Here is a 69,623-nt window from a genome sequence, read left to right as displayed (position 1 = left end):
TGTGACAGCTGATAAAGTGCAGAGCCCACAATCCCAGGCTAGTGGTGTTAGCGTTTTACATGCTGATGAAGTTGCTGTGGCTGCTGATTCTCTGCAGATCCCACGATCCAAGGCTAGTGGTGTTAGCGTTTTACATGCTCGTGAAGCTGCTGTGGCTGCTGATTCATTGCAGAACCCACGATCCCAGGCTAGTGGTGTTAGTGCTTTAGATGCTGGCAAAGCGGCTGTGGCTGCTGATTCAGTGCAGAGCCCACAATCCCAGGCTAGTGGTATTAGTGTTTTACATGCTGGCGATGCTGCTGTGGCTGCTGATTCAGTGCAGAGCCCACGATCCAAGGCTAGTGGTGGTAGTGCTGTACATGCTGATGAAGCTGCTGTGGCTGCTGATTCAGTGCAGAGGCCACGATCCCAGGCTAAGCTAGTGGTGTTAGCATTTTACATGCTGGCGAAGCTGCTGTGACTGCTAATTCAGTGCAGAGGCCACAATCCCAGACTAGTGGTGTTAGCGTTTTACATGCTGGCGAAGCTGCTGTGGTTGCTGATTCAGTGCAGAGCCCACTATCCTAGGCTAGTGGTGTTAGCTTTTTACATGCTAGTGAAGCTGCTTTGGCTGCTGATTCAGTACAGAGCCCCCGATCCCAGGCTAGTGATGATAGCTTTTTAGATGCTGGTGAAGCTGCTGTGGCTGCTGATTCAGTGCAGAGCCCACGATCCCAGGCTAGTGGTGTTAGTGTTTTGCATGCTGGCGAAGCTGCTGTGGCTGCTGATTCAGTGCAGAAGCCACGATCCCAGGCTAGTGGTGTTAGCGTTTTACATGGCGGTGAAGCTGCTGTGGCTGCTGATTCTGTACAGATCCCACGATCCAATGCTAGTTGTGTTAGCGTTTTACATGCTGGTGAAGCATCTGTGGCTGCTGCTTCATTGCAGAACCCACAATCCCAGGCTAGTGGTGTTAGTGTTTTAGATGCTGGCGAAGCTGCTGTGGCTGCTGATTCAGTGCAGAGCCCACAATCCCAGGCTAGTGGTATTAGCGTCTTACATGCTGTCGACGCTGCTGTGGCTGCTGATTCAGTGCAGAGCCCACGATCCAAGGCTAGTGGTGTTAGTGTTGTACATGCTGATGAAGCTGCTGTGGCTGCTGATTCAGTGCAGAGGCCATGATCCCAAGTTAAGCTAGTGGTGTTAGCATTTTACATGCTGGTGAAGCTGCTGTGACTGCTGATTCAGTGCAGAGGCCTTGATCCCAGGCTAGTGGTGTTAGCGTTTTACATGCTGGTGAAGCTGCTGTAGCTGCTGATTCTGTGCAGATCCCATGATCCAAGGCTAGTGGTGTTAGTGTTTTACATGCTGGCAAAGCTGCTGTGGCTGCTGATTCATTGCAGAACCCACAAACCCAGGCTAGTGGTGTTAGTGTTTTAGATGCTAGTGAAGCTGCTGTGGCTGCTGATTCAGTAAAGAGGCCACAATCCCAGGCTAGTGGTGTTAGCGTTTTACATGCTGGCGAAGCTGCTGTGGCTGCAGATTCAGTGCAGAGCCCACGATCCCAGGCTAGTGGTGTTAGCATTTTACATGCTGATGAAGTTGCTGGGACTGCTGATTCTGTACAACCCCATAATCCCAGGCTAGTGGTGTAAGCGTTTTACATGTTTATGAAGCTGCTGTGGCTGCTGATTCATTGCAGAGGCCACGATCCCAGGCTAGTGGTGATAGCGTTTTACATGCTGGTGAAGCTGCTGCTGATTCAGTGCAGAGCCACAATCCCAGGCTAGTGGTGTTAGCATTTTACATGCTGAGGAAGCTGTTGCGGCTGCTGATTCAGTGCAGAGCCATGATCCCAGGCAAGTGGTGTTAGCATTTTACATGCTAGCGAAGCTGCTGTGGCTGCTGATTCAGTACAGAGCCCATGATCCCAGGCTTGTGGTTTTAGCGTTTTACATGCTGGCAAAGCTGCTGTGGCTGCTGATTCAGTGCAGAGCCCACATTCCCAAGCTAGTGGTATTAGTGTTTTAGATGCTGGCGAAGCTGCTGTGGCTGCTGATTCAGTGCAGAGCCCACAATCCCAGGCTAGTGGTGTTAGTGTTTTACATGCTGGCAAAGCTGCTGTGGCTGCTGATTCAGTGCAGAGCCCACATTCCCAAGCTAGTGTTATTAGTGTTTTAGATGCTGGCGAAGCTGCTTTGGCTGCTGATTCAGTACAGAGCCCACGATCCCAGGCTAGTGATGTTAGCTTTTTAGATGCTGGTGAAGCTGCTGTGGCTGCTGATTCAGTGCAGAGCCCACGATCCCAGGCAAGTGGTCTTAGCGTTTTGCATGCTGGCGAAGCTGCTGTGGCTGCTGATTCAGTGCAGAAGCCATGATCCCAGGCTAGTGGTGTTAGCGTTATACATGGTGGTGAAGCTGCTGTGGCTGCTGATTCAGTGCAGAGCCCACAATCCCAGGCTAGTGGTGTTAGCGTTTTACATGCTGATGAAGCTGCTGTGGCTGCTGATTCTGTGCAGATCCCACGATCCAAGGCTAGTGGTGTTAGCGTTTTACATGCTGGCGAAGAATCTGTGGCTGCTGCTTCATTGCAGAACCCACAATCCCAGGCTAGTGGTGTTAGTGTTTTAGATGCTGGTGAAGCTGCTGTGGCTGCTGATTCAGTGCAGAGCCCACAATCCCAGGCTAGTGGTATTAGCGTCTTACATGCTGTCGACGCTGCTGTGGCTGCTGATTCAGTGCAGAGCCCACAATCCAAGGCTAGTGGTGTTAGTGTTGTACATGCTGATGAAGCTGCTGTGGCTGCTGATTCAGTGCAGAGGCCACGATCCCAAGCTAAGCTAGTGGTGTTAGCATTTTACATGCTGGCGAAGCTTCTGTGACTGCTGATTCAGTGCAGAGGCCATGATCCCAGGCTAGTGGTGTTAGCGTTTTACATACTGGTGAAGCTGCTGTAGCTGCTGATTCTGTGCAGATCCCATGATCCAAGGCTAGTGGTGTTAGTGTTTTACATGCTGGCAAAGCTGCTGTGGCTGCTGATTCATTGCAGAACCCACAATCCCAGGCTAGTGGTGTTAGTGTTTTAGATGTTGGCGAAGCTGCTGTGGCTGCTGATTCAGTGCAGAGCCCACAATCCCAAGCTAGTGGTGTTAGCGTTTTACATGCTGGTGAAGCTACTGTGGCTGCTGATTCAGTGCAGAGCCCACGATCCCAGGCTAGTGGTGTTAGCATTTTACATGCTGATGAAGTTGCTGGGACTGCTGATTCAGTACAATCCCATAATCCAAGGCTAGTGGTGTTAGTGTTTTACATGCTGGCGAAGCTGCTGTGGCTGCTGATTCAGTGCAGAGCCCACAATCCCAGGCTAGTGGTGTTAGCGTTTTACATGCTGGTGAAGCTGCTGTGGCTGCTGATTCAGTGCAGAGCCCACGATCCCAGGCTAGTGGTGTTAGCATTTTACATGCTGATGAAGTTGCTGGGACTGCTGATTCTGTTCAATCCAGTAATCCCAGGCTAGTGGTGTAAGCGTTTTACATGTTTATGAAGCTGCTGTGGCTGCTGATTCATTGCAGAGGCCACGATCCCAGGCTAGTGGTGATAGCGTTTTACATGCTGGTGAAGCTGCTGCGGCTGCTGATTCAGTGCAGAGCCACAATCCCAGGCTAGTGGTGTTAGCATTTTAAATGCTGGGGAAGCTGCTGCGGCTGCTGATTCAGTGCAGAGCCACAATCCCAGGCTAGTGGTGTTAGTGTTTTACATGCTGGCGAAGCTGCTGTGGCTGCTGATTCAGTACAGAGCCCACGATCCCAGGCTAGTGGTGTAAGCATTTTACATGCTTATGAAGCTGCTGTGGCTGCTGATTCATTGCAGAGGCCACAATCCCAGGCTAGTGGTGATAGCGTTTTACATGCTGGTGAAGCTGCTGTGGCTGCTGATTCAGTGCAGAGCCCATGATCCCAGGCTAGTGGTGTTAGCATTTTACATGCTGGCGAAGTTGCTGTGGCTGCTGATTCAGTGCAGAGCCCATGATCCCAGGCTTGTGGATTTAGCGTTTTACATGTTGGCAAAGCTGCTGTGGCTGCTGATTCAGTGCAGAGCCCACATTCCCAAGCTAGTGGTATTAGTGTTTTAGATGCTGGCGAAGCTGCTGTGGCTGCTGATTCAGTGCAGAGCCCACTATCCCAAGTTGGTTGTGTTAGTGTTTTACATGCTGGCGAAGTTGCTGTGGCTGCTGATTCAGTGCAAAGGCCACAATCCCAGGCTAAGATAGTGGTGTTACCATTTTACATGCTGGTGTAGCTGCTGTGACTTCTGATTCAGTACAGAGCCCACAATCCCAGGCTAGTGGTGTAAGCATTTTACATGCTTATGAAGCTGCTGTGGTTGCTGATTCCGTGCAGAGCCCACGATCCAAGGCTAGTGGTGTTAGTGTTTTACATGCTGATGAAGCTGCTGTGGCTGCTGATTCAGTGCAGAGGCCACGATCCCAGGCTAAGCTAGTGGTGTTAGCATTTTACATGCTGGCAAAGCTGCTGTGACAGCTGATAAAGTGCAGAGCCCACAATCCCAGGCTAGTGGTGTTAGCGTTTTACATGCTGATGAAGTTGCTGTGGCTGCTGATTCTCTGCAGATCCCACGATCCAAGGCTAGTGGTGTTAGCGTTTTACATGCTCGTGAAGCTGCTGTGGCTGCTGATTCATTGCAGAACCCACGATCCCAGGCTAGTGGTGTTAGTGCTTTAGATGCTGGCAAAGCGGCTGTGGCTGCTGATTCAGTGCAGAGCCCACAATCCCAGGCTAGTGGTATTAGTGTTTTACATGCTGGCGATGCTGCTGTGGCTGCTGATTCAGTGCAGAGCCCACGATCCAAGGCTAGTGGTGGTAGTGCTGTACATGCTGATGAAGCTGCTGTGGCTGCTGATTCAGTGCAGAGGCCACGATCCCAGGCTAAGCTAGTGGTGTTAGCATTTTACATGCTGGCGAAGCTGCTGTGACTGCTAATTCAGTGCAGAGGCCACAATCCCAGACTAGTGGTGTTAGCGTTTTACATGCTGGCGAAGCTGCTGTGGTTGCTGATTCAGTGCAGAGCCCACTATCCTAGGCTAGTGGTGTTAGCTTTTTACATGCTAGTGAAGCTGCTTTGGCTGCTGATTCAGTACAGAGCCCCCGATCCCAGGCTAGTGATGATAGCTTTTTAGATGCTGGTGAAGCTGCTGTGGCTGCTGATTCAGTGCAGAGCCCACGATCCCAGGCTAGTGGTGTTAGTGTTTTGCATGCTGGCGAAGCTGCTGTGGCTGCTGATTCAGTGCAGAAGCCACGATCCCAGGCTAGTGGTGTTAGCGTTTTACATGGCGGTGAAGCTGCTGTGGCTGCTGATTCTGTACAGATCCCACGATCCAATGCTAGTTGTGTTAGCGTTTTACATGCTGGTGAAGCATCTGTGGCTGCTGCTTCATTGCAGAACCCACAATCCCAGGCTAGTGGTGTTAGTGTTTTAGATGCTGGCGAAGCTGCTGTGGCTGCTGATTCAGTGCAGAGCCCACAATCCCAGGCTAGTGGTATTAGCGTCTTACATGCTGTCGACGCTGCTGTGGCTGCTGATTCAGTGCAGAGCCCACGATCCAAGGCTAGTGGTGTTAGTGTTGTACATGCTGATGAAGCTGCTGTGGCTGCTGATTCAGTGCAGAGGCCATGATCCCAAGTTAAGCTAGTGGTGTTAGCATTTTACATGCTGGTGAAGCTGCTGTGACTGCTGATTCAGTGCAGAGGCCTTGATCCCAGGCTAGTGGTGTTAGCGTTTTACATGCTGGTGAAGCTGCTGTAGCTGCTGATTCTGTGCAGATCCCATGATCCAAGGCTAGTGGTGTTAGTGTTTTACATGCTGGCAAAGCTGCTGTGGCTGCTGATTCATTGCAGAACCCACAAACCCAGGCTAGTGGTGTTAGTGTTTTAGATGCTAGTGAAGCTGCTGTGGCTGCTGATTCAGTAAAGAGGCCACAATCCCAGGCTAGTGGTGTTAGCGTTTTACATGCTGGCGAAGCTGCTGTGGCTGCAGATTCAGTGCAGAGCCCACGATCCCAGGCTAGTGGTGTTAGCATTTTACATGCTGATGAAGTTGCTGGGACTGCTGATTCTGTACAACCCCATAATCCCAGGCTAGTGGTGTAAGCGTTTTACATGTTTATGAAGCTGCTGTGGCTGCTGATTCATTGCAGAGGCCACGATCCCAGGCTAGTGGTGATAGCGTTTTACATGCTGGTGAAGCTGCTGCTGCTGCTGATTCAGTGCAGAGCCACAATCCCAGGCTAGTGGTGTTAGCATTTTACATGCTGAGGAAGCTGTTGCGGCTGCTGATTCAGTGCAGAGCCATGATCCCAGGCTAGTGGTGTTAGCGTTATACATGGTGGTGAAGCTGCTGCTGCTGCTGATTCAGTGCAGAGCCACAATCCCAGGCTAGTGGTGTTAGCATTTTACATGCTAGCGAAGCTGCTGTGGCTGCTGATTCAGTACAGAGCCCATGATCCCAGGCTTGTGGTTTTAGCGTTTTACATGCTGGCAAAGCTGCTGTGGCTGCTGATTCAGTGCAGAGCCCACATTCCCAAGCTAGTGGTATTAGTGTTTTAGATGCTGGCGAAGCTGCTGTGGCTGCTGATTCAGTGCAGAGCCCACAATCCCAGGCTAGTGGTGTTAGTGTTTTACATGCTGGCAAAGCTGCTGTGGCTGCTGATTCAGTGCAGAGGCCACGATCCCACGCTAAGATAGTGGTGTTAGCATTTTACATGCTGGCGTAGCTGCTGTGACTTCTGATTCAGTACAGAGCCCACGATCCCAGGCTAGTGGTGTAAGCGTTTTACATGCTTATGAAGCTGCTGTGGCTGCTGATTCATTGCAGAGGCCACGATCCCAGGCTAGTGGTGATAGCGTTTTACATGCTGGTGAAGCTGATGTGGCTGCTGATTCAGTGCAGAGCCACAATCCCAGGCTCGTGGTGTTAGCATTTTACATGCTGGGGAAGCTGCTGTGGCTGCTGATTCAGTGCAGAGCCCATGATCCCAGGCTTGTGGTTTTAGCGTTTTACATGCTGGCAAAGCTGCTGTGGCTGCTGATTCAGTGCAGAGCCCACATTCCCAAGCTAGTGGTATTAGTGTTTTAGATGCTGGTGAAGCTGCTGTGGCTGCTGATTCAGTGCAGAGCCCACAATCCCAAGCTGGTGGTGTTAGTGTTTTACATGCTGGCGAAGCTGCTGTGGCTGCTGATTCAGTGCAAAGGCCACAATCCCAGGCTAAAATAGTGGTGTTAGCATTTTACATGCTGGCGTAGCTGCTGTGACTTCTGATTCAGTACAGAGCCCACGATCCCAGGCTAGTGGTGTAAGTGTTTTACATGCTTATGAAGCTGCTGTGGTTGCTGATTCCGTGCAGAGCCCACGATCCAAGGCTAGTGGTGTTAGTGTTTTACATGCTGATGAAGCTGCTGTGGCTGCTGATACAGTGCAGAGGCCACAATCCCAGGCTAAGCTAGTGGTGTTAGCATTTTACATGCTGGCAAAGCTGCTGTGACAGCTGATAAAGTGCAGAGCCCACAATCCCAGGCTAGTGGTGTTATCGTTTTACATGCTGATGAAGCTGCTGTGGCTGCTGATTCATTGCAGAACCCACGATCCCAGGCTAGTGGTGTTAGTGCTTTAGATGCTGGCAAAGCGGCTGTGGCTGCTGATTCAGTGCAGAGCCCACAACCCCAGGCTAGTGGTATTAGTGTTTTACATGCTGGCGATGCTGCTTTGGCTGCTGATTCAGTGCAGAGCCCACGATCCAAGGCTAGTGGTGGTAGTGCTGTACATGCTGATGAAGCTGCTGTGGCTGCTGTTTCAGTGCAGAGGCCACGATCCCAGGCTAAGCTAGTGGTGTTAACATTTTACATGCTGGCGAAGCCGCTGTGACTGCTGATTCAGTGCAGTGGTCATGATCCCAGGCTAGTAGTGTTAGCGTTTTACATGCTGGTGAAGCTGCTTTGGCTGCTGATTCAGTTCAGAGGCCACGATCCCAAGCTAAGCTAGTGGTGTTAGCATTTTACATGCTGGCGAAGCTGCTGTGGCTGCCGATTGAATGCAGAGCCCACGATTTTCAAGCTAGTGGTATTAGCGTTTTACATGCTGGCGAAGCTGCTGTGGCTGCTGATTCAGTACAGAGCCCACGATCCCAGGCTAGTGGTGTTAGCGTTTTACATGCTGGCGAACCTGCTGTGGCTGCTGATTCAGTGCAGAGCCCACGATCCCAGGCTAGTGGTGTTAGCGTTTTACATGCTGGCGAAGCTCCTGTGGCTGCTGATTCAGTACAGAGCCCATGATCCCAAGCTAGTGGTATTAGCGTTTTTACATGCTGGCAAAGCTGCTGTGGCTGCTGATTCAGTACAGAGCCCACGATTCCAGGCTAGTGGTGTTAGCGTTTTACATGCTGGCGAAGCTGCTGTGGCTGCTGATTCAGTGCAAAGCCCACAATCCCAGGCTAGTGGTGATAGCGTTTTACATACTGGTGAAGCTGCTGTGGCTGCTGATTCAGTGCAGAGCCCACGATCCTAGGCTAGTGGTGTTAGTGTTTTACATGCTGATGAAGTTGCTGTGGCTGCTGATTCTGTGCAGATCCCACGATCCAAGGCTAGTGGTGTTAGTGTTTTACATGCAAGCGAAGCTGCTGTGGCTGCTGATTCAGTGCAGAGCCCACGATCCAAGGCTAGTGGTGTTAGTGTTTTACATGCTGGCAAAGCTGTTGTGGCTGGTGATTCAGTGCCGAGACCACGATCCCAGGCTAGTGGTGTTAGCGTTTTACATGCTGGTGAAGCTGCTGTGGCTGCTGATTCAGTGCAGAGGCCACGAGCTTAGGCTAGTGGATGTCATTTTACATGTTGGCTAAGCTGCTGTGGCTGATGATTCAGTGCAGAGCCCACAATCCGAGGCTAGTGGGGTTAGCGTTTTACATGCTGGCGAAGCTGCTGTGGATGCTGATTCAGTACAGAGGACACAATCCCAGCCTAGTGGTATTAGCGTTTTACATGCTGGTGAAGCTGCTGAGGCTGCTGATTCATTGCAGAGCCCATGATTCCAGGCTAGTGGTGTTAGCCTTTTACATGCTGGTGAAGCTGCTGTGGCTGCTGATTCAGTACAGAGGCCACAATCCCAGGCTAGTGGTGTTAGCATTTTACATACTGGTGAAACTGCTGTAGCTGCTGATTCAGTGCATTGGCCACGATCCCAGGCTGGTGGTGTTAGCGTTTTACATGCTGGCGAAGCTGCTGAGTCTGCTGATTCATTGCAGAGCCCATGATTCCAGGCTAGTGGTTTTAGCCTTTTACATGCTGTCGAAGCTGCTGTGGCTGCTGATTCAGTGCAGAGGCCACAATCCCAGGCTAGTGGTGTTACCGTTTTACATGCTGGTGAAGCTGCTGTGGCTGCTGATTCAGTGCAGAGGCCACCAGTTTAGGCTAGTGGATGTCATTTTACATGCTGGCTAAGCTGCTGTGGCTGCTGATTCAGTGCAGATCACACGATTCGAGGCTAGTGGGGTTAGCATTTTACATGCTGGCGAAGCTGCTGTGGCTGCTGATACTGTACAGAGAGCACAATCCCAGCCTAGTGGTAGTAGCATTTTACATGCTGGCGAAGCTTATGTGACTGCTAATTCATTGCAGAGCCCATGTTCCCAGGCTAGTGGTGTTAGCGTTTTACTTGCTGGGGAAGCTGCTGTGGCTGCTGATTCAGTGCATTGGCCACAATCCCAGGCTGGTGGTGATAGCGTTTTACATGCTGGCGAAGCTGCTGTGGCTGCTGATTCAGAACAGGGGCACAATCCCAGGCAAGTAGTGTTAGCGTATTGCATGCTGGAGAAGCTGCTTAGGCTGCTTATTCAGTACAGAGGCCACAATCCCAGACTAGTGGTGTTAGCGTTTTACATGCTGGCAAAGCTGCTTTGGCTGCTGATTCAGTGCAGAGCCCACTATCCTAGACTAGTGGTGTTAGCGTTTTACATGCTGGCAAAGCTGCTGTGGCTGCTGATTCAGTACAGAGCCCACGATCCCAGGCTAGTGGTGTTAGCGTTTTACATCCTGGCAAAGCTGCTGTGGCTGCTGATTCAGTGCAGAGCCCACGATCCCAGGCTAGTGGTGTTAGCATTTTACATGCTGGCAAAGCTGCTGTGGCTGCTGATTCAGTACAGAGCCCATGATCCCAAGCTAGTGGTATTAGAGTTTTACATGCTGGCAAAGCTGCTGTGGCTGCTGATTCAGTACAGAGCCCACGATTCCAGGCTAGTGGTGTTAGCGTTTTACATGCTGGCGAAGCTGCTGTGGCTGCTGATTCAGTCCAGAGCCCACAATCCCAGGCTAGTGGTGATAGCGTTTTACATGCTGGTGAAGCTGCTGTGGCTGCTGATTCAGTGCAGAGCCCACGATCCTAGGCTAGTGGTGTTAGCGTTTTACATGCTGATGAAGTTGCTGTGGCTGCTGATTCTGTGCATATCCCACGATCCAAGGCTAGTGGTGTTAGTGTTTTACATGCTGGCAAAGCTGTTGTGGCTGGTGATTCAGTGCCGAGACCACGATCCCAGGCTAGTGGTGTTAGCATTTTACATGCTGGTGAAACTGCTGTAGCTGCTGATTCAGTGCATTGGCCACGATCCCAGGCTGGTGGTGTTAGCGTTTTACATGCTGGCGAAGCTGCTGAGGCTTCTGATTCATTGCAGAGCCCATGATTCCAGGCTAGTGGTGTTAGCCTTTTACATGCTGTCGAAGCTGCTGTGGCTGCTGATTCAGTGCAGAGGCCACAATCCCAGGCTAGTGGTGTTACCGTTTTACATGCTGGTGAAGCTGCTGTGGCTGCTGATTCAGTGCAGAGGCCACCAGCTTAGGCTAGTGGATGTCATTTTACATGCTGGCTAAGCTGCTGTGGCTGCTGATTCAGTGCAGATCACACGATTCGAGGCTAGTGGGGTTATCATTTTACATGCTGGCGAAGCTGCTGTGGCTGCTGATACTGTACAGAGAGCACAATCCCAGCCTAGTGGTAGTAGCGTTTTACATGCTGGCGAAGCTTATGTGACTGCTAATTCATTGCAGAGCCCATGTTCCCAGGCTAGTGGTGTTAGCGTTTTACTTGCTGGGGAAGATGCTGTGGCTGCTGATTCAGTGCATTGGCCACAATCCCAGGCTGGTGGTGATAGCGTTTTACATGCTGGTGAAGCTGCTGTGGCTGCTGATTCAGAACAGGGGGCACAATCCCAGGCAAGTAGTGTTAGCGTATTGCATGCTGGAGAAGCTGCTGTGGCTGCTGATTCAGTACAGAGGCCACAATCCCAGACTAGTGGTGTTAGCGTTTTACATGCTGGCAAAGCTGCTTTGGCTGCTGATTCAGTGCAGAGCCCACTATCCTAGACTAGTGGTGTTAGCGTTTTACATGCTAGTGAAGCTGCTGTGGCTGATGATTCAATGCAGAGCCCACGATCCCAAGCTAGTGGTATTAGCGTTTTACATGCTGGCGAAGCTGCTGTGGCTGCTGATTCAGTACAGAGCCCACGATCCCAGGCTAGTGGTGTTAGCATTTTACATCCTGGCAAAGCTGCTGTGGCTGCTGATTCAGTGCAGAGCCCACGATCCCAGGCTAGTGGTGTTAGCATTTTACATGCTGGCAAAGCTGCTGTGGCTGCTGATTCAGTACAGAGCCCATGATCCCAAGCTAGTGGTATTAGCGTTTTACATGCTGGCAAAGCTGCTGTGGCTGCTGATTCAGTACAGAGCCCATGATTCCAGGCTAGTGGTGTTAGCGTTTTACATGCTGGCGAAGCTGCTGTGGCTGCTGATTCAGTGCAGAGCCCACAATCCCAGGCTAGTGGTGATAGCGTTTTACATGCTGGTGAAACTGCTGTGGCTGCTGATTCAGTGCAGAGCCCACGATCCTAGGCTAGAGGTGTTAGCGTTTTACATGCTGATGAAGTTGCTGTGGCTGCTGATTCTGTGCAGATCCCACGATCCAAGGCTAGTGGTGTTAGTGTTTTACATGCTGGTGAAGCTGTTGTGGCTGGTGATTCAGTGCCGAGACCACGATCCCAGGCTAGTGGTGTTAGCGTTTTACATGCTGGTGAAGCTGCTGTGGCTGCTGATTCAGTGCAGAGGCCACGAGCTTAGGCTAGTGGATGTCATTTTACATGCTGGCTAAGCTGCTGTGGCTGCTGATTCAGTGCAGAGCCCATGATCCGAGGCTAGTGGGGTTAGCGTTTTACATGCTGGCGAAGGTGCTGTGGCTGCTGAATCAGTACAGAGGACACAATCCCAGCCTAGTGGTATTAGTGTTTTACATGCTGGCGAAGCTGCGGAGGCTGCTGATTCATTGCAGAGCCCATGATCCCAGGCTAGTGGTGTTAGCCTTTTACATGCTGGCAAAGCTGCTGTGGCTGCTGATTCAGTGCAGGGGCCACAATCCCAGGCTAGTGGTGTTAGCATTTTACATGCTGGTGAAACTGCTGTAGCTGATGATTCAGTGCATTGGCCACGATCCCAAGCTGGTGGTGTTAGCGTTTTACATGCTGGCGAAGCTGCTGTGGCTGCTAATTCAGAACAGAGGGCACAATCCCAGGCTAGTAGTTTTAGCGTTTTACATGCTGGCGAAGCTGCTGTGGCTGCTGATTCAGTGCAGAGGCCACAATCCCAGACTAGTGGTGTTAGCGTTTTACATGCTGGCGAAGCTGCTGTGGCTGCTGATTCAGTGCAGAGCCCACTATGCTAGGCTAGTGGTGTTAGCGTTTTACATGCTAGTGAAGCTGCTGTGGCTGCTGATTCAGTACAGGGCCCACAATCCCAGGCTAGTGGTGTTAGCTTTTTATATGCTGGTGTAGCTGCTGTGGCTGCTGATTCAGTGTAGAGCCCACGATCCCAGGCTAGTGGTGTTAGCGTTTTGCATGCTGGCGAAGCTGCTGTGGCTGCTCATTCAGTGCCGAGGCCACAATCCCAGGCTAGTGGTGTTAACATTTTACATGGTAGTGAAGCTGCTGTGGCTGCTGATTCGGTGCAGAGCCCACAATCCCAGGCTAGTGGTGTGAGCATTTTACATGCTGATGAAGCTGCTGTGGCTGCTGATTCTGTGCAGATCCCACGATCCAAGGCTAGTGGTGTTAGCGTTTTACATGCTGGCCAACTGTCTGTGGCTGCTGATTCATTGCAGAACCCACAATCCCAGGCTAGTGATGTTAGTGTTTTATATGCTGGCGAAGCTGCTGTGGCTGCTGATTCAGTGCAGAGCCCACAATCCCAGGCTAGTGGTTTTAGCGTTTTACATGCTGTCGACGCTGCTGTGGCTGCTGATTCGGTGCAGAGGCCACAATCCCAAGCTAAGCTAGTGGTGTTAGCATTTTACATGCTGGCGAAGCTGCTGTGACTGCTGATTCATTGCAGAACCCACGATCCCAGGCTAGTGGTGTTAGTGTTTTAGATGCTGGTGAAGCTGCTGTGGCTGCTAATTCAGTAAAGAGGCCACAATCCGAGGCTAGTGGTGCTAGCGTTTTACATGCTGGCGAAGCTGCTCTGGCTGCAGCTTCAGTGCAGAGATCACAATCCCAGGCTAGTTGTCTTAGCGTTTTACATGCTGGCGAAGCTGCTGTGGCTGCTGATTCAGTTTAAAGCCCACAATCCCAGGCTAGTGGTGTTAGCATTTTACATGCTGATGAAGTTGCTGGGACTGCTGATTCTGTACAATCCCATGATCCAAGGCTTGTGCTTTTAGTGTTTTACATGCTGGCGAAGCTGCTGTGGCTGCTGATTCAGTGCAGAAACCACGATCCCAGGCTAGTGGTGTTAGCGTTTTACATGCTGGTGAAGCTGCTGTGGCTGCTGATTCAGTGCAGAGGCCACGAGCTTAGGCTAGTGGATGTCATTTTACATGCTGGCTAAGCTGCTGTGACTGCTGATTCAGTGCAGATCATACGATCCGAGGCTAGTGGGGTTAGCATTTTACATGCTGGCGAAGCTGCTGTGGCTGCTGATTCAGTACAGAGGGCACAATCCCAGCCTAGTGGTAGTAGCGTTTTACATGCTGGCGAAGCTGATGTGGTTGCTGAATCATTGCAGAGCCCATGATCCCGGGCTAGTGGTGTTAGCGTTTTACTTGCTGGGGAAGCTGCTGTGGCTGCTGATTCAGTGCAGAGGCCAACATCCCGGGCTAGTGGTGTTAGCATTTTACATGTTGGTGAAACTGCTGTAGCTGCTGATTCAGTGCATAGGCCACGATCCCAGGCTGGTGGTGTTAGCGTTTTACATGCTGGCGAAGCTGCTGTGGCTGCTGATTCAGAACAGAGGGCACAATCCCAGGCAAGTAGTGTTAGCGTATTACATGCTGGAGAAGCTGCTATGGCTGCTGATTCAGTGCAGAGGCCACAATCCCAGACTAGTGGTGTTAGCGTTTTACATGCTGGCGAAGCTGCTGTGGCTGCTGATTCAGTGCAGAGCCCACTATCCTAGGCTAGTGGTGTTAGCGTTCTACATGCTAGTGAAGCTGCTGTGGCTCCTGATTCAGTACAGAGCCCACAATCCCAGGCTAGTGGTGTTAGCTTTTTAGATGCTGGTGAAGCTGCTGTGGCTGCTGATTCAGTGCAGAGCCCACAATCCCAGGCTAGTGGTGTTAGCATTTTGCATGCTGGCGAAGCTGCTGTGGCTGCTGATTCAGTGCAGAGGCCATGATCCCAGGCTAGTGGTGTTGGCATTTTACATGCTGGCGAAGCTGCTCTGGCTGCAGCTTCAGTGCAGAAGCCACGATCCCAGGCTAGTGGTGTTAGCGTTTTACATGGTGGTGAAGCTGTTGTGGCTGCTGATTCAGTGCAGAGCCCACAATCCCAGGCTAGTGGTGTTAGCGTTTTACATGCTGATGAAGCTGCTGTGGCTGCTGATTCTGTTCAGATCCCACGATCCAAGGCTAGTGGTGTTAGCGTTTTACATGCTGGCGAAGCATCTGTGGCTGCTGCTTCATTGCAGAACCCACAATCCCAGGCTAGTGGTGTTAGTGTTTTAGATGCTGGCGAAGCTGCTGTGGCTGCTGATTCAGTGCAGAGGCCATGATCCCAGGCTAGTGGTGTTAGCATTTTACATGCTGGTGAAGCTGCTGTGGCTGCTGATTCTGTGCAGATCCCATGATCCAAGGCTAGTGGTATTAGTGTTTTACATGCTGGTGAAGCTGCTGTGGCTGCTGATTCATTGCAGAACCCACGAGCCCAGGCTAGTGGTGTTAGTGTTTTAGATGCTGGTGAAGCTGCTGTGGCTGCTAATTCAGTAAAGAGGCCACAATCCCAGGCTAGTGGTGTTAGCGTTTTACATGCTGGCGAAGCTGCACTGGCTGCAGCTCCAGTGCAGAGGCCACAATCCCAGGCTAGTTGTCTTAGCGTTTTACATGCTGGCGAAGCTGCTGTGGCTGCTGATTCAGTGCAGAGACCACGATCCCAGGCTAGTGGTGTTAGCGTTTTATATGCTGGTTAAGCTGCTGTGGCTGCAGATTCAGTGCAGAGGCCACGAGCTTAGGCTAGTGGATGTCATTTTACATGCTGGCTAAGCTGCTGTGGCTGCTGATTCAGTGCAGATCATACGATCCCTGGCTAGTGGGGTTAGCATTTTACATGCTGGCGAAGCTGCTGTGGCTGCTGATTCAGTACAGAGGGCACAATCCCAGCCTAGTGGTAGTAGCGTTTTACATGCTGGCGAAGCTGATGTGGCTGCTGAATCATTGCAGAGCCCATGATCCCAGGCTAGTGGTGTTAGCTTTTTACTTGCTGGGGAAGCTGCTGTGGCTGCTGATTCAGTGCAGAGGCCACAATCCCGGGCTAGTGGTGTTAGCATTTTACATGTTGGTGAAACTGCTGTAGCTGCTGATTCAGTGCATAGGCCACGATCCCAGGCTGGTGGTGTTAGCGTTTTACATGCTGGCGAAGCTGCTGTGGCTGCTGATTCAGAACAGAGGGCACAATCCCAGGCAAGTAGTGTTAGCGTATTACATGCTGGAGAAGCTGCTATGGCTGCTGATTCAGTGCAGATGCCACAATCCCAGACTAGTGGTGTTAGCGTTTTACATGCTGGCGAAGCTGCTGTGGCTGCTGATTCCGTGCAGAGCCCACTATCCTAGGCTAGTGGTGTAAGCGTTTTACATGCTAGTGAAGCTGCTGTGGCTCCTGATTCAGTACAGAGCCCACGATCCCAGGCTAGTGGTGTTAGCTTTTTAGATGCTGGTGAAGCTGCTGTGGCTGCTGATTCAGTGCAGAGCCCACAATCCCAGGCTAGTGGTGTTAGCATTTTGCATGCTGGCGAAGCTGCTGTGGCTGCTGATTCAGTGCAGAGGCCATGATCCCAGGCTAGTGGTGTTGGCATTTTACATGCTGGTGAAGCTGCTGTGGCTGCTGATTCTGTGCAGATCCCATGATCCAAGGCTAGTGGTGTTAGTGTTTTACAAGCTGGCGAAGCTGCTGTGGCTGCTGATTCTGTGCAGATCCCATGATCCAAGGCTAGTGGTGTTAGTGTTTTACATGCTGGCGAAGCTGCTGTGGCTGCTGATTCATTGCAGAACCCACGATCCCAGGCTAGTGGTGTTAGTGTTTTAGATGCTGGTGAAGCTGCTGTGGCTGCTAATTCAGTAAAGAGGCTACAATCCCAGTCTAGTGGTGTTAGCGTTTTACATGCTGGCGAAGCTGCTCTGGCTGCAGCTTCAGTGCAGAAGCCACGATCCCAGGCTAGTGGTGTTAGCGTTTTACATGCTGGTGAAGCTGTTGTGGCTGCTGATTCAGTGCAGAGCCAACAATCCCAGGCTAGTGGTGTTAGCGTTTTACATGCTGATGAAGCTGCTGTGGCTGCTGATTCTGTTCAGATCCCACGATCCAAGGCTAGTGGTGTTAGCGTTTTACATGCTGGCGAAGCGTCTGTGGCTGCTGCTTCATTGCAGAACCCACAATCCCAGGCTAGTGGTGTTAGTGTTTTAGATGCTGGCGAAGCTGCTGTGGCTGCTGATTCAGTGCAGAGGCCATGATCCCAGGCTAGTGGTGTTAGCATTTTACATGCTGGTGAAGCTGCTGTGGCTGCTGATTCTGTGCAGATCCCATGATCCAAGGCTAGTGGTGTTAGTGTTTTACATGCTGGCAAAGCTGCTGTGGCTGCTGATTCATTGCAGAACCCACGATCCCAGGCTAGTGGTGTTAGTGTTTTAGATGCTGGTGAAGCTGCTGTGGCTGCTAATTCAGTAAAGAGGCCACAATCCCAGGCTAGTGGTGTTAGCGTTTTACCTGCTGGCGAAGCTGCTCTGGCTGCAGCTCCAGTGCAGAGGCCACAATCCCAGGCTAGTTGTCTTAGCGTCTTACTTGCTGGCGAAGCTGCTGTGGCTGCTGATTCAGTGCAGAGCCCACAATCCCAGGCTAGTGGTGATAGCGTTTTACATGCTGGTAAAGCTGTTGTGGCTGCTGATTCAGTGCAGAGCCCACGATCCTAGGCTAGTGGTGTTAGCGTTTTACATGCTGATGAAGTTGCTGTGGCTGCTGATTCTGTGCAGATCCCACGATCCAAGGCTAGTGGTGTTAGTGTTTTACATGCTGGCGAAGCTGTTGTGGCTGGTGATTCAGTGCCGAGACCACGATCCCAGGCTAGTGGTGTTAGAGTTTTACATGCTGGTGAAGCTGCTGTGGATGCTGATTCAGTGCAGAGGCCACGATCTTAGGCTAGTGGATGTCATTTTACATGCTGGCTAAGCTGCTGTGGCTGCTGATTAAGTGCAGAGCCCACGATCCGAGGCTAGTGGGGTTAGCGTTTTACATGCTGGCGAAGCTGCTGTGGCTGCTGAATGAGTACAGAGGACACAATCCCAGCCTAGTGGTATTAGTGTTTTACATGCTGGCGAACCTGCTGAGGCTGCTGATTCATTGCAGAGCCCATGATCCCAGGCTAGTGGTGTTAGCCTTTTACATGCTGGTGAAACTGCTATGGCTGCTGATTCAGTGCAGAGCCCATGATCCGAGGCTAGTGGGGTTAGCGTTTTACATGCTGGCGAAGGTGCTGTGGCTGCTGAATCAGTACAGAGGACACAATCCCAGCCTAGTGGTATTAGTGTTTTACATGCTGGCGAAGCTGCTGTGGCTGCTGCTTCATTGCAGAGCCCATGATCCCAGGCTAGTGGTGTTAGCCTTTTACATGCTGGCAAAGCTGCTGTGGCTGCTGATTCAGTGCAGAGGCCACAATCCCAGGCTAGTGGTGTTAGCATTTTACATGCTGGTGAAACTGCTGTAGCTGATGATTCAGTGCATTGGCCACGATCCCAGGCTGGTGGTGTTAGCGTTTTACATGCTGGCGAAGCTGCTGTGGCTGCTAATTCAGAACAGAGGGCACAATCCCAGGCTAGTAGTGTTAGCGTTTTACATGGTGGCGAAGCTGCTGTGGCTGCTGATTCAGTGCAGAGGCCACAATCCCAGACTAGTGGTGTTAGCGTTTTACATGCTGGCGAAGCTGCTGTGGCTGCTGATTCAGTGCAGAGCCCACTATCCTAGGCTAGTGGTGTTAGCGTTTTACATGCTAGTGAAGCTGCTGTGGCTGCTGATTCAGTACAGAGCCCACAATCCCAGGCTAGTGGTGTTAGCTTTTTATATGCTGGTGTAGCTGCTGTGGCTGCTGATTCAGTGTAGAGCCCACGATCCCAGGCTAGTGGTGTTAGCGTTTTGCATGCTGGCGAAGCTGCTGTGGCTGCTCATTCAGTGCAGAGGCCACAATCCCAGGCTAGTGGTGTTAACGTTTTACATGGTAGTGAAGCTGCTGTGGCTGCTGATTCGGTGCAGAGCCCACAATCCCAGGCTAGTGGTATGAGCATTTTACATGCTGATGAAGCTGCTGTGGCTGCTGATTCTGTGCAGATCCCACGATCCAAGGCTAGTGGTGTTAGCGTTTTACATGCTGGCGAACTGTCTGTGGCTGCTGATTCATTGCAGAACCCACAATCCCAGGCTAGTGTTGTTAATGTTTTATATGCTGGCGAAGCTGCTGTGGCTGCTGATTCAGTGCAGAGCCCACAATCCCAGGCTAGTGGTTTTAGCGTTTTACATGCTGTCGACGCTGCTGTGGCTGCAGCTCCAGTGCAGAGGCCACAATCCCAGGCTAGTTGTCTTAGCATTTTACTTGCTGGCGAAGCTGCTGTGGCTGCTGATTCAGTGCAGAGCCCACAATCCCAGGCTAGTGGTGATAGCGTTTTACATGCTGGTGAAGCTGCTGTGGCTGCTGATTCAGTGCAGAGCCCACAATCCTAGGCTAGTGGTGTTAGCGTTTTACATGCTGATGAAGTTGCTGTGGCTGCTGATTCTGTGCAGATCCCACGATCCAAGGCTAGTGGTGTTAGTGTTTTACATGCTGGCGAAGCTGTTGTGGCTGGTGATTCAGTGCCGAGACCACGATCCCAGGCTAGTGGTGTTAGAGTTTTACATGCTGGTGAAGCTGCTGTGGATGCTGATTCAGTGCAGAGGCCACGATCTTAGGCTAGTGGATGACATTTTACATGCTGGCTAAGCTGCTGTGGCTGCTGATTAAGTGCAGAGCCCACGATCCGAGGCTAGTGGGGTTAGCGTTTTACATGCTGGCGAAGCTGCTGTGGCTGCTGAATGAGTACAGAGGACACAATCCCAGCCTAGTGGTATTAGTGTTTTACATGCTGGCGAACCTGCTGAGGCTGCTGATTCATTGCAGAGCCCATGATCCCAGGCTAGTGGTGTTAGCCTTTTACATGCTGGCGAAGCTGCTGTGGCTGCTGATTCAGTGCAGAGGCCACAATCCCAGGCTAGTGGTGTTAGCATTTTACATGCTGGTGGAACTGCTGTAGCTGCTGATTCAGTGCATTGGCCACGATCACAGGCTGGTGGTGTTAGCATTTTACATGCTGGCGAAGCTGCTGTGGCTGCTAATTCAGAACAGAGGGCACAATCCCAGGCTAGTAGTGTTAGCGTTTTACATGCTGGCGAAGCTGCTGTGGCTGCTGATTCTGTGCAGATCCCATGATCCAAGGCTAGTGGTGTTAGTGTTTTACATGCTGGCGAAGCTGCTGTGGCTGCTGATTCATTGCAGAACCCACGATCCCAGGCTAGTGGTGTTAGTGTTTTAGATGCTGGTGAAGCTGCTGTGGCTGCTAATTCAGTAAAGAGGCCACAATCCCAGGCTAGTGGTGTTAGCGTTTTACATGCTGGCGAAGCTGCTCTGGCTGCAGCTCCAGTTCAGAGGCCACAATCCCAGGCTAGTTGTCTTAGCGTTTTACATGCTGGCGAAGCTGCTGTGGCTGCTGATTCAGTGCAGAGACCACGATCCCAGGCTAGTGGTGTTAGCGTTTTACAAGCTGGTGAAGCTGCTGTGGCTGCTGATTCAGTGCAGAGGCCACGAGCTTAGGCTAGTGGATGTCATTTTACATGCTGGCTAAGCTGCTGTGGCTGCTGATTCAGTGCAGATCATACAATCTGAGGCTAGTGGGGTTAGCATTTTACATGCTGGCGAAGCTGCTGTGGCTGCTGATTCAGTACAGCGGGCACAATCCCAGCCTAGTGGTAGTAGTGTTTTACATGCTGGCGGAGCTGATGTGGCTGCTGAATCATTGCAGAGCCCATGATCCAAGGCTAGTGGTGTTAGCGTTTTACTTGCTGGGGAAGCTGCTGTGGCTGCTGATTCAGTGCAGAGGCCACAATCCCGGGCTAGTGGTGTTAGCATTTTACATGTTGGTGAAACTGCTGTAGCTGCTGATTCAGTGCATAGGCCACGATCCCAGGCTGGTGGTGTTAGCGTTTTACATGCTGGCGAAGCTGCTGTGGCTGCTGATTCAGAACAGAAGGCACAATCCCAGGTAAGTAGTGTTAGCGTATTACATGCTGGAGAAGCTGCTATGGCTGCTGATTCAGTGCAGAGGCCACAATCCCAGACTAGTGGTGTTAGCGTTTTACATGCTGGCGAAGCTGCTGTGGCTGCTGATTCAGTGCAGATCCCACTATCCTAGGCTAGTGGTGTTAGCATTTTACATGCTAGTGAAGCTGCTGTGGCTCCTGATTCAGTACAGAGCCCACGATCCCAGGCTAGTGGTGTTAGCTTTTTAGATGCTGGTGAAGCTGCTGTGGCTGCTGATTCAGTGCAGAGCCCACGATCCCAGGCTATTGGTGTTAGCATTTTGCATGCTGGCGAAGCTGCTGTGGCTGCTGATTCAGTGCAGAGGCCATGATCCCAGGCTAGTGGTGTTGGCATTTTACATGCTGGTGAAGCTGCTGTGGCTGCTGATTCTGTGCAGATCCCATGATCCAAGGCTAGTGGTGTTAGTGTTTTACAAGCTGGCGAAGCTGCTGTGGCTGCTGATTCATTGCAGAACCCACGATCCCAGGCTAGTGGTGTTAGTGTTTTAGATGCTGGTGAAGCTGCTGTGGCTGCTGATACAGTACAGAGCCCATGATCCCAAGCTAGTGGTATTAGCGTTTTACATGCTGGCAAAGCTGCTGTGGCTGCTGATTCAATACAGAGACCACGATTCCAGGCTAGTGGTGTTAGCGTTTTACATGCTTTCGAAGCTGCTGTGGCTGCTGATTCAGTGCAGAGCCCACAATCCCAGGCTAGTGGTGTTAGCATTTTACATGCTGGCAAAGCTGCTGTGGCTGCTGATACAGTACAGAGCCCATGATCCCAAGCTAGTGGTATTAGCGTTTTACATGCTGGCAAAGCTGCTGTGGCTGCTAATTCAGTAAAGAGGCTACAATCCCAGGCTAGTGGTGTTAGCGTTTTACATCCTGGCAAAGCTGCTGTGGCTGCTGATTCAGTGCAGAGCCCACAATCCCAGGCTAGTGGTGTTAGCATTTTACATGCTGGCAAAGCTGCTGTGGCTGCTGATACAGTACAGAGCCCATGATCCCAAGCTAGTGGTATTAGCGTTTTACATGCTGGCAAAGCTGCTGTGGCTGCTGATTCAATACAGAGACCACGATTCCAGGCTAGTGGTGTTAGCGTTTTACATGCTTTCGAAGCTGCTGTGGCTGCTGATTCAGTGCAGAGCCCACAATCCCAGGCTAGTGGTGATAGCGTTTTACATGCTGGTGAAGCTGCTGTGGCTGCTGATTCATTGCAGAGCCCACGATCCTAGGCTAGTGGTATTAGCGTTTTACATGCTGGCGAAGCGTCTGTGGCTGCTGCTTCATTGCAGAACCCACAATCCCAGGCTAGTGGTGTTAGTGTTTTAGATGCTGGCGAAGCTGCTGTGGCTGCTGATTCAGTGCAGAGGCCATGATCCCAGGCTAGTGGTGTTAGTATTTTACATGCTGGTGAAGATGCTGTGGCTGCTGATTCTGTGCAGATCCCATGGTCCAAGGCTAGTGGTGTTAGTGTTTTACATGCTGGCGAAGCTGCTGTGGCTGCTGATTCAGTCTAGAGCCCACAATCCCAGGCTAGTGGTGTTAGCATTTTACATGCTGATGAAGTTGCTGGGACTGCTGATTCTGTACAATCCCATGATCCAAGGCTTGTGCTTTTAGTGTTTTACATGCTGGCAAAGCGGCTGTGGCTGCTGATTCAGTGCAGAGACCACAATCCCAGGCTAGTGGTGTTAGCGTTTTACATGCTGGTGAAGCTGCTGTGGCTGCTGATTCAGTGCAGAGCCCATGATCCCAGGCTAGTGGTGTTAGCGTTTTACTTACTGGGGAAGCTGCTGTGGCTGCTGATTCAGTGCAGAGGCCACAATCCCGGGCTAGTGGTGTTAGCATTTTACATGTTGGTGAAACTGCTGTAGCTGCTGATTCAGTGCATAGGCCACGATCCCAGGCTGGTGGTGTTAGCGTTTTACATGCTGGTGAAGCTGCTGTGGCTACTGATTCAGAACAGAGGGCACAATCCCAGGCAAGTAGTGTTAGCGTATTACATGCTGGAGAAGCTGCTATGGCTGCTGATTCAGTGCAGAGGCCACAATCCCAGACTAGTGGTGTTAACGTTTTACATGCTGGCGAAGCTGCTGTGGCTGCTGATTCAGTGCAGAGCCCACTATCCTAGGCTAGTGGTGTTAGCGTTTTACATGCTAGTGAAGCTGCTGTGGCTCCTGATTTAGTACAGAGCCCACGTTCCCAGGCTAGTGGTGTTATCTTTTTAGATGCTGGTGAAGCTGCTGTGGCTGCTGATTCAGTGCAGAGCCCACGATCCCAGGCTAGTTGTGTTAGCATTTTGCATGCTGGCGAAGCTGCTGTGGCTGCTGAATCAGTGCAGATCATACGATCCGAGGCTAGTGGGGTTAGCATTTTACATGCTGGGGAAGCTGCTGTGGCTGCTGATTCAGTACAGAGGGCACAATCCCAGCCTAGTGGTAGTAGCATTTTACATGCTGGCGAAGCTGATGTGGCTGCTGAATCATTGCAGAGCCCATGATCCCAGGCTAGTGGTGTTAGCGTTTTACTTGCTGGGCAAGCTGCTGTGGCTGCTGATTCAGTGCAGAGGCCACAATCCAGGGCTAGTGGTGTTAGCAATTTACATGTTGGTGAAACTGCTGTAGCTGCTGATTCAGTGCATAGGCCACGATCCCAGGCTGGTGGTGTTAGCGTTTTACATGCTGGCGAAGCTGCTGTGGCTGCTGATTCAGAACAGAGGGCACAATCCCAGGCAAGTAGTGTTAGCGTATTACATGCTGGAGAAGCTGCTATGGCTGCTGATTCAGTGCAGAGGCCACAATCCCAGACTAGTGGTGTTAGCGTTTTACATGCTGGCGAAGCTGCTGTGGCTGCTGATTCAGTGCAGAACCCACTATCCTAGGCTAGTGGTGTTAGCGTTTTACATGCTAGTGAAGCTGCTGTGGCTTCTGATTCAGTACAGAGCCCACGATCCCAGGCTAGTGGTGTTAGCTTTTTAGATGCTGGTGAAGCTGCTGTGGCTGCTGATTCAGTGCAGAGCCCACGATCCCAGGCTAGTGGTGTTAGCATTTTGCATGCTGGCGAAGCTGCTGTGGCTGCTGATTCAGTGCAGAGGCCATGATCCCAGGCTAGTGGTGTTGGCATTTTACATGCTGGTGAAGCTGCTGTGGCTGCTGATTCTGTGCAGATCCCATGATCCAAGGCTAGTGGTGTTAGTGTTTTACAAGCTGGCGAAGCTGCTGTGGCTGCTGATTCATTGCAGAACCCACGATCCCAGGCTAGTGGTGTTAGTGTTTTAGATGCTGGTGAAGCTGCTGTGGCTGCTAATTCAGTAAAGAGGCTACAATCCCAGGCTAGTGGTGTTAGCGTTTTACATCCTGGCAAAGCTGCTGTGGCTGCTGATTCAGTGCAGAGCCCACAATCCCAGGCTAGTGGTGTTAGCATTTTACATGCTGGCAAAGCTGCTGTGGCTGCTGATACAGTACAGAGCCCATGATCCCAAGCTAGTGGTATTAGCGTTTTACATGCTGGCAAAGCTGCTGTGGCTGCTGATTCAGTACAGAGACCACGATTCCAGGCGAGTGGTGTTAGCGTTTTACATGCTTTCGAAGCTGCTGTGGCTGCTGATTCAGTGCAGAGCCCACAATCCCAGGTTAGTGGTGATAGCGTTTTACATGCTGGTGAAGCTGCTGTGGCTGCTGATTCATTGCAGAGCCCACGATCCTAGGCTAGTGGTATTAGCGTTTTACATGCTGGTGAAGCGTCTGTGGCTGCTGCTTCATTGCAGAACCCACAATCCCAGGCTAGTGGTATTAGCGTTTTACATGCTGGCGAAGCGTCTGTGGCTGCTGATTCTGTGCAGATCCCATGGTCCAAGGCTAGTGGTGTTAGTGTTTTACATGCTGGCGAAGCTGCTGTGGCTGCTGATTCAGTCTAGAGCCCACAATCCCAGGCTAGTGGTGTTAGCATTTTACATGCTGATGAAGTTGCTGGGACTGCTGATTCTGTACAATCCCATGATCCAAGGCTTGTGCTTTTAGTGTTTTACATGCTGGCAAAGCGGCTGTGGCTGCTGATTCAGTGCAGAGACCACAATCCCAGGCTAGTGGTGTTAGCGTTTTACATGCTGGTGAAGCTGCTGTGGCTGCTGATTCAGTGCAGAGCCCATGATCCCAGGCTAGTGGTGTTAGCGTTTTACTTACTGGGGAAGCTGCTGTGGCTGCTGATTCAGTGCAGAGGCCACAATCCCGGGCTAGTGGTGTTAGCATTTTACATGTTGGTGAAACTGCTGTAGCTGCTGATTCAGTGCATAGGCCACGATCCCAGGCTGGTGGTGTTAGCGTTTTACATGCTGGTGAAGCTGCTGTGGCTACTGATTCAGAACAGAGGGCACAATCCCAGGCAAGTAGTGTTAGCGTATTACATGCTGGAGAAGCTGCTATGGCTGCTGATTCAGTGCAGAGGCCACAATCCCAGACTAGTGGTGTTAACGTTTTACATGCTGGCGAAGCTGCTGTGGCTGCTGATTCAGTGCAGAGCCCACTATCCTAGGCTAGTGGTGTTAGCGTTTTACATGCTAGTGAAGCTGCTGTGGCTCCTGATTTAGTACAGAGCCCACGTTCCCAGGCTAGTGGTGTTATCTTTTTAGATGCTGGTGAAGCTGCTGTGGCTGCTGATTCAGTGCAGAGCCCACGATCCCAGGCTAGTTGTGTTAGCATTTTGCATGCTGGCGAAGCTGCTGTGGCTGCTGAATCAGTGCAGATCATACGATCCGAGGCTAGTGGGGTTAGCATTTTACATGCTGGGGAAGCTGCTGTGGCTGCTGATTCAGTACAGAGGGCACAATCCCAGCCTAGTGGTAGTAGCATTTTACATGCTGGCGAAGCTGATGTGGCTGCTGAATCATTGCAGAGCCCATGATCCCAGGCTAGTGGTGTTAGCGTTTTACTTGCTGGGCAAGCTGCTGTGGCTGCTGATTCAGTGCAGAGGCCACAATCCAGGGCTAGTGGTGTTAGCAATTTACATGTTGGTGAAACTGCTGTAGCTGCTGATTCAGTGCATAGGCCACGATCCCAGGCTGGTGGTGTTAGCGTTTTACATGCTGGCGAAGCTGCTGTGGCTGCTGATTCAGAACAGAGGGCACAATCCCAGGCAAGTAGTGTTAGCGTATTACATGCTGGAGAAGCTGCTATGGCTGCTGATTCAGTGCAGAGGCCACAATCCCAGACTAGTGGTGTTAGCGTTTTACATGCTGGCGAAGCTGCTGTGGCTGCTGATTCAGTGCAGAACCCACTATCCTAGGCTAGTGGTGTTAGCGTTTTACATGCTAGTGAAGCTGCTGTGGCTTCTGATTCAGTACAGAGCCCACGATCCCAGGCTAGTGGTGTTAGCTTTTTAGATGCTGGTGAAGCTGCTGTGGCTGCTGATTCAGTGCAGAGCCCACGATCCCAGGCTAGTGGTGTTAGCATTTTGCATGCTGGCGAAGCTGCTGTGGCTGCTGATTCAGTGCAGAGGCCATGATCCCAGGCTAGTGGTGTTGGCATTTTACATGCTGGTGAAGCTGCTGTGGCTGCTGATTCTGTGCAGATCCCATGATCCAAGGCTAGTGGTGTTAGTGTTTTACAAGCTGGCGAAGCTGCTGTGGCTGCTGATTCATTGCAGAACCCACGATCCCAGGCTAGTGGTGTTAGTGTTTTAGATGCTGGTGAAGCTGCTGTGGCTGCTAATTCAGTAAAGAGGCTACAATCCCAGGCTAGTGGTGTTAGCGTTTTACATCCTGGCAAAGCTGCTGTGGCTGCTGATTCAGTGCAGAGCCCACAATCCCAGGCTAGTGGTGTTAGCATTTTACATGCTGGCAAAGCTGCTGTGGCTGCTGATACAGTACAGAGCCCATGATCCCAAGCTAGTGGTATTAGCGTTTTACATGCTGGCAAAGCTGCTGTGGCTGCTGATTCAGTACAGAGACCACGATTCCAGGCGAGTGGTGTTAGCGTTTTACATGCTTTCGAAGCTGCTGTGGCTGCTGATTCAGTGCAGAGCCCACAATCCCAGGTTAGTGGTGATAGCGTTTTACATGCTGGTGAAGCTGCTGTGGCTGCTGATTCATTGCAGAGCCCACGATCCTAGGCTAGTGGTATTAGCGTTTTACATGCTGGTGAAGCGTCTGTGGCTGCTGCTTCATTGCAGAACCCACAATCCCAGGCTAGTGGTATTAGCGTTTTACATGCTGGCGAAGCGTCTGTGGCTGCTGATTCTGTGCAGATCCCATGGTCCAAGGCTAGTGGTGTTAGTGTTTTACATGCTGGCGAAGCTGCTGTGGCTGCTGATTCATTGCAGAACCCACGATCCCAGGCTAATGGTGTTAGTGTTTTAGATGCTGGTGAAGCTGCTGTGGCTGCTAATTCAGTAAAGAGGCCACAATCCCATACTAGTGGTGTTAACGTTTTACATTCTGGCGAAGCTGCTCTTGCTGCAGCTTTAGTGCAGAGGCCACAATCCCAAGCTAGTTGTCTTAGCGTTTTACATGCTGGCGAAGCTGTTGTGGCTGCTGATTCAGTGCAGAGCCCACAATCCCAGGCTAGTGGTGTTAGCATTTTACCTGCTGATGAAGTTGCTGGGACTGCTGATTCTGTACAATCCCATGATCCAAGGCTAGTGGTGTTAGCATTTTAAATGCTGGCGAAGTGTCTGTGGCTGCTGATTCATTGCAGAACCCACGATCCCAGGCTAGTGGTGTTAGTGTTTTAGATGCTGGCGAAGCTGCTGTGGCTGCTGATTCAGTGCAGAGCCCACAATCCCAGGCTAGTGGTATTAGCGTTTTACATGCTGGCGAAGCTGCTGTGGCAGCTGATTCAATGCAGAGCCCACAATCCCAAGCTAGTGGTATTAGCATTTTACATGCTGGTGAAGCTGCTGTGGCTGCTGATTCAGTACAGAGCCCACGATCCCAGGCTAGTGGTGTTAGCGTTTTACATCCTGGCAAAGCTGCTGTGGCTGCTGTTCAGTGCAGAGCCCACAATCCCAGGCTAGTGGTGTTAGCATTTTACATGCTGGCAAAGCTGCTGTGGCTGCTGATACAGTACAGAGCCCATGATCCCAAGCTAGTGGTATTAGCATTTTACATGCTGGCAAAGCTGCTGTTGCTGCTGATTCAGTACAGAGACCACGATTCCAGGCTAGTGGTGTTAGCATTTTACATGCTTTCGAAGCTTCTGTGGCTGCTGATTCAGTGCAGAGCCCACAATCCCAGGCTAGTGGTGATAGCGTTTTACATGCTGGTGAAGCTGCTGTGGCTGCTGATTCATTGCAGAGCCCACGATCCTAGGCTAGTGGTATTAGTGTTTTACATGCTGATGAAGTGGCTGTGGCTGCTGATTCTGTGCAGATCCCACGATCCAAGGCTAGTGGTGTTAGTGTTTTACATGCTTGCGAAGCTGTTGTGGCTGGTGATTCAGTGCCGAGACCACGATGCCAGGCTAGTGGTGTTAGCGTTTTACATGCTGGTGAAGCTGCTGTGGCTGCTGATTCAGTGCAGAACCCACGATCCGAGGCTAGTGGGGTTAGCGTTTTACATGCTGGCGAAGGTGCTGTGGCTGCTGAATCAGTACAGAGGACACAATCCCATACTAGTGGTGTTAACGTTTTACATTCTGGCGAAGCTGCTCTTGCTGCAGCTTTAGTGCAGAGGCCACAATCCCAGGCTAGTTGTCTTAGCGTTTTACATGCTGGCGAAGCTGCTGTGGCTGCTGATTCAGTGCAGAGGCCATGATCCCAGGCTAGTGGTGTTAGTATTTTACATGCTGGTGAAGATGCTGTGGCTGCTGATTCTGTGCATATCCCATGGTCCAAGGCTAGTGGTGTTAGTGTTTTACATGCTGGCGAAGCTGCTGTGGCTGCTGATTCAGTGCAGAGCCCACAATCCCAGGCTAGTGGTGTTAGCATTTTACATGCTGATGAAGTTGCTCGGACTGCTGATTCTGTACAATCCCATGATCCAAGGCTAGTGGTGTTAGCATTTTAAATGCTGGCGAAGTGTCTGTGGCTGCTGATTCATTGCAGAACCCACGATCCCAGGCTAGCGGTGTTAGTGTTTTAGATGCTGGCGAAGCTGCTGTGGCTGCTGATTCAGTGCAGAGCCCACAATCCCAGGCTAGTGGCATTAGCGTTTTACATGCTGGCGAAGCTGCTGTGGCAGCTGATTCAATGCAGAGCCCACGATCCCAAGCTAGTGGTATTAGCATTTTACATGCTGGTGAAGCTGCTGTGGCTGCTGATTCAGTACAGAGCCCACGATCCCAGGCTAGTGGTGTTAGCGTTTTACATCCTGGCAAAGCTGCTGTGGCTGCTGATTCAGTGCAGAGCCCACAATCCCAGGCTAGTGGTGTTAGCATTTTACATGCTGGCAAAGCTGCTGTGGCTGCTGATACAGTACAGAGCCCATGATCCCAAGCTAGTGGTATTAGCGTTTTACATGCTGGCAAAGCTGCTGTGGCTGCTGATTCAGTACAGAGACCACGATTCCAGGCTAGTGGTGTTAGCGTTTTACATGCTTTCGAAGCTGCTGCGGCTGCTGATTCAGTGCAGAGCCCACAATCCCATGCTAGTGGTGATAGCGTTTTACATGCTGGTGAAGCTGCTGTGGCTGCTGATTCATTGCAGAGCCCACGATCCTAGGCTAGTGGTATTAGCGTTTTACATGCTGATGAAGTGGCTGTGGCTGCTGATTCTGTGCAGATCCCACGATGCCAGGCTAGTGGTGTTAGCGTTTTACATGCTGGTGAAGCTGCTGTGGCTGCTGATTCAGTGCAGAGGCCACAAGCTTAGGCTAGTGGATGTCATTTTACATGCTGGCTAAGCTGCTGTGGCTGCTGATTCAGTGCAGAACCCACAATCCGAGGCTAGTGGGGTTAGCGTTTTACATGCTGGCGAAGCTGCTGAGGCTGCTGATTCATTGCAGAGCCCATGATCCCAGGCTAGTGGTGTTAGCCTTTTACATGCTGGCGAAGCTGCTGTGGCTGCTGATTCAGTGCAGAGGCCATGATCCCAGGCTAGTGGTGTTAGCATTTTACATGCTGGTGAAACTGCTGTAGCTGATGATTCAGTGCATTGGCCACGATCCCAGGCTGGTGGTGTTAGCGTTTTAGATGCTGGTGAAGCTGCTGTGGCTGCTCATTCAGAACAGAGGGCGCAATCCCAGGCTAGTAGTGTTAGCGTTTTACATGCTGGCGAAGCTGCTGTGGCTGCTGATTCAGTGCAGAGGCCACAATCCCAGACTAGTGGTGTTAGCGTTTTACATGCTGGTGAAGCTGCTGTGGCTGCTGATTCAGTGCAGAGCCCACTATCCTAGGCTAGTGGTGTTAGCGTTTTACATGCTAGTGAAGCTGCTGTGGCTGCTGATTCAGTACAGAGCCCACAATCCCAGGCTAGTGGTGTTAGCTTTTTAGATGCTGGTGTAGCTGCTGTGGCTGCTGATTCAGTGCAGAGCCCACGATCCCAGGCTAGTGGTGTTAGCGTTTTGCATGCTGGTGAAGCTGCTGTGGCTGCTCATTCAGTGCAGAGGCCAAAATCCCAGGCTAGTGGTGTTAACGTTTTACATGGTAGTGAAGCTGCTGTGGCTGCTGATTCAGTGCAGAGCCCACAATCCCAGGCTAGTGGTGTTAACATTTTACATGTTGATGAAGCTGCTGTGGCTGCTGATTCTGTGCAGATCCCACGATCCAAGGCTAGTGGTGTTAGCGTTTTACATGCTGGCGAAGTGTCTGTGGCTGCTGATTCATTGCAGAACCCACAATCCCAGGCTAGTGGTGTTAGTGTTTTATATGCTGGCGAAGCTGCTGTGGCTGCTGATTCAGTGCAGAGCCCACAATCCCAGGCTAGTGGTTTTAGCGTTTTACATGCTGTCGACGCTGCTGTGGCTGCTGATTCAGTGCAGAGGCCACAATCCCAAGCTAAACTAGTGGTGTTAGCATTTTACATGCTGGCGAAGCTGCTGTGACTGCTGATTCATTGCAGAACCCACGATCCAAGGCTAGTGGTGTTAGTGTTTTAGATGCTGGTGAAGCTGCTGTGGCTGCTAATTCAGTAAAGAGGCCACAATCCCAGGCTAGTGGTGTTAGCGTTTTACATGCTGGCGAAGCTGCTCTGGCTGCAGCTTCAGTGCAGAGGTCACAATCCCAGGCTAGTTGTCTTAGCGTTTTACATGCTGGCGAAGCTGCTGTGGCTGCTGATTCAGTTTAGAGCCCACAATCCCAGGCTAGTGGTGTTAGCATTTTACATGCTGATGAAGTTGCTGGGACTGCTGATTCTGTACAATCCCATGATCCAAGGCTTGTGCTTTTAGTGTTTTACATGCTGGCGAAGCTGCTGTGGCTGCTGATTCAGTGCAGAGACCACGATCCCAGGCTAGTGGCGTTAGCGTTTTACATGCTGGTGAAGCTGCTGTGGCTGCTGATTCAGTGCAGAGGCCACGAGCTTAGGCTAGTGGATGTCATTTTACATGCTGGCTAAGCTGCTGTGGCTGCTGATTCATTGCAGAACCCACGATCCCAGGCTAATGGTGTTAGTGTTTTAGATGCTGGTGAAGCTGCTGTGGCTGCTAATTCAGTAAAGAGGCCACAATCCCATACTAGTGTTGTTAACGTTTTACATTCTGGCGAAGCTGCTCTTGCTGCAGCTTTAGTGCAGAGGCCACAATCCCAGGCTAGTTGTCTTAGCATTTTACATGCTGGCTAAGCTGCTGTGGCTGCTGATTCAGTGCAGAGCCCACAATCCCAGGCTAGTGGTGTTAGCATTTTACATGCTGATGAAGTTGCTGGGACTGCTGATTCTGTACAATCCCATGATCCAAGGCTAGTGGTGTTAGCATTTTAAATGCTGGCGAAGTGTCTGTGGCTGCTGATTCATTGCAGAACCCACGATCCCAGGCTAGTGGTGTTAGTGTTTTAGATGCTGGCGAAGCTGCTCTGGGTGCTGATTCAGTACAGAGCCCACAATCCCAGGCTAGTGGTATTAGCGTTTTACATGCTGGCGAAGCTGCTGTGGCAGCTGATTCAATGCAGAGCCCACGATCCCAAGCTAGTGGTATTAGCATTTTACATGCTGGTGAAGCTGCTGTGGCTGCTGATTCAGTACAGAGCCCACGATCCCAGGCTAGTGGTGTTAGCGTTTTACATCCTGGCAAAGCTGCTGTGGCTGCTGATTCAGTGCAGAGCCCACAATCCCAGGCTAGTGGTGTTAGCATTTTACATGCTGGCAAAGCTGCTGTGGCTGCTGATACAGTAAGTAGAGAGCCCATGATCCCAAGCTAGTGGTATTAGCGTTTTACATGCTGGCAAAGCTGCTGTGGCTGCTGATTCAGTACAGAGACCACGATTCCAGGCTAGTGGTGTTAGCGTTTTACATGCTTTCGAAGCTGCTGCGGCTGCTGATTCAGTGCAGAGCCCACAATCCCAGGCTAGTGGTGATAGCGTTTTACATGCTGGTGAAGCTGCTGTGGCTGCTGATTCATTGCAGAGCCCACGATCCTAGGCTAGTGGTATTAGCGTTTTACATGCTGATGAAGTGGCTGTGGCTGCTGATTCTGTGCAGATCCCACGATCCAAGGCTAGTGGTGTTAGTGTTTTACATGCTTGCGAAGCTGTTGTGGCTGGTGATTCAGTGCCGAGACCACGATGCCAGGCTAGTGGTGTTAGCGTTTTACATAATGGTGAAGCTGCTGTGGCTGCTGATTCAGTGCAGAGGCCACAAGCTTAGGCTAGTGGATGTCATTTTACATGCTGGCTAAGCTGCTGTGGCTGCTGATTCAGTGCAGAACCCACGATCCGAGGCTAGTGGGGTTAGCGTTTTACATGCTGGCGAAGGTGCTGTGGCTGCTGAATCAGTACAGAGGACACAATCCCAGGCTAGTGGTATTAGTGTTTTACATGCTGGCGAAGCTGCTGAGGCTGCTGATTCATTGCAGAGCCCATGATCCCAGGCTAGTGGTGTTAGCCTTTTACATGCTGGCGAAGCTGCTGTGGCTGCTGATTCAGTGCAGAGGCCACAATCCCAGGCTAGTGGTGTTAGCATTTTACATGCTGGTGAAACTGCTGTAGCTGATGATTCAGTGCATTGGCCACGATCCCAGGCTGGTGGTGTTAGCGTTTTACATGCTGGCGAAGCTGCTGTGGCTGCTAATTCAGAACAGAGGGCACAATCCCAGGCTAGTAGTGTTAGTGTTTTACAATCTGGCGAAGCTGCTGTGGCTGCTGATTCAGTGCAGAGGCCACAATCCCAGACTAGTGGTGTTAGCGTTTTACATGCTGGTGAAGCTGCTGTGGCTGCTGATTCAGTGCAGAGCCCACTATCCTAGGCTAGTGGTGTTAGCGTTTTACATGCTAGTGAAGCTGCTGTGGCTGCTGATTCAGTACAGAGCCCACAATCCCAGGCTAGTGGTCTTAGCGTTTTGCATGCTGACGAAGCTGCTGTGGCTGCTCATTCAGTGCAGAGGCCACAATCCCAGGCTAGTGGTGTTAACGTTTTACATGGTAGTGAAGCTGCTGTGGCTGCTGATTCAGTGCAGAGCCCACAATCCCAGGCTAGTGGTGTTAGCATTTTACATGTTGATGAAGCTGCTGTGGCTGCTGATTCTGTGTAGATCCCACGATCCAAGGCTAGTGGTGTTAGCGTTTTACATGCTGGCGAAGTGTCTGTGGCTGCTGATTCATTGCAGAACCCACAATCCCAGGCTAGTGGTGTTAGTGTTTTATATGCTGGCGAAGCTGCTGTGGCTGCTGATTCAGTGCAGAGCCCACAATCCCAGGCTAGTGGTTTTAGCGTTTTACATGCTGTCGACGCTGCTGTGGCTGCTGATTCAGTGCAGAGGCCGCAATCCCAAGCTAAACTAGTGGTGTTAGCATTTTACATGCTGGCGAAGCTGCTGTGACTGCTGATTCATTGCAGAACCCACGATCCAAGGCTAGTGGTGTTAGTGTTTTAGATGCTGGTGAAGCTGCTGTGGCTGCTAATTCAGTAAAGAGGCCACAATCCCAGGCTAGTGGTGTTAGCGTTTTACATGCTGGCGAAGCTGCTCTGGCTGCAGCTTCAGTGCAGAGGTCACAAACCCAGGGTAGTTGTCTTAGCGTTTTACATGCTGGCGAAGCTGCTGTGGCTGCTGATTCAGTTTAGAGCCCACAATCCCAGGCTAGTGGTGTTAGCATTTTACATGCTGATGAAGTTGCTGGGACTGCTGATTCTGTACAATCCCATGATCCAAGGCTTGTGCTTTTAGTGTTTTACATGCTGGCGAAGCTGCTGTGGCTGCTGATTCAGTGCAGAGACCACGATCCCAGGCTAGTGGTGTTAGCGTTTTACACGCTGGTGAAGCTGCTGAGGCTGCTGATTCAGTGCAGAGGCCACGAGCTTAGGCTAGTGGATGTCATTTTACATGCTGGCTAAGCTGCTGTGCCTGCTGATTCAGTGCAGATCATACGATCCGAGGCTAGTGGGGTTAGCATTTTACATGCTGGCGAAGCTGCTGTGGCTGCTGATTCAGTACAGAGGGCACAATCCCAGCCTAGTGGTAGTAGCGTTTTACATGCTGGCGAAGCTGATGTGGCTGCTGAATCATTGCAGAGCCCATGATGATCCCAGGCTAGTGGTGTTAGCGTTTTACTTGCTGGGGAAGCTGCTGTGGCTGCTGATTCAGTGCAGAGGCCACAATCCCGGGCTAGTGGTGTTAGCATTTTACATGTTGGTGAAACTGCTGTAGCTGCTGATTCAGTGCATAGGCCACGATCCCAGGCTGGTGGTGTTAGCGTTTTACATGCTGGCGAAGCTGCTGTGGCTGCTGATTCAGAACAGAGGGCACAATCCCAGGCAAGTAGTGTTAGCGTATTACATGCTGGAGAAGCTGCATTGGCTGCTGATTCAGTGCAGAGGCTACAATCCCAGACTAGTGGTGTTAGCGTTTTACATGCTGGCGAAGCTGCTGTGGCTGCTGATTCAGTGCAGAGCCCACTATTCTAGGCTAGTGGTGTTAGCGTTTTACATGCTAGCGAAGCTGCTGTGGCTCCTGATTCAGTACAGAGCCCACGATCCCAGGCTAGTGGGTTAGCTTTTTAGATGCTGGTGAAGCTGCTGTGGCTGCTGATTCAGTGCAGAGTCCACAAACCCAGGCTAGTGGTGTTAGCATTTTGCATGCTGGCGAAGCTGCTGTGGCTGCTGATTCAGTGCAGAGGACATGATCCCAGGCTAGTGGTGTTGGCATTTTACATGCTGGTGAAGCTGCTGTGGCTGCTGATTCTGTGCAGATCCCATGATCCAAGGCTAGTGGTGTTAGTGTTTTACAAGCTGGCGAAGCTGCTGTGGCTGCTGATTCATTGCAGAACCCACGATCCCAGGCTAGTGGTGTTAGTGTTTTAGATGCTGGTGAAGCTGCTGTGGCTGCTAATTCAGTAAAGAGGCTACAATCCCAGGCTAGTGGTGTTAGCGTTTTACATGCTGGCGAAGCTGCTCTGGCTGCAGCTTCAGTGCAGAAGCCACGATCCCAGGCTAGTGGTGTTAGCGTTTTACATGGTGGTGAAGCTGTTGTGGCCGCTGATTCAGTGCAGAGCCCACAATACCTTGCTAGTGGTGTTAGCGTTTTACATGCTGATGAAGCTGCTGTGGCTGCTGATTCTGTTCAGATCCCACGATCCAAGGCTAGTGGTGTTAGCGTTTTACATGCTGGCGAAGCGTCTGTGGCTGCTGCTTCATTGCAGAACCCACAATCCCAGGCTAGTGGTGTTAGTGTTTTAGATGCTGGCGAAGCTGCTGTGGCTGCTGATTCAGTGCAGAGGCCATGATCCCAGGCTAGTGATGTTAGCATTTTACATGCTGGTGTAGCTGCTGTGGCTGCTGATTCTGTGCAGATCCCATGATCCAAGGCTAGTGGTGTTAGTGTTTTACATGCTGGCGAAGCTGCTGTGGCTGCTGATTCATTGCAGAACCCACGATCCCAGGCTAGTGGTGTTAGTGTTTTAGATGCTGGTGAAGCTGCTGTGGCTGCTAATTCAGTAAAGAGGCCACAATCCCAGGCTAGTGGTGTTAGCGTTTTACATGCTGGCGAAGCTGCTCTGGCTGCAGTTCCAGTGCAGAGGCCACAATCCCAGGCTAGTTGTCTTAGCGTTTTACATGCTGGCGAAGCTGCTGTGGCTGCTGATTCAGTGCAGAGACCACGATCCCAGGCTAGTGGTGTTAGCGTTTTACATGCTGGTGAAGCTGCTGTGGCTTCTGATTCAGTGCAGAGGCCACGAGCTTAGGCTAGTGGATGTCATTTTACATGCTGGCTAAGCTGCTGTGGCTGCTGATTCAGTGCAGATCATACAATCCGAGGCTAGTGGGGTTAGCATTTTACATGCTGGCGAAGCTGCTGTGGCTGCTGATTCAGTACAGAGGGCACAATCCCAGCCTAGTGGTAGTAGCGTTTTACATGCTGGCGAAGCTGATGTGGCTGCTGAATCATTGCAGAGCCCATGATCCCAGGCTAGTGGTGTTAGCGTTTTACTTGCTGGGGAAGCTGCTGTGGCTGCTGATTCAGTGCAGAGGCCACAATCCCGGGCTAGTGGTGTTAGCATTTTACATGTTGGTGAAACTGCTGTAGCTGCTGATTCAGTGCATAGGCCACGATCCCAGGCTGGTGGTGTTAGCGTTTTACATGCTGGCGAAGCTGCTGTGGCTGCTGATTCAGAACAGAGGGCACAATCCCAGGCAAGTAGTGTTAGCGTATTACATGCTGGAGAAGCTGCTATGGCTGCTGATTCAGTGCAGAGGCCACAATCCCAGACTAGTGGTGTTAGCGTTTTACATGCTGGCAAAGCTGCTGTGGCTGCTGATTCAGTGCAGAGCCCACTATCCTAGGCTAGTGGTGTTAGCGTTTTACATGCTAGTGAAGCTGCTGTGGCTCCTGATTCAGTACAGAGCCCACGATCCCAGGCTAGTGGGTTAGCTTTTTAGATGCTGGTGAAGCTGCTGTGGCTGCTGATTCAGTGCAGAGCTGACGAACCCAGGCTAGTGGTGTTAGCATTTTGCATGCTGGCGAAGCTGCTGTGGCTGCTGATTCAGTGCAGAGGCCATGATCCCAGGCTAGTGGTGTTGGCATTTTACATGCTGGTGAAGCTGCTGTGGCTGCTGATTCTGTGCAGATCCCATGATCCAAGGCTAGTGGTGTTAGTGTTTTACAAGCTGGCGAAGCTGCTGTGGCTGCTGATTCATTGCAGAACCCACGATCCCAGGCTAGTGGTGTTAGTGTTTTAGATGCTGGTGAAGCTGCTGTGGCTGCTAATTCAGTAAAGAGGCTACAATCCCAGGCTAGTGGTGTTAGCGTTTTACATACTGGGGAAGCTGCTCTGGCTGCAGCTTCAGTGCAGAAGCCACGATCCCAGGCTAGTGGTGTTAGCGTTTTACATGGTGGTGAAGCTGTTGTGGCCGCTGATTCAGTGCAGAGTCCACAATCCCAGGCTAGTGGTGTTAGCGTTTTACATGCTGATGAAGCTGCTGTGGCTGCTGATTCTGTTCAGATCCCACGATCCAAGGCTAGTGGTGTTAGCGTTTTACATGCTGGCGAAGCGTCTGTGGCTGCTGCTTCATTGCAGAACCCACAATCCCAGGCTAGTGGTGTTAGTGTTTTAGATGCTGGCGAAGCTGCTGTGGCTGCTGATTCAGTGCAGAGGCCATGATCCCAGGCTAGTGGTGTTAGCATTTTACATGCTGGTGTAGCTGCTGTGGCTGCTGATTCTGTGCAGATCCCATGATCCAAGGCTAGTGGTGTTAGTGTTTTACATGCTGGCGAAGCTGCTGTGGCTGCTGATTCATTGCAGAACCCACGATCCCAGGCTAGTGGTGTTAGTGTTTTAGATGCTGGTGAAGCTGCTATGGCTGCTAATTCAGTAAAGAGGCCATAATCCCAGGCTAGTGGTGTTAGCGTTTTACATGCTGGCGAAGCTGCTCTGGCTGCAGTTCCAGTGCAGAGGCCACAATCCCAGGCTAGTTGTCTTAGCGTTTTACATGCTGGCGAAGCTGCTGTGGCTGCTGATTCAGTGCAGAGACCACGATCCCAGGCTAGTGGTGTTAGCGTTTTACATGCTGGTGAAGCTGCTGTGGCTGCTGATTCAGTGCAGAGGCCACGAGCTTAGGCTAGTGGATGTCATTTTACATGCTGGCTAAGCTGCTGTGGCTGCTGATTCAGTGCAGATCATACGATCCGAGGCTAGTGGGGTTAGCATTTTACATGCTGGCGAAGCTGCTGTGGCTGCTGATTCAGTACAGAGGGCACAATCCCAGCCTAGTGGTAGTAGCGTTTTACATGCTGGCGAAGCTGATGTGGCTGCTGAATCATTGCAGAGCCCATGATCCCAGGCTAGTGGTGTTAGCGTTTTACTTGCTGGGCAAAGCTGCTGTGGCTGCTGATTCAGTGCAGAGGCCACAATCCCGGGCTAGTGGTGTTAGCATTTTACATGTTGGGGAAACTGCTGTAGCTGCTGATTCAGTGCATAGGCCACAATCCCAGGCTGGTGGTTTTAGCGTTTTACATGCTGTCGACGCTGCTGTGGCTGCTGATTCAGTGCAGAGGCCGCAATCCCAAGCTAAACTAGTGGTGTTAGCATTTTACATGCTGGCGAAGCTGCTGTGACTGCTGATTCATTGCAGAACCCACGATCCAAGGCTAGTGGTGTTAGTGTTTTAGATGCTGGTGAAGCTGCTGTGGCTGCTAATTCAGTAAAGAGGCCACAATCCCAGGCTAGTGGTGTTAGCGTTTTACATGCTGGCGAAGCTGCTCTGGCTGCAGCTTCAGTGCAGAGGTCACAAACCCAGGGTAGTTGTCTTAGCGTTTTACATGCTGGCGAAGCTGCTGTGGCTGCTGATTCAGTTTAGAGCCCACAATCCCAGGCTAGTGGTGTTAGCATTTTACATGCTGATGAAGTTGCTGGGACTGCTGATTCTGTACAATCCCATGATCCAAGGCTTGTGCTTTTAGTGTTTTACATGCTGGCGAAGCTGCTGTGGCTGCTGATTCAGTGCAGAGACCACGATCCCAGGCTAGTGGTGTTAGCGTTTTACACGCTGGTGAAGCTGCTGAGGCTGCTGATTCAGTGCAGAGGCCACGAGCTTAGGCTAGTGGATGTCATTTTACATGCTGGCTAAGCTGCTGTGCCTGCTGATTCAGTGCAGATCATACGATCCGAGGCTAGTGGGGTTAGCATTTTACATGCTGGCGAAGCTGCTGTGGCTGCTGATTCAGTACAGAGGGCACAATCCCAGCCTAGTGGTAGTAGCGTTTTACATGCTGGCGAAGCTGATGTGGCTGCTGAATCATTGCAGAGCCCATGATGATCCCAGGCTAGTGGTGTTAGCGTTTTACTTGCTGGGGAAGCTGCTGTGGCTGCTGATTCAGTGCAGAGGCCACAATCCCGGGCTAGTGGTGTTAGCATTTTACATGTTGGTGAAACTGCTGTAGCTGCTGATTCAGTGCATAGGCCACGATCCCAGGCTGGTGGTGTTAGCGTTTTACATGCTGGCGAAGCTGCTGTGGCTGCTGATTCAGAACAGAGGGCACAATCCCAGGCAAGTAGTGTTAGCGTATTACATGCTGGAGAAGCTGCATTGGCTGCTGATTCAGTGCAGAGGCCACAATCCCAGACTAGTGGTGTTAGCGTTTTACATGCTGGCGAAGCTGCTGTGGCTGCTGATTCAGTGCAGAGCCCACTATTCTAGGCTAGTGGTGTTAGCGTTTTACATGCTAGTGAAGCTGCTGTGGCTCCTGATTCAGTACAGAGCCCACGATCCCAGGCTAGTGGGTTAGCTTTTTAGATGCTGGTGAAGCTGCTGTGGCTGCTGATTCAGTGCAGAGCCCACAAACCCAGGCTAGTGGTGTTAGCATTTTGCATGCTGGCGAAGCTGCTGTGGCTGCTGATTCAGTGCAGAGGACATGATCCCAGGCTAGTGGTGTTGGCATTTTACATGCTGGTGAAGCTGCTGTGGCTGCTGATTCTGTGCAGATCCCATGATCCAAGGCTAGTGGTGTTAGTGTTTTACAAGCTGGCGAAGCTGCTGTGGCTGCTGATTCATTGCAGAACCCACGATCCCAGGCTAGTGGTGTTAGTGTTTTAGATGCTGGTGAAGCTGCTGTGGCTGCTAATTCAGTAAAGAGGCTACAATCCCAGGCTAGTGGTGTTAGCGTTTTACATGCTGGCGAAGCTGCTCTGGCTGCAGCTTCAGTGCAGAAGCCACGATCCCAGGCTAGTGGTGTTAGCGTTTTACATGGTGGTGAAGCTGTTGTGGCCGCTGATTCAGTGCAGAGCCCACAATACCTTGCTAGTGGTGTTAGCGTTTTACATGCTGATGAAGCTGCTGTGGCTGCTGATTCTGTTCAGATCCCACGATCCAAGGCTAGTGGTGTTAGCGTTTTACATGCTGGCGAAGCGTCTGTGGCTGCTGCTTCATTGCAGAACCCACAATCCCAGGCTAGTGGTGTTAGTGTTTTAGATGCTGGCGAAGCTGCTGTGGCTGCTGATTCAGTGCAGAGGCCATGATCCCAGGCTAGTGGTGTTAGCATTTTACATGCTGGTGTAGCTGCTGTGGCTGCTGATTCTGTGCAGATCCCATGATCCAAGGCTAGTGGTGTTAGTGTTTTACATGCTGGCGAAGCTGCTGTGGCTGCTGATTCATTGCAGAACCCACGATCCCAGGCTAGTGGTGTTAGTGTTTTAGATGCTGGTGAAGCTGCTGTGGCTGCTAATTCAGTAAAGAGGCCACAATCCCAGGCTAGTGGTGTTAGCGTTTTACATGCTGGCGAAGCTGCTCTGGCTGCAGTTCCAGTGCAGAGGCCACAATCCCAGGCTAGTTGTCTTAGCGTTTTACATGCTGGCGAAGCTGCTGTGGCTGCTGATTCAGTGCAGAGACCACGATCCCAGGCTAGTGGTGTTAGCGTTTTACATGCTGGTGAAGCTGCTGTGGCTGCTGATTCAGTGCAGAGGCCACGAGCTTAGGCTAGTGGATGTCATTTTACATGCTGGCTAAGCTGCTGTGGCTGCTGATTCAGTGCAGATCATACAATCCGAGGCTAGTGGGGTTAGCATTTTACATGCTGGCGAAGCTGCTGTGGCTGCTGATTCAGTACAGAGGGCACAATCCCAGCCTAGTGGTAGTAGCGTTTTATATGCTGGCGAAGCTGATGTGGCTGCTGAATCATTGCAGAGCCCATGATCCCAGGCTAGTGGTGTTAGCGTTTTACTTGCTGGGGAAGCTGCTGTGGCTGCTGATTCAGTGCAGAGGCCACAATCCCGGGCTAGTGGTGTTAGCATTTTACATGTTGGTGAAACTGCTGTAGCTGCTGATTCAGTGCATAGGCCACGATCCCAGGCTGGTGGTGTTAGCGTTTTACATGCTGGCGAAGCTGCTGTGGCTGCTGATTCAGAACAGAGGGCACAATCCCAGGCAAGTAGTGTTAGCGTATTACATGCTGGAGAAGCTGCTATGGCTGCTGATTCAGTGCAGAGGCCACAATCCCAGACTAGTGGTGTTAGCGTTTTACATGCTGGCAAAGCTGCTGTGGCTGCTGATTCAGTGCAGAGCCCACTATCCTAGGCAAGTGGTGTTAGCGTTTTACATGCTAGTGAAGCTGCTGTGGCTCCTGATTCAGTACAGAGCCCACGATCCCAGGCTAGTGGGTTAGCTTTTTAGATGCTGGTGAAGCTGCTGTGGCTGCTGATTCAGTGCAGAGCCGACGAACCCAGGCTAGTGGTGTTAGCATTTTGCATGCTGGCGAAGCTGCTGTGGCTGCTGATTCAGTGCAGAGGCCATGATCCCAGGCTAGTGGTGTTGGCATTTTACATGCTGGTGAAGCTGCTGTGGCTGCTGATTCTGTGCAGATCCCATGATCCAAGGCTAGTGGTGTTAGTGTTTTACAAGCTGGCGAAGCTGCTGTGGCTGCTGATTCATTGCAGAACCCACGATCCCAGGCTAGTGGTGTTAGTGTTTTAGATGCTGGTAAAGCTGCTGTGGCTGCTAATTCAGTAAAGAGGCTACAATCCCAGGCTAGTGGTGTTAGCGTTTTACATACTGGCGAAGCTGCTCTGGCTGCAGCTTCAGTGCAGAAGCCACGATCCCAGGCTAGTGGTGTTAGCGTTTTACATGGTGGTGAAGCTGTTGTGGCCGCTGATTCAGTGCAGAGTCCACAATCCCAGGCTAGTGGTGTTAGCGTTTTACATGCTGATGAAGCTGCTGTGGCTGCTGATTCTGTTCAGATCCCACGATCCAAGGCTAGTGGTGTTAGCGTTTTACATGCTGGCGAAGCGTCTGTGGCTGCTGCTTCATTGCAGAACCCACAATCCCAGGCTAGTGGTGTTAGTGTTTTAGATGCTGGTGAAGCTGCTGTGGCTGCTGATTCAGTGCAGAGGCCATGATCCCAGGCTAGTGGTGTTAGCATTTTACATGCTGGTGTAGCTGCTGTGGCTGCTGATTCTGTGCAGATCCCATGATCCAAGGCTAGTGGTGTTAGTGTTTTACATGCTAGCGAAGCTGCTGTGGCTGCTGATTCATTGCAGAACCCACGATCCCAGGCTAGTGGTGTTAGTGTTTTAGATGCTGGTGAAGCTGCTGTGGCTGCTAATTCAGTAAAGAGGCCATAATCCCAGGCTAGTGGTGTTAGCATTTTACATGCTGGCGAAGCTGCTCTGGCTGCAGTTCCAGTGCAGAGGCCACAATCCCAGGCTAGTTGTCTTAGCGTTTTACATGCTGGCGAAGCTGCTGTGGCTGCTGATTCAGTGCAGAGACCACGATCCCAGGCTAGTGGTGTTAGCGTTTTACATGCTGGTGAAGCTGCTGTGGCTGCTGATTCAGTGCAGAGGCCACGAGCTTAGGCTAGTGGATGTCATTTTACATGCTGGCTAAGCTGCTGTGGCTGCTGATTCAGTGCAGATCATACGATCCGAGGCTAGTGGGGTTAGCATTTTACATGCTGGCGAAGCTGCTGTGGCTGCTGATTCAGTACAGAGGGCACAATCCCAGCCTAGTGGTAGTAGCGTTTTACATGCTGGCGAAGCTGATGTGGCTGCTGAATCATTGCAGAGCCCATGATCCCAGGCTAGTGGTGTTAGCGTTTTACTTGCTGGGCAAAGCTGCTGTGGCTGCTGATTCAGTGCAGAGGCCACAATCCTGGGCTAGTGGTGTTAGCATTTTACATGTTGGGGAAACTGCTGTAGCTGCTGATTCAGTGCATAGGCCACAATCCCAGGCTGGTGGTGTTAGCGTTTTACATGCTGGCGAAGCTGCTGTGGCTGCTGATTCAGAACAGAGGGCACAATCCCAGGCAAGTAGTGTTAGCGTATTACATGCTGGAGAAGCTGCTATGGCTGCTGATTCAGTGCAGAGGCCACAATCCCAGACTAGTGGTGTTAGCGTTTTACATGCTGGCGAAGCTGCTGTGGCTGCTGATTCAGTGCAGAGCCCACTATCCTAGGCTAGTGGTGTTAGCGTTTTACATGCTAGTGAAGCTGCTGTGGCTCCTGATTCAGTACAGAGCCCACGATCCCAGGCTAGTGGTGTTAGCTTTTTAGATGCTGGTGAAGCTGCTGTGGCTGCTGATTCAGTGCAGAGCCCACGATCCCAGGCTAGTGGTGTTAGCATTTTGCATGCTGGCGAAGCTGCTGTGGCTGCTGATTCAGTGCAGAGGCCATGATCCTAGGCTAGTGGTGTTGGCATTTTACATGCTGATGAAGCTGCTGTGGCTGCTGATTCTGTGCAGATCCCATGATCCAAGGCTAGTGGTGTTAGTGTTTTACAAGCTGGCGAAGCTGCTGTGGCTGCTTATTCATTGCAGAACCCACGATCCCAGGCTAGTGGTGTTAGTGTTTTAGATGCTGGTGAAGCTGCTGTGGCTGCTAATTCAATAAAGAGGCTACAATCCCAGGCTAGTGGTATTAGCGTTTTACATGCTGGTGAAGCTGCTCTGGCTGCAGCTTCAGTGCATAAGCCACGATCCCAGGCTAGTGGTGTTAGCATTTTACATGGTGGTGAAGCTGTTGTGGCTGCTGATTCAGTGCAGAGCCCACAATCCCAGGCTAGTGGTGTTAGCGTTTTACATGGTGGTGAAGCTGTTGTGGCCGCTGATTCAGTGCAGAGCCCACAATACCTTGCTAGTGGTGTTAGCGTTTTACATGCTGATGAAGCTGCTGTGGCTGCTGATTCTGTTCAGATCCCACGATCCAAGGCTAGTGGTGTTAGCGTTTTACATGCTGGCGAAGCGTCTGTGGCTGCTGCTTCATTGCAGAACCCAGAATCCCAGGCTAGTGGTGTTAGTGTTTTAGATGCTGGCGAAGCTGCTGTGGCTGCTGATTCAGTGCAGAGGCCATGATCCCAGGCTAGTGGTGTTAGCATTTTACATGCTGGTGTAGCTGCTGTGGCTGCTGATTCTGTGCAGATCCCATGATCCAAGGCTAGTGGTGTTAGTGTTTTACATGCTGGCGAAGCTGCTGTGGCTGCTGATTCATTGCAGAACCCACGATCCCAGGCTAGTGGTGTTAGTGTTTTAGATGCTGGTGAAGCTGCTGTGGCTGCTAATTCAGTAAAGAGGCCACAATCCCAGGCTAGTGGTGTTAGCGTTTTACATGCTGGCGAAGCTGCTCTGGCTGCAGTTCCAGTGCAGAGGCCACAATCCCAGGCTAGTTGTCTTAGCGTTTTACATGCTGGCGAAGCTGCTGTGGCTGCTGATTCAGTGCAGAGACCACGATCCCAGGCTAGTGGTGTTAGCGTTTTACATGCTGGTGAAGCTGCTGTGGCTGCTGATTCAGTGCAGAGGCCACGAGCTTAGGCTAGTGGATGTCATTTTACATGCTGGCTAAGCTGCTGTGGCTGCTGATTCAGTGCAGATCATACAATCCGAGGCTAGTGGGGTTAGCATTTTACATGCTGGCGAAGCTGCTGTGGCTGCTGATTCAGTACAGAGGGCACAATCCCAGCCTAGTGGTAGTAGCGTTTTACATGCTGGCGAAGCTGATGTGGCTGCTGAATCATTGCAGAGCCCATGATCCCAGGCTAGTGGTGTTAGCGTTTTACTTGCTGGGGAAGCTGCTGTGGCTGCTGATTCAGTGCAGAGGCCACAATCCCGGGCTAGTGGTGTTAGCATTTTACATGTTGGTGAAACTGCTGTAGCTGCTGATTCAGTGCATAGGCCACGATCCCAGGCTGGTGGTGTTAGCGTTTTACATGCTGGCGAAGCTGCTGTGGCTGCTGATTCAGAACAGAGGGCACAATCCCAGGCAAGTAGTGTTAGCGTATTACATGCTGGAGAAGCTGCTATGGCTGCTGATTCAGTGCAGAGGCCACAATCCCAGACTAGTGGTGTTAGCGTTTTACATGCTGGCAAAGCTGCTGTGGCTGCTGATTCAGTGCAGAGCCCACTATCCTAGGCTAGTGGTGTTAGCGTTTTACATGCTAGTGAAGCTGCTGTGGCTCCTGATTCAGTACAGAGCCCACGATCCCAGGCTAGTGGGTTAGCTTTTTAGATGCTGGTGAAGCTGCTGTGGCTGCTGATTCAGTACAGAGCCGACGAACCCAGGCTAGTGGTGTTAGCATTTTGCATGCTGGCGAAGCTGCTGTGGCTGCTCATTCAGTGCAGAGGCCATGATCCCAGGCTAGTGGTGTTGGCATTTTACATGCTGGTGAAGCTGCTGTGGCTGCTGATTCTGTGCAGATCCCATGATCCAAGGCTAGTGGTGTTAGTGTTTTACAAGCTGGCGAAGCTGCTGTGGCTGCTGATTCATTGCAGAACCCACGATCCCAGGCTAGTGGTGTTAGTGTTTTAGATGCTGGTAAAGCTGCTGTGGCTGCTAATTCAGTAAAGAGGCTACAATCCCAGGATAGTGGTGTTAGCGTTTTACATACTGGCGAAGCTGCTCTGGCTGCAGCTTCAGTGCAGAAGCCACGATCCCAGGCTAGTGGTGTTAGCGTTTTACATGGTGGTGAAGCTGTTGTGGCCGCTGATTCAGTGCAGAGTCCACAATCCCAGGCTAGTGGTGTTAGCGTTTTACATGCTGATGAAGCTGCTGTGGCTGCTGATTCTGTTCAGATCCCACGATCCAAGGCTAGTGGTGTTAGCGTTTTACATGCTGGCGAAGCGTCTGTGGCTGCTGCTTCATTGCAGAACCCACAATCCCAGGCTAGTGGTGTTAGCGTTTTACATGCTAGTGAAGCTGCTGTGGCTCCTGATTCAGTACAGAGCCCACGATCCCAGGCTAGTGGTGTTAGCTTTTTAGATGCTGGTGAAGCTGCTGTGGCTGCTGATTCAGTGCAGAGCCCACGATCCCAGGCTAGTGGTGTTAGCATTTTGCATGCTGGCGAAGCTGCTGTGGCTGCTGATTCAGTGCAGAGGCCATGATCCCAGGCTAGTGGTGTTGGCATTTTACATGCTGATGAAGCTGCTGTGGCTGCTGATTCTGTGCAGATCCCATGATCCAAGGCTAGTGGTGTTAGTGTTTTACAAGCTGGCGAAGCTGCTGTGGCTGCTTATTCATTGCAGAACCCACGATCCCAGGCTAGTGGTGTTAGTGTTTTAGATGCTGGTGAAGCTGCTGTGGCTGCTAATTCAATAAAGAGGCTACAATCCCAGGCTAGTGGTATTAGCGTTTTACATGCTGGTGAAGCTGCTCTGGCTGCAGCTTCAGTGCATAAGCCACGATCCCAGGCTAGTGGTGTTAGCATTTTACATGGTGGTGAAGCTGTTGTGGCTGCTGATTCAGTGCAGAGCCCACAATCCCAGGCTAGTGGTGTTAGCGTTTTACATGGTGGTGAAGCTGTTGTGGCCGCTGATTCAGTGCAGAGCCCACAATACCTTGCTAGTGGTGTTAGCGTTTTACATGCTGATGAAGCTGCTGTGGCTGCTGATTCTGTTCAGATCCCACGATCCAAGGCTAGTGGTGTTAGCGTTTTACATGCTGGCGAAGCGTCTGTGGCTGCTGCTTCATTGCAGAACCCACAATCCCAGGCTAGTGGTGTTAGTGTTTTAGATGCTGGCGAAGCTGCTGTGGCTGCTGATTCAGTGCAGAGGCCATGATCCCAGGCTAGTGGTGTTAGCATTTTACATGCTGGTGTAGCTGCTGTGGCTGCTGATTCTGTGCAGATCCCATGATCCAAGGCTAGTGGTGTTAGTGTTTTACATGCTGGCGAAGCTGCTGTGGCTGCTGATTCATTGCAGAACCCACGATCCCAGGCTAGTGGTGTTAGTGTTTTAGATGCTGGTGAAGCTGCTGTGGCTGCTAATTCAGTAAAGAGGCCACAATCCCAGGCTAGTGGTGTTAGCGTTTTACATGCTGGCGAAGCTGCTCTGGCTGCAGTTCCAGTGCAGAGGCCACAATCCCAGGCTAGTTGTCTTAGCGTTTTACATGCTGGCGAAGCTGCTGTGGCTGCTGATTCAGTGCAGAGACCACGATCCCAGGCTAGTGGTGTTAGCGTTTTACATGCTGGTGAAGCTGCTGTGGCTGCTGATTCAGTGCAGAGGCCACGAGCTTAGGCTAGTGGATGTCATTTTACATGCTGGCTAAGCTGCTGTGGCTGCTGATTCAGTGCAGATCATACAATCCGAGGCTAGTGGGGTTAGCATTTTACATGCTGGCGAAGCTGCTGTGGCTGCTGATTCAGTACAGAGGGCACAATCCCAGCCTAGTGGTAGTAGCGTTTTACATGCTGGCGAAGCTGATGTGGCTGCTGAATCATTGCAGAGCCCATGATCCCAGGCTAGTGGTGTTAGCGTTTTACTTGCTGGGGAAGCTGCTGTGGCTGCTGATTCAGTGCAGAGGCCACAATCCCGGGCTAGTGGTGTTAGCATTTTACATGTTGGTGAAACTGCTGTAGCTGCTGATTCAGTGCATAGGCCACGATCCCAGGCTGGTGGTGTTAGCGTTTTACATGCTGGCGAAGCTGCTGTGGCTGCTGATTCAGAACAGAGGGCACAATCCCAGGCAAGTAGTGTTAGCGTATTACATGCTGGAGAAGCTGCTATGGCTGCTGATTCAGTGCAGAGGCCACAATCCCAGACTAGTGGTGTTAGCGTTTTACATGCTGGCAAAGCTGCTGTGGCTGCTGATTCAGTGCAGAGCCCACTATCCTAGGCTAGTGGTGTTAGCGTTTTACATGCTAGTGAAGCTGCTGTGGCTCCTGATTCAGTACAGAGCCCACGATCCCAGGCTAGTGGGTTAGCTTTTTAGATGCTGGTGAAGCTGCTGTGGCTGCTGATTCAGTGCAGAGCCGACGAACCCAGGCTAGTGGTGTTAGCATTTTGCATGCTGGCGAAGCTGCTGTGGCTGCTGATTCAGTGCAGAGGCCATGATCCCAGGCTAGTGGTGTTGGCATTTTACATGCTGGTGAAGCTGCTGTGGCTGCTGATTCTGTGCAGATCCCATGATCCAAGGCTAGTGGTGTTAGTGTTTTACAAGCTGGCGAAGCTGCTGTGGCTGCTGATTCATTGCAGAACCCACGATCCCAGGCTAGTGGTGTTAGTGTTTTAGATGCTGGTAAAGCTGCTGTGGCTGCTAATTCAGTAAAGAGGCTACAATCCCAGGCTAGTGGTGTTAGCGTTTTACATACTGGCGAAGCTGCTCTGGCTGCAGCTTCAGTGCAGAAGCCACGATCCCAGGCTAGTGGTGTTAGCGTTTTACATGGTGGTGAAGCTGTTGTGGCCGCTGATTCAGTGCAGAGTCCACAATCCCAGGCTAGTGGTGTTAGCGTTTTACATGCTGATGAAGCTGCTGTGGCTGCTGATTCTGTTCAGATCCCACGATCCAAGGCTAGTGGTGTTAGCGTTTTACATGCTGGCGAAGCGTCTGTGGCTGCTGCTTCATTGCAGAACCCACAATCCCAGGCTAGTGGTGTTAGTGTTTTAGATGCTGGTGAAGCTGCTGTGGCTGCTGATTCAGTGCAGAGGCCATGATCCCAGGCTAGTGGTGTTAGCATTTTACATGCTGGTGTAGCTGCTGTGGCTGCTGATTCTGTGCAGATCCCATGATCCAAGGCTAGTGGTGTTAGTGTTTTACATGCTAGCGAAGCTGCTGTGGCTGCTGATTCATTGCAGAACCCACGATCCCAGGCTAGTGGTGTTAGTGTTTTAGATGCTGGTGAAGCTGCTGTGGCTGCTAATTCAGTAAAGAGGCCATAATCCCAGGCTAGTGGTGTTAGCGTTTTACATGCTGGCGAAGCTGCTCTGGCTGCAGTTCCAGTGCAGAGGCCACAATCCCAGGCTAGTTGTCTTAGCGTTTTACATGCTGGCGAAGCTGCTGTGGCTGCTGATTCAGTGCAGAGACCACGATCCCAGGCTAGTGGTGTTAGCGTTTTACATGCTGGTGAAGCTGCTGTGGCTGCTGATTCAGTGCAGAGGCCACGAGCTTAGGCTAGTGGATGTCATTTTACATGCTGGCTAAGCTGCTGTGGCTGCTGATTCAGTGCAGATCATACGATCCGAGGCTAGTGGGGTTAGCATTTTACATGCTGGCGAAGCTGCTGTGGCTGCTGATTCAGTACAGAGGGCACAATCCCAGCCTAGTGGTAGTAGCGTTTTACATGCTGGCGAAGCTGATGTGGCTGCTGAATCATTGCAGAGCCCATGATCCCAGGCTAGTGGTGTTAGCGTTTTACTTGCTGGGCAAAGCTGCTGTGGCTGCTGATTCAGTGCAGAGGCCACAATCCCGGGCTAGTGGTGTTAGCATTTTACATGTTGGGGAAACTGCTGTAGCTGCTGATTCAGTGCATAGGCCACAATCCCAGGCTGGTGGTGTTAGCGTTTTACATGCTGGCGAAGCTGCTGTGGCTGCTGATTCAGAACAGAGGGCACAATCCCAGGCAAGTAGTGTTAGCGTATTACATGCTGGAGAAGCTGCTATGGCTGCTGATTCAGTGCAGAGGCCACAATCCCAGACTAGTGGTGTTAGCGTTTTACATGCTGGCGAAGCTGCTGTGGCTGCTGATTCAGTGCAGAGCCCACTATCCTAGGCTAGTGGTGTTAGCGTTTTACATGCTAGTGAAGCTGCTGTGGCTCCTGATTCAGTACAGAGCCCACGATCCCAGGCTAGTGGTGTTAGCTTTTTAGATGCTGGTGAAGCTGCTGTGGCTGCTGATTCAGTGCAGAGCCCACGATCCCAGGCTAGTGGTGTTAGCATTTTGCATGCTGGCGAAGCTGCTGTGGCTGCTGATTCAGTGCAGAGGCCATGATCCCAGGCTAGTGGTGTTGGCATTTTACATGCTGATGAAGCTGCTGTGGCTGCTGATTCTGTGCAGATCCCATGATCCAAGGCTAGTGGTGTTAGTGTTTTACAAGCTGGCGAAGCTGCTGTGGCTGCAGCTTCAGTGCATAAGCCACGATCCCAGGCTAGTGGTGTTAGCATTTTACATGGTGGTGAAGCTGTTGTGGCTGCTGATTCAGTGCAGAGCCCACAATCCCAGGCTAGTGGTGTTAGCGTTTGACATGCTGATGAAGCTGCTGTGGCTGCTGATTCTGTTCAGATCCCACGATCCAAGGCTAGTGGTGTTAGCGTTTTACATGCTGGCGAAGCGTCTGTGGCTGCTGCTTCATTGCAGAACCCACTGTCAAACTTATAGGGAGTAGGGATCTCGATCCCCTCCTCCGAACCACAGAAGCCAAATAGATTGACCCCTCCCACCGTGGTTGGCACGGGCGCCTGAACGTATATCACAGGGAGCCACGTGGCAGCCAATGGGGGAAGATGGAGTTAGGGAAAGGGGATGGAGTGACAAAGGAAAGGAAGGGAACATAACAAACCAATACATACAACAGCAAATCCTCCTGTACCTGAAACCGTAATTCTAAATCACCTAGCCTAATCTCTTATTCCTGAAGTAAACCTGCTAAATTATAACCATGGTGGCTTTACAAGTCTTCACTTTGCATATCACAAACATAACCTAGAACACAGACCTTGAACGTAACATGTTACTGGGGACAGAAATGTATGAAAATACATAAGATGGTTTAGACGCAAATGGCACAAACAAGGGTTGTCCCTTTCATGATGATACAAGATACATGGGCCGTTGGGCACAAGGAAAACCACAAACGGAGTCTTGGGACCAAACATCACACATAACAGGCCCTTGTGATAAGTGGACTCCAAAGACTTATTCCAATTACATACACATAGGATAATCTGCCCCTAGGGCACTCTTTTATCAGTCCTGAGTTCTTATAACATGTCTCACATGGCGTGTATCAAGCGGAACGTGTATCCTAGAGCGTGTTACCTCACACACTCACTGCATAATGGATAATGAATCAATACATGAACATCAACGTATTAAAACCCCAGTATGTAAGCACCGAGGTCCAAAAACACTTAACTGATGGCCCGGATGCCTCACGAGGACATCCGGACCCTGAAGAGCGATGCCAAACACCGGGTAGTAAGAACCGCTTCAACGCCGCAGCCCGCGACAGAGTTTCTTGTGTTCTTCAGCGTACCGTCGAGGCCCGGGGAAAAGGGAAGCTCAATAAGTCCTTCGGCGTCGGATATGCTCCCACATGCCTGCTCCAAACCTGCTGCCGCCCATGCTGATAATCAGTAATTACCTGCACCGAGGCACGGGCGGCGGCGGGTTTTAACAGTTGCTGCTAATGAGCAGCTGGTGCCGCGCGCGATAGAGGAGAACTACACTCTTCCTAAAGCCTAATGGGAAATGTAGTTTATCTCCTCCTGCCAAGCACCAAGCGCCGTCCTCGGCCTTTCCACAGATTCCTGACACCCACAATCCCAGGCTAGTGGTGTTAGTGTTTTAGATGCTGGCGAAGCTGCTGTGGCTGCTGATTCAGTGCAGAGGCCATGATCCCAGGCTAGTGGTGTTAGCATTTTACATGCTGGTGAAGCTGCTGTGGCTGCTGATTCTGTGCAGATCCCATGATCCAAGGGTAGTGGTGTTAGTGTTTTACATGCTGGCGAAGCTGCTGTGGCTGCTGATTCATTGCAGAACCCACGATCCCAGGCTAGTGGTGTTAGTGTTTTAGATGCTGGTGAAGCTGCTGTGGCTGCTAATTCAGTAAAGAGGCCACATTCCCAGGCTAGTGGTGTTAGCGTTTTACATGCTGGCGAAGCTGCTCTGGCTGCAGCTCCAGTGCAGAGGCCACAATCCCAGGCTAGTTGTCTTAGCGTTTTACATGCTGGCGAAGCTGCTGTGGCTGCTGATTCAGTGCAGAGCCCACAATCCCAGGCTAGTGGTGATAGCGTTTTACATGCTGGTGAAGCTGCTGTGGCTGCTGATTCAGTGCAGAGCCCATGATCCTAGGCTAGTGGTGTTAGCGTTTTACATGCTGATGAAGTTGCTGTGGCTGCTGATTCTGTGCAGATCCCACGATCCAAGGCTAGTGGTGTTAGTGTTTTACATGCTGGCGAAGCTGTTGTGGCTGGTGATTCAGTGCCGAGACCACGATCCCAGGCTAGTGGTGTTAGCGTTTTACATGCTGGTGAAGCTGCTGTGGCTGCTGATTCAGTGCAGAGGCCACAATCCTAGGCTAGTGGATGTCATTTTACATGCTGGCTAAGCTGCTGTAGCTGCTGATTAAGTGCAGAGCCCACGATCCGAGACGAGTGGGGTTAGCGTTTTACATGCTGGCGAAGCTGCTGTGGCTGCTGAATGAGTACAGAGGACACAATCCCAGCCTAGTGGTATTAGTGTTTTACATGCTGGCGAACCTGCTGAGGCTGCTGATTCATTGCAGAGCCCATGATCCCAGGCTAGTGGTGTTAGCCTTTTACATGCTGGCGAAGCTGCTGTGGCTGCTGATTCAGTGCAGAGGCCACAATCCCAGGCTAGTGGTGTTAGCATTTTACATGCTGGTGAAACGGCTGTAGCTGCTGAATCAGTGCATTGGCCACGATCCCAGGCTGGTGGTGTTAGCGTTTTACATGGTGGCGAAGCTGCTGTGGCTGCTAATTCAGAACAGAGGGCACAATCCCAGGCTAGTAGTGTTAGCGTTTTACATGCTGGCGAAGCTGCTGTGGCTGCTGATTCAGTGCAGAGGCCACAATCCCAGACTAGTGGTGTTAGCGTTTTACATGCTGGCGAAGCTGCTGTGGCTGCTGATTCAGTACAGAGCCCACGATCCCAGGCTAGTTGTGTTAGCTTTTTAGATGCTGGTGTAGCTGCTTTGGCTGCTGATTCAGTGCAGAGGCCACAATCCCAGGCTAGTGGTGTTAACGTTTTACATGGTATTGAAGCTGCTGTGGCTGCTGATTCAGTGCAGAGCCCACAATCCCAGGCTAGTGGTGTTAGCATTTTACATGCTGATGAAGCTGCTGTGGCTGCTGATTCTGTGCAGATCCCACGATCCAAGGCTAGTGGTGTTAGCGTTTTACATGCTGGCGAAGTGTCTGTGGCTGCTGATTCATTGCAGAACCCACGATCCAAGACTAGTGGTGTTAGTGTTTTATATGCTGGCGAAGCTGCTGTGGCTGCTGATTCAGTGCAGAGCCCACAATCCCAGGCTAGTGGTTTTAGCGGTTTACATGCTGTCGATGCTGCTGTGGCTGCTGATTCAGTGCAGAGCCCACGATCCAAGGCTAGTGGTGTTAGTGTTGTACATGCTGATGAAGCTGCTGTGGCTGCTGATTCAGTGCAGAGGCCACAATCCCAAGCTAAGCTAGTGGTGTTAGCATTTTACATGCTGGCGAAGCTGCTGTGACTGCTAATTCATTGCAGAACCCACGATTCCAGGCTAGTGGTGTTAGTGTTTTTGATGCTGGTGAAGCTGCTGTGGCTGCTAATTCAGTAAAGAGGCCACAATCCCAGGCTAGCGGTTTTAGCGTTTTACATGCTGGCGAAGCTGCTGTGGCTGCTGATTCAGTTTAGAGCCCACAATCCCAGGCTAGTGGTGTTAGCATTTTACATGCTGATGAAGTTGCTGGGACTGCTGATTCTGTACAATCCCACGATCCAAGGCTAGTGCTTTTAGTGTTTTACATGCTGGCGAAGCTGCTGTGGCTGCTGATTCAGTGCAGAGACCACGATCCTAGGCTAGTGGTGTTAGCGTTTTACATGCTGGTGAAGCTGCTGTGGCTGCTGATTCAGTGCAGAGGCCACGAGTTTAGGCTAGTGGATGTCATTTTACATGCTGGCTAAGCTGCTGTGGCTGCTGATTCAGTGCAGATCATACGATCCGAGGCTAGTGGGGTTAGCATTTTACATGCTGGCGAAGCTGCTGTGGCTGCTGATTCAGTATAGAGGGCACAATCCCAGCCTAGTGGTAGTAGCGTTTTACATGCTGGCGAAGCTGATGTGGCTGCTGAATCATTGCAGAGCCCATGATCCCAGGCTAGTGGTGTTATCGTTTTACTTGCTGGGGAAGCTGCTGTGGCTGCTGATTCAGTGCAGATGCCACAATACCGGGCTTGTGGTGTTAGCATTTTACATGTTGGTGAAACTGCTGTAGCTGCTGATTCAGTGCATAGGCCACGATCCCAGGCTGGTGGTGTTAGCGTTTCACATGCTTGCGAAGCTGCTGTGGCTGCTGATTCAGAACAGAGGGCACAATCCCAGGCAAGTAGTGTTAGCGTATTACATGCTGGAGAAGCTGCTATGGCTGCTGATTCAGTGCAGAGGCCACAATCCCAGACTAGTGGTGTTAGCGTTTTACATGCTGGCGAAGCTGCTGTAGCTGCTGATTCAGTGCAGAGCCCACTATCCTAGGCTAGTGGTGTTAGCGTTTTACATGCTAGTGAAGCTGCTGTGGCTCCTGATTCAGTACAGAGCCCACAATCCCAGGCTAGTGGTGTTAGCTTTTTAGATGCTGGTGAAGCTGCTGTGGCTGCTGATTCAGTGCAGAGCCCACGATCCCAGGCTAGTGGTGTTAGCGTTTTGCATGCTGGCGAAGCTGCTGTTGCTGCTGATTCAGTGCAGAGGCCATGATCCCAGGCTAGTGGTGTTAGCATTTTACATGCTGGCGAAGCTGCTGTGGCTGCTGATTCATTGCAGAACCCACGATCCCAGGCTAGTTTTGTTAGTGTTTTAGATGCTGGCGAAGCTGCTGTGGCTGCTAATTCAGTAAAGAGGCTACAATCCCAGGCTAGTGGTGTTAGCGTTTTACATGCTGGCGAAGCTGCTCTGGCTGCAGCTTCAGTGCAGAAGCCACGATTGCAGGCTAGTGGTGTTAGCGTTTTACATGCTGGTGAAGCTGCTGTGGCTGCTGATTCAGTGCAGAGGCCACGAGCTTAGGCTAGTGGATGTCATTTTACATGCTGGCTAAGCTGCTGTGGCTGCTGATTCAGTGCAGACCATACGATCCGAGGCTAGTGGGGTTAGCATTTTACATGCTGGCGAAGCTGCTGTGGCTGCTGATTCAGTACAGAGGGCACAATCCCAGCCTAGTGGTAGTAGCGTTTTACATGCTGGCGAAGCTGATGTGGCTGCTGAATCATTGCAGAGCCCATGATCCCAGGCTAGTGGTGTTAGCGTTTTACTTGCTGGGCAAAGCTGCTGTGGCTGCTGATTCAGTGCAGAGGCCACAATCCCGGGCTAGTGGTGTTAGCATTTTACATGTTGGGGAAACTGCTGTAGCTGCTGATTCAGTGCATAGGCCACAATCCCAGGCTGGTGGTGTTAGCGTTTTACATGCTGGCGAAGCTGCTGTGGCTGCTGATTCAGAACAGAGGGCACAATCCCAGGCAAGTAGTGTTAGCGTATTACATGCTGGAGAAGCTGCTATGGCTGCTGATTCAGTGCAGAGGCCACAATCCCAGACTAGTGGTGTTAGCGTTTTACATGCTGGCGAAGCTGCTGTGGCTCCTGATTCAGTACAGAGCCCACGATCCCAGGCTAGTGGTGTTAGCTTTTTAGATGCTGGTGAAGCTGCTGTGGCTGCTGATTCAGTGCAGAGCCCACGATCCCAGGCTAGTGGTGTTAGCATTTTGCATGCTGGCGAAGCTGCTGTGGCTGCTGATTCAGTGCAGAGGCCATGATCCCAGGCTAGTGGTGTTGGCATTTTACATGCTGATGAAGCTGCTGTGGCTGCTGATTCTGTGCAGATCCCATGATCCAAGGCTAGTGGTGTTAGTGTTTTACAAGCTGGCGAAGCTGCTGTGGCTGCTTATTCATTGCAGAACCCACGATCCCAGGCTAGTGGTGTTAGTGTTTTAGATGCTGGTGAAGCTGCTGTGGCTGCTAATTCAATAAAGAGGCTACAATCCCAGGCTAGTGGTATTAGCGTTTTACATGCTGGTGAAGCTGCTCTGGCTGCAGCTTCAGTGCAGAAGCCACGATCCCAGGCTAGTGGTGTTAGCATTTTACATGGTGGTGAAGTTGTTGTGGCTGCTGATTCAGTGCAGAGCCCACAATCCCAGGCTAGTGGTGTTAGCGTTTGACATGCTGATGAAGCTGCTGTGGCTGCTGATTCTGTTCAGATCCCACGATCCAAGGCTAGTGGTGTTAGCGTTTTACATGCTGGCGAAGCGTCTGTGGCTGCTGCTTCATTGCAGAACCCACTGTCAAACTTATAGGGAGTAGGGATCTCGATCCCCTCCTCCGAACCACAGAAGCCAAATAGATTGACCCCTCCCACCGTGGTTGGCACGGGCGCCTGAACGTATATCACAGGGAGCCACGTGGCAGCCAATGGGGGGAAGATGGAGTTAGTGAAAGGGGATGGAGTGACAAAGGAAAGGAAGGGAACATAACAAACCAATACATACAACAGCAAATCCTCCTGTACCTGAAACCGTAATTCTAAATCACCTAGCCTAATCTCTTATTCCTGAAGTAAACCTGCTAAATTATAACCATGGTGGCTTTACAAGTCTTCACTTTGCATATCACAAACATAACCTAGAACACAGACCTTGAACGTAACATGTTACTGGGGACAGAAATGTATGAAAATACATAAGATGGTTTAGACGCAAATGGCACAAACAAGGGTTGTCCCTTTCATGATGATACAAGATACATGGGCCGTTGGGCACAAGGAAAACCACAAACAGAGTCTTGGGACCAAACATCACACATAACAGGCCCTTGTGATAAGTGGACTCCAAAGACTTATTCCAATTACATACACATAGGATAATCTGCCCCTAGGGCACTCTTTTATCAGTCCTGAGTTCTTATAACATGTCTCACATGGCGTGTATCAAGCGGAACGTGTATCCTAGACCGTGTTACCTCACACACTCACTGCATAATGGATAATGAATCAATACATGAACATCAACGTATTAAAACCCCAGTATGTAAGCACCGAGGTCCAAAAACACTTAACTGATGGCCCGGATGCCTCACGAGGACATCCGGACCCTGAAGAGCGATGCCAAACACCGGGTAGTAAGAACCGCTTCACCGCCGCAGCCCGCGACAGAGTTTCTTGTGTTCTTCAGCGTACCGTCGAGGCCCGGGGAGAAGGGAAGCTCAATAAGTCCTTCGGCGTCGGATATGCTCCCACATGCCTGCTCCAAACCTGCTGCCGCCCATGCTGATAATCAGTAATTACCTGCACCGAGGCACGGGCGGCGGCGGGTTTTAACAGTTGCTGCTAATGAGCAGCTGGTGCCGCGCGCGATAGAGGAGAACTACACTCTTCCTAAAGCCTAATGGGAAATGTAGTTTATCTCCTCCTGCCAAGCACCAAGCGCCGTCCTCGGCCTTTCCACAGATTCCTGACACCCACAATCCCAGGCTAGTGGTGTTAGTGTTTTAGATGCTGGCGAAGCTGCTGTGGCTGCTGATTCAGTGCAGAGGCCATGATCCCAGGCTAGTGGTGTTAGCATTTTACATGCTGGTGAAGCTGCTGTGGCTGCTGATTCTGTGCAGATCCCATGATCCAAGGGTAGTGGTGTTAGTGTTTTACATGCTGGCGAAGCTGCTGTGGCTGCTGATTCATTGCAGAACCCACGATCCCAGGCTAGTGGTGTTAGTGTTTTAGATGCTGGTGAAGCTGCTGTGGCTGCTAATTCAGTAAAGAGGCCACATTCCCAGGCTAGTGGTGTTAGCGTTTTACATGCTGGCGAAGCTGCTCTGGCTGCAGCTCCAGTGCAGAGGCCACAATCCCAGGCTAGTTGTCTTAGCGTTTTACATGCTGGCGAAGCTGCTGTGGCTGCTGATTCAGTGCAGAGCCCACAATCCCAGGCTAGTGGTGATAGCGTTTTACATGCTGGTGAAGCTGCTGTGGCTGCTGATTCAGTGCAGAGCCCATGATCCTAGGCTAGTGGTGTTAGCGTTTTACATGCTGATGAAGTTGCTGTGGCTGCTGATTCTGTGCAGATCCCACGATCCAAGGCTAGTGGTGTTAGTGTTTTACATGCTGGCGAAGCTGTTGTGGCTGGTGATTCAGTGCCGAGACCACGATCCCAGGCTAGTGGTGTTAGCGTTTTACATGCTGGTGAAGCTGCTGTGGCTGCTGATTCAGTGCAGAGGCCACAATCCTAGGCTAGTGGATGTCATTTTACATGCTGGCTAAGCTGCTGTGGCTGCTGATTAAGTGCAGAGCCCACGATCCGAGGCTAGTGGGGTTAGCGTTTTACATGCTGGCGAAGCTGCTGTGGCTGCTGAATGAGTACAGAGGACACAATCCCAGCCTAGTGGTATTAGTGTTTTACATGCTGGCGAACCTGCTGAGGCTGCTGATTCATTGCAGAGCCCATGATCCCAGGCTAGTGGTGTTAGCCTTTTACATGCTGGCGAAGCTGCTGTGGCTGCTGATTCAGTGCAGAGGCCACAATCCCAGGCTAGTGGTGTTAGCATTTTACATGCTGGTGAAACGGCTGTAGCTGCTGATTCAGTGCATTGGCCACGATCCCAGGCTGGTGGTGTTAGCGTTTTACATGGTGGCGAAGCTGCTGTGGCTGCTAATTCAGAACAGAGGGCACAATCCCAGGCTAGTAGTGTTAGCGTTTTACATGCTGGCGAAGCTGCTGTGGCTGCTGATTCAGTGCAGAGGCCACAATCCCAGACTAGTGGTGTTAGCGTTTTACATGCTGGCGAAGCTGCTGTGGCTGCTGATTCAGTACAGAGCCCACAATCCCAGGCTAGTTGTGTTAGCTTTTTAGATGCTGGTGTAGCTGCTGTGGCTGCTGATTCAGTGCAGAGGCCACAATCCCAGGCTAGTGGTGTTAACGTTTTACATGGTATTGAAGCTGCTGTGGCTGCTGATTCAGTGCAGAGCCCACAATCCCAGGCTAGTGGTGTTAGCATTTTACATGCTGATGAAGCTGCTGTGGCTGCTGATTCTGTGCAGATCCCACGATCCAAGGCTAGTGGTGTTAGCGTTTTACATGCTGGCGAAGTGTCTGTGGCTGCTGATTCATTGCAGAACCCACGATCCAAGGCTAGTGGTGTTAGTGTTTTATATGCTGGCCAAGCTGCTGTGGCTGCTGATTCAGTGCAGAGCCCACAATCCCAGGCTAGTGGTTTTAGCGTTTTACATGCTGTCGATGCTGCTGTGGCTGCTGATTCAGTGCATAGCCCACGATCCAAGGCTAGTGGTGTTAGTGTTGTACATGCTGATGAAGCTGCTGTGGCTGCTGATTCAGTGCAGAGGCCACAATCCCAAGCTAAGCTAGTGGTGTTAGCATTTTACATGCTGGCAAAGCTGCTGTGACTGCTGATTCATTGCAGAACCCACGATTCCAGGCTAGTGGTGTTAGTGTTTTTGATGCTGGTGAAGCTGCTGTGGCTGCTAATTCAGTAAAGAGGCCACAATCCCAGGCTAGCGGTTTTAGCGTTTTACATGCTGGCGAAGCTGCTGTGGCTGCTGATTCAGTTTAGAGCCCACAATCCCAGGCTAGTGGTGTTAGCATTTTACATGCTGATGAAGTTGCTGGGACTGCTGATTCTGTACAATCCCACGATCCAAGGCTAGTGCTTTTAGTGTTTTACATGCTGGCGAAGCTGCTGTGGCTGCTGATTCAGTGCAGAGACCACGATCCTAGGCTAGTGGTGTTAGCGTTTTACATGCTGGTGAAGCTGCTGTGGCTGCTGATTCAGTGCAGAGGCCACGAGTTTAGGCTAGTGGATGTCATTTTACATGCTGGCTAAGCTGCTGTGGCTGCTGATTCAGTGCAGATCATACGATCCGAGGCTAGTGGGGTTAGCATTTTACATGCTGGAGAAGCTGCTGTGGCTGCTGATTCAGTATAGAGGGCACAATCCCAGCCTAGTGGTAGTAGCGTTTTACATGCTGGCGAAGCTGATGTGGCTGCTGAATCATTGCAGAGCCCATGATCCCGGGCTAGTGGTGTTATCGTTTTACTTGCTGGGGAAGCTGCTGTGGCTGCTGATTCAGTGCAGATGCCACAATACCGGGCTTGTGGTGTTAGCATTTTACATGTTGGTGAAACTGCTGTAGCTGCTGATTCAGTGCATAGGCCACGATCCCAGGCTGGTGGTGTTAGCGTTTCACATGCTTGCGAAGCTGCTGTGGCTGCTGATTCAGAACAGAGGGCACAATCCCAGGCAAGTAGTGTTAGCGTATTACATGCTGGAGAAGCTGCTATGGCTGCTGATTCAGTGCAGTGGCCACAATCCCAGACTAGTGGTGTTAGCGTTTTACATGCTGGCGAAGCTGCTGTAGCTGCTGATTCAGTGCAGAGCCCACTATCCTAGGCTAGTGGTGTTAGCGTTTTACATGCTAGTGAAGCTGCTGTGGCTCCTGATTCAGTACAGAGCCCACGATCCCAGGCTAGTGGTGTTAGCTTTTTAGATGCTGGTGAAGCTGCTGTGGCTGCTGATTCAGTGCAGAGCCCACGATCCCAGGCTAGTGGTGTTAGCGTTTTGCATGCTGGCGAAGCTGCTGTGGCTGCTGATTCAGTGCAGAGGCCATGATCCCAGGCTAGTGGTGTTAGCATTTTACATGCTGGCGAAGCTGCTGTGGCTGCTGATTCATTGCAGAACCCACGATCCCAGGCTAGTTTTGTTAGTGTTTTAGATGCTGGCGAAGCTGCTGTGGCTGCTAATTCAGTAAAGAGGCTACAATCCCAGGCTAGTGGTGTTAGCGTTTTACATGCTGGCGAAGCTGCTCTGGCTGCAGCTCCAGTGCAGAAGCAACGATTGCAGGCTAGTGGTGTTAGCGTTTTACATGGTGGTGAAGCTGCTGTGGCTGCAGATTCAGTGCAGAGTCCACAATCCCAGGCTAGTGGTGTTAGCGTTTTACATGCTGATGAAGCTGCTGTGGCTGCTGATTCTGTGCAGATCCCACGATCCAAGGCTAGTGGTCTTAGCGTTTTACATGCTGGCGAAGCGTCTGTGGCTGCTGCTTCATTGCAGAACCCACAATCCCAGGCTAGTGGTGTTAGTGTTTTAGATGCTGGCGAAGCTGCTGTGGCTGCTGATTCAGTGCAGAGCCCACAATCCCAGGCTAGTGGTGTTAGCATTTTACATGCTGATGAAGTTGCTGGGACTGCTGATTCTGTACAATCCCATGATCCAAGGCTAGTGGTGTTAGTGTTTTACATGCTGGCGAAGCTGCTGTGGCTGCTGATTCATTGCAGAACCCACAATACCAGGCTAGTGGTGTTAGTGTTTTAGATGCTGGTGAAGCTGCTGTGGCTGCTAATTCAGTAAAGAGGCCACAATCCCAGGCTAGTGGTGTTAGCTTTTTAGATGCTGGTGAAGCTGCTGTGGCTGCTGATTCAGTGCGGAGCCCACGATCCTAGGCTACTGGTGTTAGCGTTTTTGCATGCTGGCGAAGCTGCTGTGGCTGCTGATTCAGTGCAGAAGCCACAATCCCAGGCTAGTGGTGTTAGCGTTTAACATGGTGGTGAAGCTACTGTGGCTGCTGATTCAGTGCAGAGCCCACAATCCCAGGCTAGTGGTGTTAGCATTTTACATGCTGATGAAGCTGCTGTGGCTGCTGATTCTGTTCAGATCCCACGATCCCAGGCTAGTGGTGTTAGCATTTTACATGCTGGTGAAGCTGCTGTGGCTGCTGATTCTGTGCAGATCCCATGATCCAAGGCTAGTGGTGTTAGTGTTTTACATGCTGGCGAAGCTGCTGTGGCTGCTGATTCATTGCAGAGGCCATGATCCCAGGCTAGTGGTGTTAGCGTTTTACATGTTGGCGAAGCTGCTGTGGCTGCAGATTCAGTGCAGAGGCCACAATCCCAGGCTAGTTGTGTTAGCATTTTACATGCTGGCGAAGCTGCTGTGGCTGCTGATTCAGTGCAGAGCCCACAATCCCAGGCTAGTGGTGTTAGCGTTTTACATGCTGATGAAGCTGCTGTGGCTGCTGATTCAGTGCAGAGGCCACGATCCCAAGCTAAGCTAGTGGTGTTAGCATTTTACATGCTGGCGAAGCTGCTGTGACTACTGATTCAGTGCAGAGGCCATGATCCCTGGCTAGTGGTGTTAGCGTTTTACATGCTGGTGAAGCTGCTGTGGCTGCTGATTCTGTGCAGATCCCAAGATCCAAGGCTAGTGGTGTTAGTGTTTTACATGCTGGCAAAGCTGCTGTGGCTGCTGATTCATTGCAGAACCCACAATCCCAGGCTAGTGGTGTTAGTGTTTTAGATGCTGGTGAAGCTGCTGTGGCTGCTGATTCAGTAAAGAGGCCACAATCCCAGGTTAGTGGTGTTAGCGTTTTACATTCTGGCGAAGCTGCTGTGGCTGCAGATTCAGTGCAGAGGCCACAATCACAGGCTTGTTGTGTTAGCGTTTTACATGCTGGCGAAGCTGCTGTGGCTGCTGATTCAGTGCAGAGCACACAATCCCAGGCTAGTGGTGTTAGCGTTTTACATGCTGGTGAAGCTGTTGTGGCTGCTGATTCAGTGCAGAGCCCACGATCCCAGGCTAGTGGTGTTAGCATTTTACATGTTGATGAAGTTGCTGGGACTGCTGATTCTGTACAATCCCATAATCCAAATCTAGTGGTGTTAGCGTTTTACTTGCTGGTGAAGCTGCTGTGGCTGCTGATTCAGTGCAGAGCCCACGGTTCGAGGCTAGTGGTGTTAGCATTTTACATGCTGATGAAGTTGCTGGGACTGCTGATTCTGTACAATCCCATAATCCAAGGTTAGTGGTGTTAGTGTTTTACATGCTGGTGAAACTGCTGTAGCTGCTGATTCAGTGCATTGGCCACAATCCCAGGCTGGTGGTGATAGCGTTTTACATGCTGGTGATGCTGCTGTGGCTGCTGATTCAGTGCAGAGCCCACGATCCTAGGCTAGTGGTGTTAGCGTTTTACATGCTGATGAAGTTGCTGTGGCTGCTGATTCTGTGCAGATCCCACGATTCAAGGCTAGTGGTGTTAGTGTTTTACATGCTGGCGAAGCTGCTGTGGCTGGTGATTCAGTGCCGAGACCACAATCCCAGGCTAGTGGTGTTAGCGTTTTACATGCTGGTGAAGCTGCTGTGGCTGCTGATTCAGTGCTGAGGCCACAAGCTTAGGCTAGTGGATGTCATTTTACATGCTGGCTAAGCTGCTGTGGCTGCTGATTCAGTGCAGAGCCCACGATCCGAGGCTAGTGGGGTTAGCGTTTTACATGCTGGCAAACTGCTGTGGCTGCTGATTCAGTACAGAGGACACAATCCCAGCCTCGTGGTATTAGCGTTTTACATGCTGGCGAAGCTGCTGAGGCTGCTGATTCATTGCAGAGCCCATGATCCCAGGCTAGTGGTGTTAGCCTTTTACATGCTGGCGAAGCTGCTGTGGCTGCTGATTCAGTGCAGAGGCCACAATCCCAGGCTAGTGGTGTTAGCGTTTTACATGCTGGTGAAACTGCTGTAGCTGCTGATTCAGTGCATTGGCCACGATCCCAGGCTGGTGGTGTTAGCGTTTTACATGCTGGCGAAGCTGCTGTGGCTGCTAATTCAGAACAGAGGGCACAATCCCAGGCTAGTAGTGTTAGCGTTTTACATGCTGGCGAAGCTGCTGTGGCTGCTGATTCAGTGCAGAGGCCACGATCCCAAGCTATGCTAGTGGTGTTAGCATTTTACATGCTGGCAAAGCTGCTGTGACTGCTGATTCAGTGCAGAGGCCATGATCCCAGGCTAGTGGTGTTAGCATTTTACATGCTGGTGAAGCTGCTGTGGCTGCTGATTCTGTGCAGATCCCATGATCCAAGGCTTGTGGTGTTAGTGTTTTACATGCTGGCGAAGATGCTGTGGCTGCTGATTCATTGCAGAACCCCCGATCCCAGGCTAGTGGTGTTAGTGTTTTAGATGCTGGTGAAGCTGCTGTGGCTGCTAATTCAGTAAAGTTGCCACAATCCCAGGCTAGTGGTGTTAGCGTTTTACATGCTGGCAAAGCTGCTCTGGCTGCAGCTTCAGTGCAGAGGCCACAATCCCAGGCTAGTTATGTTAGCGTTTTACATGCTGGCGAAGCTGCTGTGGCTGCTGATTCAGTGCAGAGCCCACAATCCCAGGCTAGTGGTGTTAGCATTTTACATGCTGATTAAGTTGCTGGGACTGCTGATTCTGTACAATCCCCTGATCCAAGGCTAGTGGTTTTAGTGTTTTACATGCTGGCGAAGCTGCTGTGGCTGCTGATTCAGTGCGGAGACCACCATCCCAGGCTAGTGGTGTTAGTGTTTTACATGCTGGTGAAGCTAATGTGGCTGCTGATTCAGTGCAATGGCCACGAGCTTAGGCTAGTGGATGTCATTTTACATGCTGGCTAAGCTGCTGTGGCTGCTGATTCAGTGCAGATCACACGATCCGAGGCTAGTGGTGTTAGCGTTTTACATGCTGGCGAAGCGTCTGTGGCTGCTGCTTCATTGCACAACCCACGATCCCAGGATAGTGGTGTTAGTGTTTTAGGTGCTGGCAAAGCTGCTGTGGCTGCTGATTCAGTGCATAGCCCACAATCCCAGGCTAGTGGTATTAGCGTCTTACATGCTGTCGACGCTGCTGTGGCTGCTGATTCAGTGCAGAGCCCATGATCCAAGGATAGTGGTGTTAGTGTTGTACATGCTGATGAAGCTGCTGTGGCTGCTGATTCAGTGTAGAGGCCACAATCCCAAGCTAAGCTAGTGGTGTTAGCATTTTACATGCTGGCGAAGCTGCTGTGACTGCTGATTCAGTGCAGAGGCCATGATCCCAGGCTAGTGGTGTTAGCATTTTACATGCTGGTGAATCTGCTGTGGCTGCTGATTCTGTGCAGATCCCATGATCCAAGGCTAGTGGTTTTAGTGTTTTACATGCTGGCAAAGCTGCTGTGGCTGCTGATTCATTGCAGAACCCACGCTCCCAGGCTAGTGGTGTTAGTGTTTTACATGCTGGCGAAGCTGCTGTTGCTGCAGATTCAGTGCAGAGGCCACAATCTCAGGCTAGGTGTGTTAGCGTTTTACATGTTGGTGAAGCTGCTGTGGCTGCAGATTCAGTGCAGAGCCCACAATCCCAGGCTAGTGGTGTAAGCGTTTTACATGCTGGTGAAGCTGCTGTGGCTGCTGATTCAGTGCAGAGGCCATGATCCCAGGCTAGTGGTGTTAGGTTTTACATGCTGGTGAAGCTGCTGTGGCTGCTGATTCTGTGCAGATCCCATGACCCAAGGCTAGTGGTGGTAGTGCTGTACATGCTGATGAAGCTGCTGTGGCTGCTGATTCAGTGCAGAACCCACGATCCCAGGCTAGTGGTGTTAGTGTTTTACATGCTGGCGAAGCTGCTGTGGCTGCTGATTCAGTGCGGAGCCCACAATCCAAGGCTAGTGGTGTTAGCCTTCTACATGCTGGTGAAGCTGCTGTGTCTGCTGATTCAATGCAGAGCCACGATCCCAGGCAAGTGGTGTTAGTGTTTACATGGTGGCCAAGCTGCTGTGGCTGATGATTCAGTGCAGAGCCCACTATCCAAGGATAGTGGTGTTAGCGTTTTATATGCTGGCGAAGCTGCTGTGGCTGCTGATTTAGTGCAGAGCCCATGATCCAAGGCTAGTGGTGTTAGCTTTTTACATGCTGGCGAAGCTACAGTGGCTGCCGATTCAGTGCAGAGCCCACATTCCCAGGCTAGTGGTGTTAGCGTTTTTTATGCTAACAAAGCTGCTCTGGCTGCTGATTCTGTGCAGAGCCACGAGCTTAGGCTAGTGGATGTCATTTTACATGCTGGCTAAGCTGCTGTGGCTGCTGATTCAGTGCAGATCACACGATCCGTGGCTAGTGGGGTTAGCATTTTACATGCTGGCGAAGCTGCTGTGGCTGCTGATTCATTGCAGAGCCCATGATCCCAGGCTAGTGGTGTTAGCGTTTTACATGCTGGGGAAGCTGCTGTGGCTGCTGATTCAGTACAGAGGGCACACTCCCAGCCTAGTGGTAGTAGCGTTTTACATGCTGGCGAAGCTGATGTGGCTGCTGATTCATTGCAGAGCCCATGATCCCAGGCTAGTGGTGTTAGCGTTTTACTTGCTGGGGAAGCTGCTGTGGCTGCTGATTCAGTGCAGAGGCCACAATCCCAGGCTGGTGGTGTTAGCGTTTTACATGCTGGCGAAGCTGCTGTGGCTGCTGATTCAGTGCATAGGCCACGATCCCAGGCTGGTGGTGTTAGCGTTTTACATGCTGGTGAAGCTGCTGTGGCTGCTGATTCAGAACAGAGGGCACAATCCCAGACAAGTAGTGTTAGCGTATTACATGCTGGAGAAGCTGCTGTGGCTGCTGATTCAGTGCAGAGGCCACAATCCCAGACTAGTGGTGTTAGCGGTGTACATGCTGGCGAAGCTGCTGTGGCTGCTGATTCAGTGCAGAGCCCACTATCCTAGGCTAGTGGTGTTAGCGTTTTACATGCTAGTGAAGCTGCTGTGTCTGCTGATTCAGTACAGAGCCCACGATCCCATGCTAGTGCTGTTAGCTTTTTAGATGCTGGTGAAGCTGCTGTGGCTGCTGATTCAGTGCAGAGCCCACGATCCCAGGCTAGTGGTGTTAGTGTTTTACATGCTGGCGAAGCTGCTGTGGCTGCTGATTCAGTGCGGAGCCCACAATCCAAGGCTAGTGGTGTTAGCCTTCTACATGCTGGTGAAGCTGCTGTGTCTGCTGATTCAATGCAGAGCCACGATCCCAGGCAAGTGGTGTTAGTGTTTACATGGTGGCCAAGCTGCTGTGGCTGATGATTCAGTGCAGAGCCCACTATCCAAGGATAGTGGTGTTAGCGTTTTATATGCTGGCGAAGCTGCTGTGGCTGCTGATTTAGTGCAGAGCCCATGATCCAAGGCTAGTGGTGTTAGCTTTTTACATGCTGGCGAAGCTACAGTGGCTGCCGATTCAGTGCAGAGCCCACATTCCCAAGCTAGTGGTGTTAGCGTTTTTTATGCTAACAAAGCTGCTCTGGCTGCTGATTCTGTGCAGAGCCACGAGCTTAGGCTAGTGGATGTCATTTTACATGCTGGCTAAGCTGCTGTGGCTGCTGATTCAGTGCAGATCACACGATCCGTGGCTAGTGGGGTTAGCATTTTACATGCTGGCGAAGCTGCTGTGGCTGCTGATTCATTGCAGAGCCCATGATCCCAGGCTAGTGGTGTTAGCGTTTTACATGCTGGGGAAGCTGCTGTGGCTGCTGATTCAGTACAGAGGGCACACTCCCAGCCTAGTGGTAGTAGCGTTTTACATGCTGGCGAAGCTGATGTGGCTGCTGATTCATTGCAGAGCCCATGATCCCAGGCTAGTGGTGTTAGCGTTTTACTTGCTGGGGAAGCTGCTGTGGCTGCTGATTCAGTGCAGAGGCCACAATCCCAGGCTGGTGGTGTTAGCGTTTTACATGCTGGCGAAGCTGCTGTGGCTGCTGATTCAGTGCATAGGCCACGATCCCAGGCTGGTGGTGTTAGCGTTTTACATGCTGGTGAAGCTGCTGTGGCTGCTGATTCAGAACAGAGGGCACAATCCCAGACAAGTAGTGTTAGCGTATTACATGCTGGAGAAGCTGCTGTGGCTGCTGATTCAGTGCAGAGGCCACAATCCCAGACTAGTGGTGTTAGCGGTGTACATGCTGGCAAAGCTGCTGTGGCTGCTGATTCAGTGCAGAGCCCACTATCCTAGGCTAGTGGTGTTAGCGTTTTACATGCTAGTGAAGCTGCTGTGTCTGCTGATTCAGTACAGAGCCCACGATCCCATGCTAGTGCTGTTAGCTTTTTAGATGCTGGTGAAGCTGCTGTGGCTGCTGATTCAGTGCAGAGCCCACGATCCCAGGCTAGTGGTTTTAGCGTTTTGCATGCTGGTGAAGCTGCTGTGGCTGCTGATTCAGTGCAGAAGCCACGATCCCAGGCTAGTGGTGTTAGCGTTTTACATGGTGGTGAAGCTGCTTTAGCTTCTGATTCAGTGCAGAGCCCACAATCCCAGGCTAGTGGTGTTAGTGTTTTACATGCTGATGAAGCTGCTGTGGCTGCTGATTCTGTGCAGATCCCACGAACCAAGGCTAGTTGTGTTAGCGTTTTACATGCTGGTGAAGCGTCTGTGGCTGCTGCTTCATTGCACAACCCACGATCCCAGGCTAGTGGTGTTAGTGTTTTAGATGCTGGCGAAGCTGCTGTGGCTGCTGATTCAGTGCAGAGCCCACAATCCCAGGCTAGTGGTATTAGCGTCTTACATGCTGTCGACGCTGCTGTGGCTGCTGATTCAGTGCAGAGCCCACGATCCAAGGCTAGTGGTGTTAGTGTTGTACATGCCGATGAAGCTGCTGTGGCTGCTGATTCAGTGCAGAGGCCACAATCCCAAGCTAAGCTAGTGGTGTTAGCATTTTACATGCTGGCAAAGCTGCTGTGACTGCTGATTCAGTGCAGAGGCCATGATCCCAGGCTAGTGGTGTTAGTGTTTTAGATGCTGGTGAAGCTGCTGTGGCTGCTGATTCAGTGCAGAGCCCACAATCCCAGGCTAGTGGTATTAGCGTCTTACATGCTGTCGACGATGCTGTGGCTGCTGATTCAGTGCAGAGCCCACGATCCAAGGCTAGTGGTGTTAGTGTTGTACATGCCGATGAAGCTGCTGTGGCTGCTGATTCAGTGCAGAGGCCACAATCCCAAGCTAAGCTAGTGGTGTTAGCATTTTACATGCTGGCAAAGCTGCTGTGACTGCTGATTCAGTGCAGAGGCCATGATCCCAGGCTAGTGGTGTTAGCGTTTTACATGCTGGTGAAGCTGCTGTGGCTGCTGATTCTGTGCAGATCCCATGATCCAAGGCTAGTGGTGTTAGTGTTTTACATGCTGGTGAAGCTGCTGTGGCTGCTGATTCAGTGCAGAGGCCACTATCTAGGCTAGTGGTGTTAGTGTTTTACATGCTGATGAAGCTGCTGTGGCTGTTGATTCTGTGCAGAGCCCACAATTGAAGGCTAGTGGTGTTAGTGTTTTACATGCTGGCAAAAATGCAGTGGCTGCCAATTCAGTGCAGAGCCCACATTCCTGGGCTAGTGGTGTTAGCGTTTTACATGCTGGCAAAGCTGCTGTTGTGGCTGCTTATTCTGTACAGAGCCACAATCCCAGGCAAGTGGTGTAGTGTTTACATGCTGGCAAAGCTGCTGTGGCTGCTGATTCAGTGCAGAGCCCATGATTCCAGGCTAGTGGTGTTAGCGTTTTACATGGTGGTGATGCTGAAGTGGCTGCTGATTCAGTGCTGAGCCCACTATCCCAGGATAGTGTTGTTAGCATTTTACATGCTGGTGAAGCTGCTGTGCCTGCTGATTCAGTGCAGAGCCCATGATCCAGTGCTAGTGGTGTTAGCCTTCTACATGCTGGTGAAGCTGCTGTGTCTGCTGGTTCAGTGCAGAGCCCACAATCCAAGGCTAGTGGTGTTAGCATTTTACATGCTGATGAAGCTGCTGTGGCTGCTGATTCAGTGCAGAGCCCATGATCCAGGGCTAGTGTTAT

At 51.3% G+C, this 69,623-nt stretch overlaps 1 protein-coding gene across 1 annotated transcript; it reads left to right on the top strand.

Annotated features, from left to right (window-relative positions):
• The first annotated feature begins 18,829 nt into the window (after nt 1-18,829).
• On the top strand, nt 18,830-42,282 carry LOC138473492 (streptococcal hemagglutinin-like). The gene is made up of 9 exons (XM_069612132.1): nt 18,830-19,202; nt 20,735-20,841; nt 26,465-26,743; nt 27,050-27,493; nt 28,862-29,140; nt 35,167-35,670; nt 37,039-37,542; nt 39,892-40,395; nt 41,764-42,282. The coding sequence occupies exons 1-9, from the start codon at nt 18,830-18,832 to the stop codon at nt 42,280-42,282; spliced, it is 3,513 nt and encodes a 1,170-aa protein (XP_069468233.1).
• The last annotated feature ends 27,341 nt before the right edge of the window (nt 42,283-69,623 follow it).

The sequence above is a fragment of the Ambystoma mexicanum genome, chromosome 8, assembly GCF_040938575.1.
Source record: "Ambystoma mexicanum isolate Mex_15411 chromosome 8, UKY_AmexF1_1, whole genome shotgun sequence".
NCBI lineage: Eukaryota > Metazoa > Chordata > Amphibia > Caudata > Ambystomatidae > Ambystoma > Ambystoma mexicanum.
The sequence above is the reverse complement of the archived record's forward strand: the minus strand, read 5'-3'. Positions and strand labels throughout refer to the sequence as shown.

Excerpts from the sequence above, each read along its gene's own strand:
- LOC138473492 (XM_069612132.1), top strand. The coding sequence starts at position 18,830 with ATGAGCATTTTACATGCTGATGAAGCTGCTGTGGCTGCTGATTCTGTG. Across the intron at positions 19,203-20,734 it reads CCCACAATCCCAGGCTAGTG|CTGCTGATTCAGTGCATAGG; the intron begins GTGATAGCGTTT and ends AAACTGCTGTAG. Across the intron at positions 20,842-26,464 it reads AACAGAAGGCACAATCCCAG|GCTAGTGGTGTTAGTGTTTT; the intron begins GTAAGTAGTGTT and ends CCATGATCCAAG.